Source organism: Pinus tabuliformis, chromosome 1_2, assembly GCF_031772625.1.
Source record: "Pinus tabuliformis cultivar Carrire ecotype Pingquan chromosome 1_2, CPIR1, whole genome shotgun sequence".
NCBI lineage: Eukaryota > Viridiplantae > Streptophyta > Pinopsida > Pinales > Pinaceae > Pinus > Pinus tabuliformis.
Window position 1 is genome coordinate 935,063,237 of NC_142298.1, and position 72,089 is coordinate 935,135,325.

Genomic DNA, 72,089 nt, shown 5'->3' on the forward strand with positions numbered 1-72,089 from the left:
CAACTTGTAATCAATAATAAATCCACAATTAATTGAAAACAAAATACCTTTACCTATTGGTTCAATATTCACTTGAACACACAACTTCTACTGCAGAAATCTTCTTATTATTTTCATCCCTTTACTGTTGTAGAACTTCCTGTTCAACACCATTCTTCCTTCTCATAACTCTAGTCATATTGTCTTTCTTGTGGCAATTTTTTCACATGATTGAGTTCTATCCTCAACTCAACCATCTCCTCCCCAAATCCTTCATCACTCATTCCTTTAAGTCCAACTTCTTTGGCACTTTTCTTCTTCTACTTGTGACTTTCCTTTGAACCCTTGTTATGACCAATAATAGACATCTTCATATCTTCCTCTTGCTCAATTCTCCTTGTCTACTAATGAGTTGCAACAAGCCCTTCTTTCCTATGTAACAAGTCTATGTCTTGTCACCCATACCAATTCATACTCTTGGTATATTCTCTTCTCCAGGTTCTCTGCAGTAGAACCTCTTCTTGAGCACGCTTGCTCCTCTTCTCTCAAAGTTTTCAATTTTTGCATCTTCAACCGCTCACTCTTCTTAGTTTTACTGTTGGGTTTTGTCACCATTTCTTCATACAAGTGATTTTCTTGCTCCTTCTCCTTTGACATAGATTACTTTATATGGAAGCTTCTACCAATTCAGTACTACAAACACAATTATTTTAATGACCCAAATTAGCATAAAGATTATATTTAATTTTATAAGATCTATAACAAGATCTCATCTTCCACTAATTGCTAAACCAATTCCTCTTCAAAAAATGCAGTTGTTTTTACTCAAGAACACATCAACTCTTCACTTCCTTGTAATCACCTCACTTACTATTGTAAGGTTCATTTTCTCGTAAGCCTCTTTTCACTGTCAAGTTGTCTTCAAACATGCAAGCATATCCAATATCCAATATTTGTTATTTTGAATGCATCACCGAGGAACAATCAGTTCTACTTCAAGGAAGACATTCTCCACTATGTCTACACAACACCTCACACTCAGAAAATCTCAATTCAATAGAGACTTACCTCATCCTGCTGTAAACTTTGCTTCCTCCAAGAGTTTCCTATATCTTTCTCCAAGAGCTTTAAAGTTGAAAGCTTTTCGTGGATCTGATATTCTCCAAAAACATAACTGATCTCTAATACCACTTGATGGGGTCAGGTCAGGTTATCCTAACTTCCCATAACCCAGGATACTCCAACACAACACCCACAACTCTTCTTTCCACACATTATGTAATATCAGCAAATTAATTAAAATATCCAGTCAAATAAAAATGTGAATCTTATTTTCCAAAATCCATGAGAGATCTCTCTCAAGTCTTTCAATCCTTTCCTTCACCTCATTCAACTCACATGGGATTCACTTGAACACATGGCACAACTGACATGAAAAAATATGCTTCCAAAGGCTCATACACAGCCCTAAAAATGCTTGTTGTAGGCACTACAAAAATATTTTTCCAATGTTCTTTTAAAAACCTATAGATGCTGCAAAATAATTTTCCAGCACTTCTAGAACCCTATCTTATTGTATTCCAGGGAGGTGAAATAAATCAATTCGGCTCCTAATCACTTTTACACATCCTAAACCTTTTCCTTAACTCAATCATCGAATTACTATGCCCTTCTTCACCAGAATTGCACAGCTAACACATACACCAATCAAAACCAGTCAAAGAGGCATTCACGCAAGGTACTCTATTCTCATTCTAATAGTGCTCAAATCACCAACATTTTCTCCTACCAAAACATGGCAGTGTTGGGTTGTGTTATATTCTTTCCACAACTAGCCCACGTAGTTAACCAGGGGGTTAGAAGGGGGGCGGAGCCCCCCGTTCGTTGCGTCAATTGCATAGCGTGGGGGGCATCACAGGGGGTGTGAGGGGTGCAAGTAACCCCACTCTTTTGGACCCTATATTAGGTTGGGCGGACCTACCTATGGTTTTATGCATGATTTTTCGCACATGGTTTTGGACACAATGGTTTTCGGTCCATGGTATTGGATGCTTTGGCATGTATAAATATGTATTGTAACATTGAAAGGAACATAATGAAAAATCAAGCTGGTAGTCCCAGTTTTTGGATCCAGGGGAAAATCTCTGTGCATATGTGTTTTATGTGTTATGCTCTCGCATTGTTTATTTTCTGTGTTTTAGAATTCATATGCAGGTAATTTCTGTATGGGGTTAAAATCTACATTTGGCATCAAAGTTGTTTTGGCTTCAAGGGGACGCCTTTGTTACTGAGGGGTTTCACTCAGGCCTGTGGTAGACCCTGTTCAGTGGGAGATCTATGAGATCGATTCTAGTGGTAAAAGAAGATGGCGAGCAGTGGAAAGATAGAGATCAAGAAATTTAATGGTCAGAGTTTTGAGTTGTGGAAACTCAAGATGGAGGATCTGCTAGTGGATAAAGATCAGTGGATCGCGGTAGATTCGGGTACTAAACCAATGGCAGTGTCTGATGAAGAATGGAAGAAGTTGGATCGGAAGGCAAAGAGCACAATATGATTGTGTGTCTCAGATTCATTATTGTTGAATGTATCAGGGGAAGCTACGATGAAGGCTTTGTGGGACAAGTTAGGGACTTTGTACCAATCTATGTCTCTGGTGAATAAATTGTTCCTACAAAAAAAGTTGTATAACCTGAGGATGAAAGATGGAGACTCGGTGACAGAGCATTTGAATGCATTTAATACTATGGTAAGTCAGTTATTATCTATTGATATTAAAATCTCAGATGAATATAAGTGCATCAGTTTTTTGTGTTCTCTACCAGATTCGTGGGATATTCTGGTTATTGCAATAGGTAGCAATGCAACTGCCTTGCAGTTTGATGAAATAGTCTCATCCTTGTTGACGAAGGAAATAAGACGAAAAAATATGGAGAACCAAAATGGTGATACCTTGTCTATACGAGGACAGTCCCAGAATAGAAACAAAAATAAGTCATCAAGTGTGAGATCTAAATCTCCATGAAAACCTGTAGAGGTGGTGTGCTAGAAATGTGGAAAGGAAGGGCACTACAAAAGGGACTGTAAATATAAAGCTCCTGATAAAGGAAACGGATCTGATGTTACTCCTTCTGTAGAGGAAAAAACCACCTCAGATGAAGGTGGGGATGTGTACTTGGCTTCTTCAAGTACACATGTATATCATGAGGCATGGTTGATTGACTCAAGTGCATCCTTTCACTTCACTCCCCATAGAGAGTGGTTCTGCGAGTATGAGAAATATGATGGTGGTGATGTCTTCTTAGGGGATGATAGGAAGGCTAGAATCGTTGGTCGTGGAAAAGTAAAGTTGAAGTTGCAAGGTGGAAGGGTTAGAACACTTCCAGGTGTTCTGCATATTCCTACATTGGCCAAAAATCTGATTTTTGTAAGAAAACTAGATGCTGCAAGTGTAAAAACAGTGTTCGAAAAAGAATACCTGCAAGATGGTTTGAGGAGCACTAGTATTAATGTGGGGAGTTCGGATTGGAACTCTGTACAAGCTACAAGGTAGCACTGTTGTTGATGGGTGCAATAGTTCCATGGTTCCTAAAAGTGGAGCAGAAAATCTAGTGGTCTCTGGAGAGAAGACCATGTTGTGGCATCAAAGGCTTGGACATATTGGAGTGAAGGGCCTTCGAATACTTCATGGTAAAGGTATGGTAGAAGGTATGAGTAATAGCTCTCTGGATTTTCAGTTATGTGAAAATTGTGCATATGGGAGGCAGAATTAGGTGAGTTCCCCTCTGGTGGTAAGAGGGCGAAACATATATTAGAGCTTGTGCACAGTGATGTGTTTGGACCTATGAAGGTTCCATCACTGCGTAAGTCTGTGTACTATGCATCATTTATAGATGACTTCTCAAGGAATACATGAATATATTTCCTTAAGAAGAAATCTGAAGTCTTTGACAGGTTTAAAGAATTTAAGGCTCTGGTGGAAAACCAGATAGAGAAGAAGATAAAGGTGTTGAGGACAGATAATAGTGGAGAGTTTTGCAGTAAGAAATTTGAAGAATTCTATAAGAAGTGTGGTATAGCATGGAAGAAGACTACTCCATATACGCCTCAGCAAAATGGAGTTGCAGAAAGAATGAATAAGACGTTGATGGAAAGGGCAAGAAGAATGCTCAGTGGTGCCGGTTTAGGACAAGAATTCTGGGTAGAGGCGGTGGAGACAGCATGTTACCTGGTCAACAGATCACCTTCATTAGCATTGGAGGATAAGACTCCACAAGAGGTATGGACTGGTAAGAAACCCCCTCTTTCACATCTGAGGGTATTTGGATGTGATGCATATGTACATGTTCCAAATGAGAAATGAACCAAGTTGGATAGTAAATCTGAAAAGTGCATCTTTATTGGGTATAAGGATGGTTTAAAGGGTTATAATCTTTGGAACGCAGTAACAAGTAAGGTTGTGTACAACCGCGATGTGGTGTTCATAGAGGTGAAAGATGTTATTAAACACGAAGTCCAACCAAAGGAACCTAAGAAGATAGAGTTTGAGCTAAAGGAGGAAGAATCAAACTCTACAGTAGAGGAGGAATCAGAAGATGAAGAGCCACAAACTCCGGGTGTGAGAAGATCAATTTGAGAAAGAAGGCATCCAGAAAGGTATAGTCCATATGCTTTCTGTTAAAATTTTGTTTTATCTATTACTGATGATGATCCCAGAACTATGAAGAAATCAGTAGATTCAAAGGATGGAAAACTCTGGAAAGAGGCCATGGTTGATGAAATGGCATCTTTGCACAAAAATGAGGCTTTGGATCTAGTGGAGCTGCCGACTGGAAGGAAACCCATTGGTAGCAAATGGGTGTTCAAGAAGAAGACAAATGCAGAAGGAAAGGTGGAGAAATACAAAGCTCTATTGGTAGCAAAAGGTTATTCCGAGGTGTCGGGAATTGATTTTGGTGATATTTTTTCTCCTGTTGCCAAGGTAAATCTACCTCCTATCTAAATCTACCCTTATATCTACCCTTATAATCCTCTTTTCTTTTTGTAAACACAAATATTTCTCAATCAAACAAATTAAAATAAGAGCTTTTTCCTTTCCAAAGCACTCAAAACGAGACAACTAGTTATTTCACAAAAATTTCCCTTTTTCGTTTCAAAGCACTCAATCACTACAAAACAAACTTTTTTCAAAAGAGATTTTTATATTTTTTAAATAAAACACTCAAAACTATGAAAATGACTTACTTTGAGATCTACAAATTATAAAAACCTATTTGAAGTCAAAGCCTACTAAAAGTCTTTTTAAGGATGCTTTACTTAGCTAGATGTAAGCTAAGGACCACTTTATGCAGAATCACAAATAAGTCAAGAACAACCAATTTTGTTTTCTTTTTGAAAATGAAAATCCAAACTTTCAAACACAAGCTTTTCGAAGTTTTGTAAAGAGAAAACTCAAAGCGGATTCCTCAAACAAGGGGAGATTTCATAAATGGTCAGACTCATAAGAAGGCTAGTAAACACTAAGGTGATCTGAAGTCCCTACAGCTTCTAAGCTCAGATCCACTACCCAACCAAAATGAAAAACAAACCCAACAAGCAAAATTCCTAGGAATTTCACTTAAAACCCTAACACTAACGAAATCAATCTAAGGAAAGCTTCTGACAAGTTATATGCAGGTCTGGGCAGTGGATAACAATTTCTAAACAAACACTAAGCTGACTAACATAGGAAACCTTAGGGTTTTTCAAAATTTTGACAGGGTCCGCAGGCCCACAGTTGACACAAGTGCAGTCCCGCTCTGTGCTAGAAGCCAAGCTGCGGGTAGGTACGCACTATGTCAAACGACTAGGGTGCGGTCCTCTCCCAAAGCTATGAAAAACAAAAAATAACCCTGGATCTACAAACTCTACCCAATTTTACACACGACAAACCAAAAATAGAAACAAAAATATAGTTTCTCAGTTCAAAGTAAAAACAAGGAAAACAATCAAGTCCCCAGCGGAGTCGCCATTTTGTCACACGGAATAAGTCAATTTTGCGGACAAGATAGACCTTCCTAGAATCTAAAGAAGACCTAATGACAAGAAAACCAACCAGACACTATCTTTCTCTAAATATGCTTTAATAAATAATGGCAAACAAGTGTTTTTAGGGCCTACCTTAGGTCCAACGCAAGCTTGTGGATGCCCTTGCTTCTTCGATCCAAATGAGCTCCTTTGTCACAAATCTGCAAACACAAACAAGGCAAACAAATTAAATAGCACCTGAAAATCCATTTGCATAAAACATATTTAACATGAAAGTCAAGGAGTCCATGAAACAAATAACATGAGATACTTGTTGAGAAAAATGAGTTTGATTGTATTAATTCAAAAGAAGAAGAACTTTACAACCTTTGCCTTGACGCTATACAAGCTCCTCCCAGGGTCCAGCAAGAAGTCTCCTCTACTTTGACAAGTTTCACTCACTCCCCAATGAAGCCAAAAAGGTATGTGATCTCTCCTCTTAAGCTCAACTAGGAAGTCTTGATTTCACCAGCATTTACCCTCAAAAATGTTCAGCTTCTAACCTCCTTAGCAACCAGCCCAATGCCTGTATTTATAGTGCAATGGAGGGAGGTTACTGGGTCCTCCTTCAAAGGGATAAAGCCCTCCTTCAAAGGGATAGCTCCTCTCATCAAGGGATTAGCTCCTTCTCTTTTGGGATGCCTGAACCACCTCAGAGCGAACAATCCACGTCAAAATTCCTTCTAGAAACCTCTAGAATTAACCCAAAGTGAGTTTTTTAAGATAAAACTTGCGCCTTTTGACTTTCACAAGGGTCCGCACCTACACCGTTAGGGACAGAGCGGGCAGGTCCGCAATTTTTGTACATAGAAGGCGCGGGACCGCAGGTGACAGTGAGAGAAAGTACGGAACCAGAGTTTCATTGATTTTTAATGTCTTTCTCCCATTTTCAAAGCTTGACTTGAAGAGCTGAGGTCTGAGACTTGCTTAGGAGGACAGTACAAGTGATGATAGACCCATACTGACTGCAAATAATCATGGTGACGATATTTTTGTGTAACACCGGCCACCAGAATGAGCGAAGTTGTGGCCTACTTAATTTGTCTATTAGCCCTTAGTTTAGACAAATTCAAAAATAACTATATACTTTTAAAAAAACTGAAAAATATTAAAAAAATGGGGGTGGGTTGTCACCCCTGCCACCCCCGCTCCATAGCACAACAGCTATACGCATATAGGGTCAGGGTCCAGCTGACCGAGAACCCCGCCCCATGGCCCATGCCACCGAAGTCAACATCGGGGCCAGCAAGGCTCGAACCTACCCGGCCCCATATTTAAACATAAAACTCAAACCAATGACAAACCCGCCAACCGCTTGTTAACAAAGACTGCTGAGTTTTGTGACAAATCCATGCCAAAACAAAAAGGTCGGTGCCAAAATTTGTTACTACGAGGATTCAAACCCATGATATGTGCGGGAAGCTAACACCCTATCCTAGATGGACCAACCAATGCACCAGGTGCTTCGGTTTTGAAATCTCGCCACACATTTTATATAAAAAACCCTTCATTGTCATTCGACCAAGGGAGGTTAATGAAGCCATGAGTGAAGTAGGTGAATGGAGCATGGAGGCTGCAACCAATTTTGAGTTAGAACCATGAAACAATCCACAGAGGCAGAACCATGATGGCACGCCTTCCGAGATAGATAATCTTTTGCAGAGAATATTCCTTGATGCCTGAAAGATTCCATGGGGAGGTAAATTTTCATTTGTCAGAATGATATGAAGTTTATAGTCATTTTAACCAAAATTTCACATGGAACGCGATGGTGAAATCAGAATCACCATCTGAGCAACATATTTTCAGATTCCCATCAGAGCAGAATCTTTGAAGAATCTTGAGGGAATCTTCCAGATCCCTTGGACCCTGAAATTCGCTAGAGTCAGAATGCAGCCAACTTTACACTCAAAAGTCTTAGAATTGCACAAAGATCATGATGGCCAGATCAGATTTTTGATATGATTTACAGATCTCTAGTCAGCGCAGGGAACGAAATCTTTGGAGAATCATAGAGAATCTAAAAGATTCCTACAGGCCCAGATTTTGACAATGTCGGAATTCGACAAATGGATAGTCGATTTTACACCTCTCGACAATGGAAATTTAGTGGTGTAGTTGGATTTTGCAGCTAAGCCTTCCATTTTTTGGCCAAATTCAGAGGTGAAGGTACATGAATCGGTCATGTCATGTTTTCCTTCATAATTGCTGAGATGATGGATTATGTTTTGAGATCCCTGTTTGATGTTATGTTGTGGGATTGATTTTTCCACATTATGTGAGATGTATTTAGCTTGTCATGCTATGTATTTTTGTGGACATCCCTATGTAATTATGTTGAATGGATGCTCATTGCCACATTGTGTGAGATCATTTTAGTTTGTCATGATGAGAGGAAGCCTTTTGGAGTGAGAATTCCTGTAAGCGGAATGTCTCGTGGAGAGACAATCCACTCTTGTTTGAGGGCATATGACCTTGCTATGAAAAATTGTTTTCCATGTACATCATCATCATTTCCATCATTATACGAAGCGACCAATACCACCTTGACATCGGGCCCAAAGACATATTCCACACTAGACAAACTCTGTTATCAAATGTATCGTGTTTTGACTTGATGATAGTTGTGATGTTTCCTCTTAATTAAGCATGCATATGTGTTATTTTATGCTTTTTAAATGCAATTATAACAACAACATAGAAGTAAAATGTCTTGGATAATTCTGGTAGCTGAAGAATCCTGGATCATTGCTTAAGCTTGATGTCAAGTTTGAATTTCCAATGTATAATGGAGAAGTAAACGCTAAAAAATTGGGTAATTGGGTTCGTAAAATTGAATTCTATTGTATGATTCAAAATATTGATGATGATGTGACAAAAATCCAGCTTGCTTCTCTTCGATTGGAAGATGCAGCCCTCATATGGTGGGTGGCCATAACTCAAGAAGATTTGAAGAAAAGTGGTAAAATTATCTCTTATTGGAATGATTTTATACCTACAATAAGAAGGAAATTTTATCCATTAGCTTACATGCAAAAAGAAATTATGGATTGGAAAAAAAAATTTCAAGCTAAAGGACAAAGTGTCCAAAGTTACACACAAGAATTTAGAAAAAAGAGCATTAATCTTGGGTGTTGATTTGACCTCACAAGATACTCTCCTTAAATATATAGGTGGATTGCATAGTTATTTGAGACATACCATACTTATGTTTAATCCCACCAATCTAGATGAAGTATGTGTTCAGGAAACTCATTTAGAATCAAGAGGCAAGAATGTTCCTCAAGAGTCCAACAAGAAGCTTTAAAGGGGAAAGGGGAAATGTAAAGGAAAAAGTAAGAGAAATGTTACTTTCATGAAAGAGGGAGAGAAACTTACTTGTAAACATTTTTCAAAAGATGGCAATGATGAATACCATTGCTGGAAATTACATCCAAAATTGACACCAAAGAAGTTCGATAACAAGGGGAAACAAAAGACTGTTGCTACAACTCAACAAGGAAACAGGGAAATTAAAGGAAAAAGTAAGAAAATGTTACTTACAAGAAAGAGGTAGAGAAACTTGCTTGTAAAAAAATTTCAAAATATGGCAATGATGAATACCATTGTTGGAAACTACATCCAAAATTGAGACCAAAGAAGTTCAATAACAAGGGGAAACAAAAGACTACTGCTATAACTCGACAAGGATAGGGGAAATTTAAAGGAAAAAGTAAGAAAAATGTTTCATTCAAGAAAGAGGTAGAGAAACTTACTTGTAAACATTTTTCAAAAGATGGCAATGATGAATACCATTACTGGAAATTACATCCAGAATTGAGACCAAAGAAGTTCAATAACAAGGGGAAACAAAATACTACTACTACAAACTCAACAAGATCTAGGATCTTATTCAAATGATGAAACCAAAATCACATCCATGGGAATGAAAGGTATAGCTTTTAATGCAAGTATTGTTTCTTCTAACAATCCTGTTGAATCTCAAAATGATAAAGAAAGAAGTGTTCTTTTTCATATCAGGGTCATTACAAAACATACAAAGGTTGATACGTTATTTGATAGTGGACCCCAAGTCAATCTTATTTTGAAGAAATTGTCAAGAAACATAATTTATAGACTAAACCTCATGCAAGACCTTACCCCTTGTGTTGGGTATGCGATGATGCCAAATTACAAGTGACAAGAAAATGTAAACTCAAATTTTCCATCATTACTTATTTTATAGATGAGATAGAGCTTGATGTTGTGCCACTTGATATTTGTAGGATTGTCTTAGGGAGTCCATATTTATATGACCAAAAATCCATATTCTATCATCATGAGAATAAATATCATATTTTAAAACATGGAGTCGAGTATATTGTTAGCAAACATAGCAAGAATATGAACTCATCTCCTGTTAGTGTAGGTCATGTTAGTGTCAGTCTTTCCAGCCTTCCTACAGTGATCAAATATGCTCTTACAAAGTGATTTTGAAGTGTCAAGGTCAAATTTTGTCATTTCAAAGAGTTTTCAAGCAAAATTTGGTCACTAGGCATTAGGTCTAGGGTTTGCTCTCACTGTTTTCAAAGTTGTCCAAATGGTGGTCCATGTCATTATTCAGCTGAGTCTATCATCATTCAGAGGGTTTTCATTATCATCTCAGTGTCTAATGAGTCATTTTATACCTTGTTCATGCTTCAGTTGCGCCCAGGCAAGGTCATTTCCCTCTCCTAGGGTTTTGAAGGCAATTTCTCTTGGATGGTCAAATCACCGGCAAAACTTGTTTCCTGATGTTCATACACCTTCCCCTATCCTTAAAGTACCTTAAAAAACATTTCCCAACACTCAGATCCGCCAAATTCCTCATTTTTCCACAAACCCTAGTTTCTAGCTACAACCTGGCAATTTTCTAGGTTTGGCCTGTGTTTTGTCCTTTTCGACCCCTTCCCCTCACTCAATCTCTGAGATTCCACTTTCCCCTGCTTCCTAACATCCCTCCCTACTTCCAAAAATTTCCCCAAGAATTTAGAAGCCCTCTATCCCCTTCATTTCGCTCCATTTCGACAAAATCCCTTGTTTCACACATCGGGACAAGTTGCACTCAAAAGCACTTTCTGAGCAATCAAAGATGAATTTTGCAAAACTGAGAGAGGTTTTTGTCCACAACATGCCAAGGAAGAAAAACCTCTTTCACTTTTTACACAGGTGTCATGGTTGGAGATAAATGTCAAAAATACCGGCGAGAACGAAGGTGCTCCAAGGACGGTTGGCCAAAGCACAAAAACGAAGGAAAACGCCCGATCCACTCCAAATTTCGGCCAAAGCCTCTTTGACTGAGCATGGTACTTGATTGGGGACTCCCAGCCCAAATTTCAAGAAATTTGGAGAAAAGTTTGTCATTTGTGAATTTTTGTGCAATTTACAGGTTTTGCCCACGGTTTGGTCTCACCCCGGGTGAGACCATTTTGGAGGACTGCTCGGAATTTTGAAAACTTGGCATTTTTGGAAAGGGCATGCAAAAAGAAAAATTACCAATGCTTGGGAGAAGCCTGGTTTTGATTTTTGAGCCTCCAAAAGCTCAAAATACATAAAAAAAAATGACTTTCTGCCCACTTTTTGAGTTGCAGAAAGTGACCTTGGGAGAATCAACTTTTGAGGGGTCAAATCAACTCCAAATCCAGAAATTCCACTTGGGATGGAAAGTAGACAGACCAAGCTTTCCAATGAGCCATCTTGCACCTGATTTGGACCAGTGGAACCCACTCAAAAACAGCTGCAAAGGGGCGCGACCAGAACTTCCAGGGGCGCGACCAGAACTTCCAGATTTGCCAGAATTCACATTTTTGGTCAAAAAACACTGTTTTGACTATGGTTGACTATAATTACTTGTAGATGATGGATAAATGTAATATTTTCATGGCACTTTGATATATTTTATCTCTCTTTACCCTTCTATAAGCTTTCATGATGTAAAAAGTGAAAAATTAATGCATGGATGAGTTAGCTAAGTAATAGAGGCAAGTTGTTTGGCTGCCTATTTTCTAGTTCTTAGTTTAGAATTAGTTCAAACTGCTCCTAGGAAGCTGAGCTCGACCCCTAGAGGTGGGGAAAGGAGTTAGATGGTCTAGATGGTCTATATTATGCTCTCTCCTTCTCATTTTCATGGTTGGACTCTTGTGTAAGGAAGCTTTATTGTATATTGTGCATCTATTTCTGCAATTGAAGGCAAGGAAAGCCAGGGTTTTACAGACATCTTTGAGGATTCTTATGGATCTGATTGTTGATGGTGTGTTCTCTACATGTTCTTGTAAGTTTGTTTATGTGTTTCACATCTCTCTTATGCTTCTAAATTGGACAGATGAAGTGGTAAAGTTTGAATTCATGTTTTGACATGCTCAACTTTTTAGTTTGTTCAATTTTAATGTTTTCTACTGTCTAGAGAGGATTCGAATTGTGTGTTTGCCCTCTTTAGCTTCTCCTCTATCATCTCTGATCATCCATCTCAGATTAAGGCATCAGCACTCATTCCTACCTTGCCCCTTAGATCCCCCTGTGAAAACTGTGCTCAATCCCCGCACCTTGAATTGCACTTCCACCAATTGCCACCAAAAACCCCAAAAATCATTAAATCAACCCCCTTATCAATTTACTAGCCTAAAATATTTATTATTAATTGGTCAGCCTAATCATATTGAAAGATCTATCGAATCTGACCCGAGAGAGCCTTCTCATACCTCGTAGGGCTAGCTACGAGGTGAAATGGTTTGATGTAGCCTTGAGAGTTTGTCTATCTCAGCCTAGGTGAATTCCAAGCGCTAACATATTGGCGACCATACTGGGGAGAACAAACTTGTTTGTGGGTTGATGTGTTTGTTTCATAAGTCTTAGACGGAGCCTGAAGTTACGCCAGAAGCCTTCGAAAACGCTCTTGTTTTACATCAGCGTTAGTAGATAAACGCTGCTTCAGTTAATCTCCGTGAGCTTTTGAAACCCTCACTTCATTGACACTTTACCCCAGTACATATATCAAGTTCAGATCTGATTGTTGATAGTGGACAACGATCAGACACTTGAAAGGCTGAAATCATTCACTGGCGACTCCTTTCACTGAAAACTCCAGAGATCGATGTTTCATGGTGACTTCACTACAGATCGATCAGTGGCTTTGAGATTTTCAAGATGGATCAGATTGCAAGAAGATATGCTCCATTGAGCCGAGATCACATTCCAGGTTTTCCGAATAAGATACCCAAGGTAGATTGGTCAAGGAATCTGCCTACATTTAATGATGATGGTAAGAAGGACGCTGCTCTACATTTGGTTAGATTTCATATGCATATTCGCAAGTTGAAGGTGGATTTTCCTGAAGATTGCTTAATGAAGATATTCTTGGCCACTCTGGAAGGTAAAGCTCAATCATGGTATGAAAGTTTGCCGCCTGCTTGTATTTACTGTTTAAAGGATTTTCATGCTATGTTCATTGAAAGATATAAGGACTCTTATCCATCATTAAATTTGGTTCATGACTGTTGCAAGCATGCTTATAGTTTTATTGAAAGCCTTGAGAAGTTTTATGAAGATGATAATTTTATGGATGTTGAGATCATGGAGGCTCTGTACGAGAATCCATTTCAGCAACATGAAGAGAACCTAGAGGATTCCCATAGAGACGATCATGAAAATTTGCAGCAGGACCAAGATCTCAGTATGATGGAAAATGAAAAAATTTCGCCTCTTGACAATCAACAGAAATTGCATGAAATGGATCAGCATTATGAGGAAAATCTGTATACTCCTTCACTTGAAATCAATGAAGACAATCACTGTTTGAGCAGAAGAAAACAAAAGGCATTATCTCCTTTGTCCGAAGAGGAGATAGATCAGCTCTTGAGAGGTCTTGCTCCAGCTCAAGTTAATGCAGATTTGCAGTGCACACATGGTCAAGAAGATGATGGTGGACCTTCTTCCTCTTCTAAAAAGGATGACAGTCTTGTAAGCAGCTTTATAGATCAGCAGGTTGAAATTTGTTATATGGTTGAAGATGGTGAAAGAGAAGAGCTCATTTCAGACCTGCCCACAGAAGAAGACAGCATGCAAAGCCTGCATGAGGAGGTAATTCAGTCAGTTCATGAAAATCAAGATGAGATCTTCATTCAAGTAAGTGAAACAGTTCCTTTGGATGAATTTATGATAGATGATAGAACTGTCATTTTTGCACCTCAAGAATCAGCTGAAGTTTCTTTCCTTATGATTGAAGAATGTAATGAGAATCCGGTTGTCATATCATATGAAAATCACCTACCATATTATCTGACTACCGAAGATCATAGCATACATGATTATCTTTCAGATTCTTCATATGTTTCATGTGCTGAAGTGTTTTTCCAAGAAGAGATCTTCTCATCCGTTTGTTCAGAGATTTTTGAAGCCCATGAGCATACTTTTACTGAAGCACATGATGAAGACAGATCAGAGTTTGAAACAAAGGATACCTTGTTCTTTCAGCAGGAGGTGGCAGTGGAAAATCTTCATGTTTTTCACGATCCTCTAGTAAGTTTGTTGCAACCAGCAGTGATAGTGTTTATTGCAGTGTTCAGTGATGAAGGAGATCATGGTCAGCTATGTTTTTGGATGCCCGGTTACCAGTATCTATTGTTGATCATGCGATCTGATTGGGAGAATCAATCAAGAAGGCATCTGCTTGATTGGTTGCATTGGCATTATGATATAGTTTGATTTATATTGTCTTGTAAGAAACACAGGTGGTTGTCATCATGATTTCACATCTTGATGGATTGCTGCCGTTTTTTCAAAAAGCTTTGTAAAGTTCTGTTTTAAGTCGGTCATGAGTCATTTGTGTTTGGTCTATTGAGTGAGTTTTTTCAAGTTATTTCAGTTTGCCATCGAGTCGGTTTGAGTCAAGCATCAGTTAAGTTTCTGTCAATTGTCTAAGTCAAATAAAGTTGTTTTTGAGTTGGTCACATGTGAATAAATTGACTCCATTGCCCAATGAATAAAGCACTGGTCTGCTCTCCCAAGAGGTCTGAGGTTCTTGGCACCTCCAAGGAGCTACCATCCCCATTGGAGCCAATGTTAGTGTCAGTCTTTCCAGCCTTCCTACAGTGATCAAATATGCTCTTACAAAGTTATTTTGAAGTGTCAAGGTCAAATTTTGTCATTTCAAAGAGTTTTCAAGCAAAATTTGGTCACTAGGCATTAGGTCTAGGGTTTGCTCTCACTGTTTTCAAAGTTGTCCAAATGGTGGTCCATGTCATTATTCAGCTGAGTCTATCATCATTCAGAGGGTTTTCATTATCATCTCAGTGTCTAATGAGTCATTTTATACCTTGTTCATGCTTCAGTTGCGCCCAGGCAAGGTCATTTCCCTCTCCTAGGGTTTTGAAGGCAATTTCTCTTGGATGGTCAAATCACCGGCAGAACTTGTTTCTTGATGTTCATACACCTTCCCCTATCCTTAAAGTACCTTAAAAAACATTTCCCAACACTCAGATCCGCCAAATTCCTCATTTTTCCACAAACCCTAGTTTCTAGCTACAACCTGGCAATTTTCTAGGTTTGGCCTGTGTTTTGTCCTTTTCGACCCCTTCCCCTCACTCAATCTCTGAGATTCCACTTTCCCCTGCTTCCTAACATCCCTCCCTACTTCCAAAAATTTCCCCAAGAATTTAGAAGCCCTCTATCCCCTTCATTTCGCTCCATTTCGACAAAATCCCTTGTTTCACACATCGGGACAAGTTGCACTCAAAAGCACTTTCTGAGCAATCAAAGATGAATTTTGCAAACCTGAGAGAGGTTTTTGTCCACAACATGCCAAGGAAGAAAAAACTCTTTCACTTTTTACACAGGTATCATGGTTGGAGAGAAATGTCAAAAATACCGGCGAGAACGAAGGTGCTCCAAGGACGGTTGGCCAAAGCACAAAAACGAAGGAAAACGCCCGATCCACTCCAAATTTCGGCCAAAGCCTCTTTGACTGAGCATGGTACTTGATTGGGGACTCCCAGCCCAAATTTCAAGAAATTTGGAGAAAAGTTTGTCATTTGTGAATTTTTGTGCAATTTACAGGTTTTGCCCACGGTTTGGTCTCACCCGGGTGAGACCATTTTGGAGGACTGCTCGGAATTTTGAAAACTTGGCATTTTTGGAAAGGGCATGCAAAAAGAAAAATTACCAATGCTTGGGAGAAGCCTGGTTTTGATTTTTGAGCCTCCAAAAGCTCAAAATACATAAAAAAAAATGACTTTCTGCCCACTTTTTGAGTTGCAGAAAGTGACCTTGGGAGAATCAACTTTTGAGGGGTCAAATCAACTCCAAATCTAGAAATTCCACTTGGGATGGAAAGTAGACAGACCAAGCTTTCCAATGAGCCATCTTGCACCTAATTTGGACCAGTGGAACCCACTCAAAAACAGCTGCAAAGGGGCGCGACCAGAACTTCCAAGGGCGCGACCAGAACTTCCAGATTTGCCAGAATTCACATTTTTGGTCAAAAAACACTGTTTTGACTATGGTTGACTATAATTACTTGTAGATGATGGATAAATGTAATATTTTCATGGCAATTTGATAGATTTTATCTCTCTTTACCCTTCTATAAGCTTCCATGATGTAAAAAGTGAAAAATTAATGCATGGATGAGTTAGCTAAGTAATAGAGGCAAGTTGTTTGGCTGCCTATTTTCTAGTTCTTAGTTTAGAATTAGTTCAAACTGCTCCTAGGAAGCTGAGCTCGACCCCTAGAGGTGGGGAAAGGAGTTAGATGGTCTAGATGGTCTATATTATGCTCTCTCCTTCTCATTTTCATGGTTGGACTCTTGTGTAAGGAAGCTTTATTGTATATTGTGCATCTATTTCTGCAATTGAAGGCAAGGAAAGCCAGGGTTTTACAGACATCTTTGAGGATTCTTGTGGATCTGATTGTTGATGGTGTGTTCTCTACATGTTCTTGTAAGTTTGTTTATGTGTTTCACATCTCTCTTATGCTTCTAAATTGGACAGATGAAGTGGTAAAGTTTGAATTCATGTTTTGACATGCTCAACTTTTTAGTTTGTTCAATTTTAATGTTTTCTACTGTCTAGAGAGGATTCGAATTGTGTGTTTGCCCTCTTTAGCTTCTCCTCTATCATCTCTGATCATCCATCTCAGATTAAGGCATCAGCACTCATTCCTACCTTGCCCCTTAGATCCCCCTGTGAAAACTGTGCTCAATCCCCGCACCTTGAATTGCACTTCCACCAATTGCCACCAAAAACCCCAAAAATCATTAAATCAACCCCCTTATCAATTTACTAGCCTAAAATCTTTATTATTAATTGGTCAGCCTAATCATATTGAAAGATCTATCGAATCTGACCCGAGAGAGCCTTCTCATACCTCGTAGGGCTAGCTACGAGGTGAAATGGTTTGATGTAGCCTTGAGAGTTTGTCTATCTCAGCCTAGGTGAATTCCAAGCGCTAACAGGTCAAATGAAAGATTTTTAATGCTAGTAATAATTTTGTGTTGTTGACGATTAAAGTTAAAAATATTGTTGAATATGAAGCTTTCTTAGGATGTGATTCTAAAATCAAGCATGAATTGGTTGAAGTTGTTAACACTTATGACGAGATGTTTTAGGAAACTGAAGGGTTACCTTCAAAAATAGGAATCCAACATGAGATTCAATTGTAACATGATGCACCACTTCCGAATATTGGCATGTATAGAATGTCAATTTTGGAGAACGCAAAGATTGAGAAGCAAATCCAAGAGCTGCTTGAAAAAGGGGTCATTGCACCTAGTACATCTCCTTGTGTGTCTCCTATTATTTTGGTTATGAGGAAAGATGGTACATGGCACATGTGTGTGGATTTCAAGGCTTTGTACAAGATCACGGTAAAGAATCATTATCCTCTTCTTCACATTGATCATTTTCTAGATCATTAAAAGATGGTGTTTATTTTACTAAGTTAGACTTGAGAAGCAGATATCATCATATAAGGATTGTTGAAGATGATATTTGGAAAACTGCTTCCAAGATAAAACAAGGTATGTTTGAATGGTTAGTTATGTCATTTGGGATTTGTAATGCACATGCCACATTCATGAGAGTTATCAATGATGTATTGCGACCATTCCTTGGTTATTTTTTCATATTTTACTTGGATGATATTATGATTTTTATTAAGACTTGTGAAGAGCATGTCAAGCATGTAAAGCAAGTTCTAGATGTCTTGAAAAAGGAAAAGTTGTATTTGAAGATGTCTAAATGTGAATTTGGAGAAACCTCTTTGGTTTACTTGGGTCATATTGTAGGAGGTGGTGAATTGAAGATTGATCCCTCCAAATTTGATGTTATTGTGAATTGTCCTAAAACCAAAAATGTAACAGAAGTTAGGACCTTTTTGGGAGCAACCTAATATTGGAGAAAATTTATCACTAAATTCTCATTCATTGCACCACCATTACATGCTTTGAAAAGTGTGAAATTCTCATTCATTGCACCACCATTACATGCTTTGAAAAGTGTGAAGAAGGGCTTTCATTGGGGAGGAAAGTAGCAAAAACCCTTTGACACTTTGAAAGAGAAAATCAATGCAACACTAGTTCTAGCACTTCCAGATCTTAAGTAGCGATTTGAAATTCAAACCGATGTAATAAAATATGTTATGGGGGTAGTTTTGATGCAGTATGGTAAGCCATATGTTATCATTCGAAAACATTTTCCAATGAAGTAATTAACTATCCAATGTATGAAAAAGAGTTTCATTATTTGGTACAAAGTGTGAAGAAATGAAGCATTATTTAACGGGTAAAGAAATAATTATTCACATTGACCATCAACGTTTTCAATATTTACAATCGTAAGATAAGCAAGCTAGACAATTCAAATGGATGGGATTTCTGCAGCAATTTCATTTGGTAATAAGGTATAAGAAAGGTATATACACAAAAATTGCAGATATGTTATCAAGGCATATTGTTAATGCATCTGTCATTCTTAAGCATAAATTAATCATGCATGAAATTTATATTGAACATTATGCTCAAGATGAAGATTTTAAAGATGTACATGCAAATTTGAGTCAAGGCTATCATGTTGAAGAGTTAGATTATCATGTTCATAACAAGTTGTTGTATCATCTTAGTAAGTTGTGTATTCCACAGGGTGAAAGAGTCATTGTCATAAGGCAAGCCCATACTTCTTTTATTCTTCGTCACTTTGGTGTACGAAAAATAATTGCTCAGTTACAAAGGTATTGTTATTGGCCTTGTATGAATGAAACTATATCAAGATATGTAAAAGGATGTTTTATGTGCACTACTAGAAATCTAAGCAATATGAAATTGGGTTTTTACACTCCATTTCCTATCCCTTCTCATCCTTGGGAAAGTATTTCTATGGATTTTGTTGGGGGACTAATAATGTCTAGGAAAGGCCATGATTATTTATATGTTGTATTAGATTGTTTCAGCAAAATGTGTATATTGATGCTTTGTAAGAAACATGTTACAACTGAACAAATTGCAAAGATGTTCTTCCAAAATGTATGGGTTCATTTTGGGTTACCTACTCGAATTATTTTTGATCAAGATTCTCTATTTATCAAGAAGTTTTGGTCAATTTTATGGGAACTCATGGACACAATGTTGAATAAGAGCACAACATTCCATCCACAAACCGATGGCTAGATAGAAGTAGTGAACAAAAGTGTAGTGCATCTCCTTCAAGGATATTGTGGCAAGCATTCTAAACTTTGGGATGAGCATTTTCATTACATCTAACATGCCTACAATTGTGTGAAGCAATCATCTACACAAGTATCTCCATTTGAAGCATGTTTTGGTTATTTTCACAAGTCTCCTTTGGATTTCATCTTTCATAAAGATATTGCAGTAGATAGACATAGTGATGTGGACAAAGCCAAACATTTCATTGAAAAAATCCAATTAGTGCATCAAAGGGTACAAGAACAACTAGAGAAAAGCCAAGCCAAGTACAAAGCAAGACATGATAAGCATCGAGTTGATCATGATTTCCAAGTGGGAGATCAAGTTTGGTTGTACATAAACAAGGAAATATTACAAGGTGAAGGTAAAAATCTCAAGCCAATCAGATATGGTAACAACATTTTCCTATTAGATTTGCCACCTTACATGCAAATTTATTATGTTGTGAATGTGGAAAATTTAAGATTGTAGGAGCCTCTTATGATCATTGATCAAGAAGAGAATGTTCATATTCCATCTATATAATATTTTTCTCCTGAATATTAAAATGAGTTGCAAGAAAAACCTATTCTTGATAGGAGGATAAAACTTCATGTAGAGGCAATGTGGAGTATCTTTGTGTGCGGATTAAAGGTACCAATCAAAGCAACGAAAGGTGGATAGTGATCGAGAAAGTGATGGAGTTGTACATACACTTACTTGTTGAGTAAAAACATACTTTTGGTGGTCCAAAGGATTCCAATGGGGAGGAGTGATCTAGGGGATCAAAAATCTGCTAAAAAATGAAAATACTAAAAATCTCCCAAAACCAGCGCCAAATTGTAGAGCTCATCGCTCTGATTCCAATGACGCTTCAATCACCTCATTCTGACACTGTATGAGGAATTTATCGTGTTCTGAAGTTTTTGGCAAACAACAAAAAAAGTCAATGTGCACGGTTGACTTTGTAGTATGTACGCTGACGTGGTAGACTGTATGTTGATGTCAGCAGGATGACTAGGTTGTATGGATGGCACATGGACCAATCCAGTGAGGAAAAGTGGAGGATTTTTATTGGCATAAGGGACTGTATTTGGGCTAATCCTAGGCCACCACATGGTCCAAACAAAGGGCACCATGTGGCCCAATGAGAGATTGCCACATGGCCTCAGGAATGGTGCCAAAAAAAATTTAGTCGACCAAAAGGCTCCCCAGGATTTAACCACACGACCTATAATTCATAGCTCAGTCACTCTATTGTTACACCAAACGTGCCTCTTATTAATGTATGGGCACCATTTTATATTTAATGTCAAGTGATTAGATGGTTGGGTCGACGGGTGCGCCCGATTGACCCAACCCATGTTATATGGAAACCATGTTACCAATCGACCATGGGGGAACTAGAGCTAAGGTGCAAAGGGGTTGGCCCATGGTCATTGTTTGTGGCACGGGATTGTTAGCATAAAGCTGGGGGGCTGGGCCATGTGGCATACCGCCAGTGCCCATGGCCCAATACCATGTGTTGTCATGAGGAACCGAGAACGAAGCCTTCAACAGGGCTATGACCCATTAAAATTTTTAATAAATTTAAAAATCATTTCAACACAACCTCCGTCGAAATTTGTGGATCAAACTCGCGACCTGTGGGATGTTAATTGATGGGTCCAACTAATTGGGGTATTACCTATTTTTTGCCAAATTTGCAGAGCGGAGACCTTTTGTTGAGCAATTTACAAGCGGTTTGAATAAAGAGATCTATTTGCTCAAATTTTAACCTTTTTGAGCTATAGAACCTAGATAAGGGTTTTTGAGCATTTTGGGCATGATGGAAGTGTTAATTTTGCATATTGAAGCTTGTGTGTTGATGTATTGAGCACTTGAGAATATAATAAATAGGTCACCTCTAGAAGCTGGACCCAGAGACATAGCCCGGGATGGGTGAACTCCATTATCAATTTTCTTGTGTTTAATGTTTCATATTTGTCCACTTTTAACTATTTAAATTATGAAAATTTTGCTTAAGTTTGTATACTTTTGCGATCACAATCCATTGCCTAAAATACATGAACAAATTGTAGATTGTTTAATGAAATGTTTAGTTTTTATTTTTGGATCAATGCTCATACATGATTGACCATGATCAAACATGATTAAACATAGTTGAACATTGTCAAACATCACTAACCGTAGTCAAACATGGTCAACTCTTGATGGAGGTGATGATGCAACATATCCATCAAGGAATTTAGTGATTCAACCATAGTCAAGCATGCTCAACAATCATCATAGGTTCTTAACCATAGTTAACCAAAATTAACCATAGCCAAACATGATTAATCATATTCAACCTAGTCAAATATGGCCAACCATGGTTAATAATGGTCGAACATAAATGACCATGGTCAAATTATCATTAACCATCATCAAACATGATTAATCAACCATGATCAAAGATGGTCAACGATATTCAACCATGGTTAAACTTGGTCTAACCTATTCAACCATAGTTAACCATAGTTGAACATGGTTAAACATGAACAAATATGTGTGTCTATTTTAGAATAGGCCTTCCATAATTTTTATTTAAATATCCATACCTATTAGGTAGATGGTAGAGATTTAACCTCCACAAAATATACCAAAATATTCATAGTAGTATTCATAGATCAAGGGTTAAGACTTATCTCCAAGATAGTTATTATGTTTTAATTAAATTATCTCTAATTAATTAATTAATTAAATGAAATGGCATATCAACACTTATCATATGATAAGGCATGGTATTGTAATAAAAGTTATTTACAAGTTAAGAATTATAATGGTAAACTGTGGGTGAATCTCCATGGTTAAGAATATTATGACATATTTTTAATATGTATGTGTGTTTATATTTGATCCAGGTCCGGGTGTGACAAAGGACCCTTCCAAGACCTTTTACTTTCATGATGTGTTAAAATGCATTTTTAAAAGGACATAAATGAATACATGTGCATGTTGTAAAGAAGAAGAACACATCAATCATCAACACATGAAAACATAAGCCGTTGATAACGAAGTTCGTTCAGGAGGGACTACGTCTCCGGGCCCCAACGTCAAGATGGTGTAGGCCACTGCATTAAGTGCTATCAATAGTGGTGATGTACATAGAGGTGAAGCAGTTGTTCGACAAGAAAAACTGCCACAAGGAGGAGACCCATTCACATTGATAAGTGAAAAATGGCTTCTAGACATGTTGTCATTTCATGGTCGTTCTTTTGTGAATCATTTGTTGCATTTTAAAATGTAAAAGTGATGATGTGTTTTCCATCACTTATTCAGCAACAATGATGTCTGGTCTTATTTGGTGTCGCACGTTAAACTATGAAAGTGATGTTGTGTTTCCATCACTTGTCAAAGAAAAAAAATAGTGTATGGCCTTATTATTGTAAATCATGTGTTGCAGTGATGATGTGTTTTCCATCACTTGTTGAAGCAACAATGATATATTGGCCTTGTTTTCGTAGTTGGGGTATTGCGTCCATCTTGTTGTAAACTTGACCACCGAGTATGTGTTATAAACTCGTGTCAAGTGTGGGACGTTTGGGTCATTAGTTGGTCATGAAAGTCAAACATGTAATTTGCAAAACAATGTACTACAGGTGGCAGAGGTAGCAGGTGTCGGCTCGTCGTTTAAGGCTCCGAAGAACAAAGGTGAAGGAGATGGAAGCGAGACCCTTTTAGGACGCTTGTGATGCAGACAAGGTACAAAGAAGTTGCAAGTTATTTTTCATGCTTTTGGAGGACCAAAAGATCCTTAGTGGGGATGATTGATCCAAGTGGCTCTAGAGACACATAGGACAAAGAGGATTTATGAATGCTCGAAAATCAAAGTGTTCAGAATGATGTCAACCTAAGACCAAAGCTTAGATCTCGTCATCCTAATTGTGGTGATGTGAACGGTTCGTCAATCCGAGTCCGTATGCGAAAGTTAGAAGCAGTCAAATTTGGGTTGACTTTTTGATGACTAAGCAGGCTTAAGGAAGCCACAATTTGGACTTTTTCTGGCCACCAGATTCTGGCCAACCTGGGCTGGATTCCGGGCGAAATTGTGGGGTCATTAAATTGACTCCTACGGTCCAAAATTCTGCATTTTAAAAATAAACCATTTTTTATATAAAAATTTAAATATATATATATTTTGGGTGGTGAGCCACCAACCCCGCCACCCTCACAACAACATTCTATATATATGTTACCATATATTTGGGCTGGCGAGAATCGAACCCACTCGGCCACGTGGCTAGCCCGCACCATAGGCGGCCTAATCCAGCATTTAAAACAATAAACCAAACACTCCCCATTAATGTTACCAACCTACCATAATATGACCACATGAAAACTGGTGATCCCAAAACTTAATGTGTGGGAGTTAAGGGGCGAGCCACCCAATGCGGACCCAACCCCCAAAAGGAAATATTTCGGTTTTTATAAAACAGTGTGTGTATTAAAATGGAGGGGTCAGGGTTTGACCACCTAACCTCCTCCTTATAATGTGAATCCTAACCAATCCATCTCAATGAATTTCTTGTTTAATTTGCCAAAAAATTTATATAAAAACCCAATTTGCAAAGTGCACGAGACAGGAGGAACCAGGAGTGGGCACAGATTTCGAGACAGGAGGAGGTTGTGCACACAGTTCGAGGCAACATTATGCAGGAGGGGTGAAATCTCATTTTGTCAGATTTTGACAAATTTTATATGGTTTCAACACCTCTCGACGCCACGAACGTGATGGCGTTGTCCATTTCTCCATCAGAGTTCTGCATTTTTCAGCCACTTTTCAATATGGATGTGGAACCATGATCGCTGTAAAAACAGGGAGCGGAACCATGAGCCTTGAAATTTTCCCGAGGAGGTAATTTTTCTCCATGTCGGAATATAGTCAAGTTTATACTTGTTTTTCACGGTTTTACACAGGGATCACAATGGCGAGGTTAAATTTTCCATTTGAGTTGTATATTTCCAGTCCACCCATGGAGCAGAATCTTTGAGGAATCTAGGGGGAATCTAAAATATTCCTTGAGCCCCAGATTCTCAATTTCTCAGAATCCATATTTTGGATAGTCGATTTTGCACTACTCAACGCCACAAATATGATGGTGCATTCAGATTTGTCTTTCTCTCATTTCATTTTCGAACCACTTTTCTAAGTGCCAGTGCAGATGTCCACATTCATGTGCGAGCAGTCATTTTCATGCAATCGATGCGGTGAGATCGATGGTCTGAACAAATTCAACAATTTTACATCCTCTTCTTCAGATGGCCCTTGGTGGTGAGGTATATGATGTGCTCATGTACTTCTTTATGCATTATGCTGCACAAATCCTTGATTGATGTTGATGCATGATCTTGTTGCTTACATGTTTTCATGATTCCTTTATTGATGTGATGCGGAATCATCTATGGGATGTACTCGTTGTCATGATTCGTCATGTATTTTTTTGAGATCCCTTTGTTGTATGTTGCTGGGATACTCTTGTTGTCGTCATGCATGTTTTTGCATTGAGATCCCTTTTATGCCATGTTGGTGGGATGCTCATCATGCATGAATTTTATGCAATACTGATAGGAGTCTTTTGCTTGAGAGTTCCTGTAGCGGAACACCTCTTAGAGCCACTCCTGCATGAAAGCATTTTTCCTTGTATGATATCGACGTCACCTCTATGTACATCACCACTATTGATAGCACTTAATGCAGCAGCCTACACCATCTTGACACCGGGGCCCGAAGACGTAGTCCCTCCTGGATGAACTCCGTTATCAATGTCATATGTTTTCATGTGTTGATGATTGACGTGTTCCTCTTCTTTACTGCATGCACATGTACTCATTTATGTCCGTTTAAAAATGCAATTTAACACATCGTGAAAGTAAAAGGTCTTGGAAGGGTCCTTCACCACACCTGGACCTGGATCAATATTATATATTAATTATTTTTATAAATAATAATAATAATATTTTAAAATAAAGTTATAATTTAGATCATTTTTATGATCTTTTTAATTTGGGCAATGCGAGTCATAGTCAAATATATTCAAACATGGTTAACTATAGTTACTCATGTTCAACCATAGTCAAACATGGTCAATTATAATTAACCATAATCAACCACAGTCAAACACGATCAACCATAGTTAACCATGATCAACCGTAATCAATCATGGGACATCAAAGTCAACCAAAGTTAATGTGACATAAAAGTCAAATATATTCAAACATGGTTAACTATAGTTACTCATGTCCAACCATAGTCAAACATGGTCAATTATAATTAACCATAATCAACCACAGTCAAACATGATCAACCATAGTTAACCATGATCAACCGTAATCAATCATGGGACATCAAAGTCAACCAAAGTTAATGTGAGTTAAACCTTGATTACATTGGGATGTCACATGAACATTGAAGAACATAATTAGTTCTTTACTGTGACATTATCAATGAGTAAGACAACCATGTTTATCTATAGTGAGCATGGTTAACCATAGTTAGCCATAATTAATTATAATCTATTATTGTTTACCATTTTCAACCATTTCCAACCATAGTCAACCATGATAAAATAACATGGCCAGCCATAGTAAACTTTGTTTAAACATTGTTTATCGTTGTCAAATATGATCAACCATATTCAACCATGGACAAGCGTAGTAAGCTATATTCAACTAAGGTCCAACCACAAACAAACATAATAAACTACACTCAACGAGAGTTCAAAATGTTTACACATAATTAACTATATCCAAACACAATATAATGATACAATGTTCAAACTACATTACAATATTTAAAAATTATTACTAAAATTGGTACCCTCAAAAATCACTGCTACATTCTCAAATCTATTATCAAACTTAAAATCTCATTGAAGTATTTTGCATCATGCAATTAAGTTATAATCTTTAAAAACATTTAGTGGCCATAGTTGGGCCTTTAATGCCATCATTATACACACATAAAACATGCCAGTAATTCCATTGAAGTTGTGATTTCGTGTGTTTTATTGGACTTTAACTAATTATATCAAAACGCATTTGATAACGCTGAGAGAGCAATTTTTAATGTTAAACCTGATTGATATAATTTTATAGCAAACAAGATGCTATTACGTTACGGTAATGTGTGTTATTATTGCTCTAAATAATATAAATATGAAGTTGTACAATATTAATAACAATTAATTGTATTATTTTTGAAATTAAATTATTTATGTTTTTTTGGTTGGTTTGAATTACAAAAATTTGAATATTAAATTTTAAATTTTATGATTTATATAATATTTCATAATACAATTATTTTTAATTTCACTATAAAGTAAATGAAGTTGTACAATATTAATAACAATTAATTGAATTATTTTTGAAATTAAATTATTTATGTTTTTTTTGGTTTGAATTACAAAAATTTGAATATTAAATTTTAAATTTTATGATTTATATAATATTTCATAATACAATTATTTTTAATTTCACTATAAAGTAAATATTTCATAATACAATTATTTTTAATTACACTATAAAGTAAATTTATTTCAGATAGTAATTACATTTTTTATAAATATTATTTATTTGTTTTCGATGATTTAAATTATATTTCTTATAAATATTATTTATGTGTTTTAAATGATTGAAATTAAATTTTGAGTTAAAATTTTCATAATCAAATTGATATTATATATAATTTCATGGTTAAAGTAGTTCTTTGTTTGATAATCCAGAAGTTTTATTTATCAAATTAATTAAAAATTCTTAATAATCATAGAATTATGGAAGGGTTATTGTTGTTGTTAAAGTTTATCATTTTGAACTGTCACTTTTAAGGGTTTCTAAGTTGAAGACAGATCTGACATTTCTAAAGATGTAGAGACTCATCTCTTCATCCCTTTTTAATGAAGAGTCTATTCATTGCTCTCTATTTAAGCTAGTGTCATGATCTAACTCTTCATGTTGTAGTGACTGGTTCAAAAAGCATCTCTTCTATATGATTACTGCCTAATTTTTTATTATTAATTATTCAATATTAATCACAAAAACCTGAATTCAGAACTTTTTAACTAATGAAATTAAAGTTGTAATAGTAAAATTATTATTATAATATTGTAAATAATTATTATAAAGATTACAAATTTATTATTTTTATTATAATGGATATAGAAGATAAGCAACATCTCCAATTTTGTGGTCTCTTCTACATGGGATTTAGTTTTGCCAAAACCTCTTGAAAATGTGATTTTTGTTGGCGATTGAATACAGTAAACAGGTTCATCCTTTAAACTAAAGCACAATCTATGTATTGGTGGTGACATTGCCCCATGTTCTCAACGCGTTGAAAACACATTGAATGCGTTGAAAATACACCTGCAACTTTATACTTGGAAAGAGGAAAGTGGATTACTGAACTCCATCATGCATGTCCTGTTTGTTTTCTTGCTGCCGATTTTCTTCAAGCAAAGTACAAGGCTTTATGAGTAGGACAGAGACGACTAAGCAAAATGGTCGTGAATGTCATCTCATTTTATTTATAATAATTAAACATCTATTCCTAAGTACTTCCTCATCCTAATCCCAGTCCAGTGCAGCGCCAGTCCCGATTATTTAGTTATAATAATTCAGTGCAGTGCTAATCCCAATTACTTCCTCATCATCCTGTTTCCTGAGAGCTACAATCTGTATTGCCTTCTCGGTATCTTTCCCGAAAGCCTCAGTGGGTTCCCTCTTATATCGGTAGCGATAAGAGACGAAGAAGAAGAAAATGAAGTTCAAGAAATTAAGAACAGCTAAGAATGCATAATAATAATCCAGACGTGATGCATTCAGATTACTAAGAATCCACCCCTTGTGGCCCCTTCGTCCCGTGATATTACTCACAATCGTCAGCAGAAAACTACCCATGAAAGAACCCACTCCCAGAGAGCTCGTGTACAGTGAAGTTCCGAGGCTCTGCATACTTTCTGGTGCTTGGTCGTAAAAAAATTCTATTTTCCCGATATCTAGCAACGCGTCTGCTGTGCCCATTAGTGCAAATTGTGGAATCAACGTGTATATGCTGCGGGGCACAATTGCCTTGCTGTTATTTTGAAGCCCGTGATCTCTAATCACATCCAATCGTTTAATTTCTGTGCCAATTGCTATGACCATCACAAGAATCTGGATCACCATGCCTGCTCCCATTCTCTGCAGAGATGTTATGCCCTTGGGATTTCCTGTGAATCTTCGGAAAACGGGGACCAATATTCTGTCATAGACCACCGTTGTTATTAGCATTGATAGCGTGAGGATAGCCGAAGTGCTCGCTGCTGGGATTTCGAAGCTCCTGGAATTACCCAGATGCCTGTCTAGTGTCGCGGCCTGTTTCACAAACAGTGTGCCTACCAGCGTTACCATCGTGCTGGGTATGATGTTAGCCAACCAGACGGGTAGAAGCCGTATCATAAGCTTCGTTTCTTCTACTTCAGTCACAGTGCAGACCTTGGAGCTGGATGGGTCTTCTGCAGTCTTAATGGCTGCCTTGTCTAAGCACCTGTAATCACAAATAGCTTAAATTTTAATGACATCGAATAAGAACCGTAGGGTAGAATATAAGTACAGGCGTACTACCAACCCGTTAAAAAACACTAATCACAAATAGCTTAAATTTTAATGACATCGAATAAGAACTGTAGGGTAGAATATGAGTACACGTACTGCCAAGGAAACAAATACAAAGATATACATTACTTATGAGAAACGGGTGGGGCCAAATTGTTTGATTTGCTCATTAAATATGGTCAATTTTTTTTTTAACTGTCATGATTTTTGGTTGAAATTGTGAAAATGGGAGGGGAGGTGTGAAAATCTGCAAATTTGATTGGTGATTGGTGAGTTTGTTTTGAAATTTCAACTTTACCTACCATATAAACGGTTGAAAATCAGTTATTAAATAATAAAATGTTTTTAGTAGAAAGTGAATTATTAAATGATAAAAAGCACTTGTTATTCATGATAATTATATATAATTATATAAGAATATTAATTAATTAATTTTTCTTATATTTATATTTCATTATTATTAAAACAAATGGACAAATGAATTTTGATGTGATTATTGCTATAAAATATGTTCAAAAACTTCATATGAATCACAAAAACTTTAATTCAATAAATAAATTATTATTAATTTTAAGTTTATATGCATTTAATTTTAAATTGTATTTTTGATTTGTAAAGATAATTTGAATGTCCACACAATCCTCACACCACAAATAATGACCTCCTAAAATTTTAATTTTACTTTTCCAAAAAATTTACATCAAAATAAAATAAAATCTCATAAATATAAAATAAAAAAACAATAACAAATAAATATATTTAAATAAAAAATTATATATAAAAATGATACAACTTATTAATTTAAAAAAAAAAATTCCAAAAAAAATAGAATATAAAAAGTAAATATTATATCCTTAAATATTATTAAAATTAAACTTGTAACAAGATTACAAAAAAATAAACTACTATATTCATAATGATATTATCATGAATATATAAAATTATTTATATAAAAAATTACTTAAAAATTTTATTAATATTTTATAAATATAAAAATAATTTAGAGATTATTTACATTTATCTTCCTCTTCATAATAATAATAATATTAATATAGTTTAAAAAATTAATTTTATATTTAATATAGACAATTAATAGGTTTAATGGTTAAGAGTAAGCATTTCCTCTTAAAAAGTCATAGGTTCAAATCGAGAAAGGCAAAAGATGTATGCTTTAGCAAACTTAACAATCAAATCACTGCTGATTTAACGGTAACTTTAAAATTAGATAATAATAATAATATCTTTATATAAATTCATTGATGATTTTAAATAATATATATTAAATATTAATATAGAGAAAATTAAAACTCAATGAGTAATACTTACAAAACATGACAATATTTAATAGAGAATACAACATAACATTACTTTATACATGATTTAACTTTTGTCTATTAATAATTATATAGATAAATGTCTTTAGGATTAATCACATCATTAAGATTTGGTCAACTTTTCGAACTAAATCCTAATAATAGATTAATCGAAAAGACATTTACCTACAATATATAGATCACAAAAATTTTAGATCTAACATAATAATTATTATATATATTCTTTTTAAAAGATAATCACTGCTATATATAAAAAAATAAACAAAATCAAACTAAAAATATTTTAATATATATAGAGATAGATATATTTTATAATTTACCAATATTCTATTCTGTTCTCTCACTTCAATTCGAAATGCTAATTTTATTCGAGGATAGTTGTACTTGTAAGAGTGATTCGAGTCACATGAACTGACCTTAGTGCCCGAGTATGAGTATGAGCAATAGGGTATCTTCCTTTAGCAGCATATTCTGAGGAGTCCACTTCGAAAAGCTGAGAGGGATCTGAAGGAGCTTGGAGCTTCCAGTTGTGAAGTACTCTGACAATTACCCTGCCCATTCGCTGAAGAGGGCTCCCAGCTCGGACCTTATGTCTGTAAAAGGGAGTTCCAAACAAAAAGAGAACGAATGACATGACCAGCGCTGCTGTGATGGTTCCATAGCTGACACCCCAACTGATCTTGTCTTCGATGTATATCAGAAATGTTTTACCAAGCAGAGTTCCCAGGAATATGGTGAACATCCACCAATTGAAAAATGAGTTCTTCTGCCTCTTTTCCTGGGGATTGAAATCATCAAACTGATCCGCCCCGAAAGTGGAGATGTTGGACTTCGTTCCTCCAGCACCGATCGCCAGAAGATATAATCCAGAATAGAAAATACCAGTCTGAAGACTTGACACATTCTCGCAGCCTTTGTTGGAAGAGCAAGCAGGGGATCTCAGAGATGGCAGAGACACGGCCAACGTGAGAATCGCCATACCCTGCACAAAATCAAATCAAAATCATAGTGTAAGTTCACTCAATTTCGAAATCAGATTTATCTAAAAGAATTATTTTTATTTCAATTGTAGATTTTGAGAATATTGTATCAAATCAAAATCATAGCGTAAGTTCACTCAATTTCGAAATCAGATTTATCTAAAAGAATTATTTTTATTTCGATTGTAGATTTTGAGAATATTGTATCAAATCAAAATCATAGTGTAAGTTTACTCAATTTCGAAATCAGATTTATCTAGAAGAATTATATTTTTATTTCGATTGTAGATTTTGAGAATATTGTAAAATTTGTATATCTTTATCTAATTTACTTATTCTATTAAAAAATATTTTTTATTTAATTATAGATTTTGAAAATTATCCTTATCTCTATAACTTTACAAAAATGGAAAATATTCTTGAATTTTAAAAAAGCTAGTTCAAACACTTGATGTGCCTGTATTTAAATAATGCAGGATTTTAATGACATCATATAGTTGATCAGCTAAATGAAATATGCTCAAGTTGAGATACATCTATGCCTTCTTCTTCTGGTAAGAATATATGAAAATTTATTTCATGGTTGCATACGCATTCAAACGAAATTGTACCATCCAAATTCTCCACACAAGGACCCCAGCAATCCCCTAGCATATGTGCTTTAATTTGTGATTTGTGATTCGAATCCGATAAGATTGACAAAAAAAAGTGTCAAATATACTATCTAACTTAAAACAAAAAAAAATATTCAACTTTCAACTGAAAGTTGCAGCACAGCTATCCACAATCTATAAAGTTCATAAAAATATTCCTTGATATAGAAGGCTGTCTTGTCCTGCTGTTCTGTTTAGAGTAGGAGTTTCGGGATTCTACACTTTTGTGTGGACCATAAAAAACCAACACCATAAAAAAGCAACACCTAGATGATGGTTAAATCTTCTAGAGTAGAAAACAATTTATATTTCAATTTGGAAAAGTAAAGTTGATTTTTCCAATTGACACGAGATTGATGTAAATAATATGTTTTAATTTCGTAGCTGTAGAATGCAGATCTCATTGAAATTCTCTTATATTTAGAAAAGACAAATCTATAATATATCTTGCAAATCATATGACATATTTTGGATTATATGTTTCATCAGATTTTATTGAAATTCTCTTCTGTGCAGAAAAGAATTAAATTCATAATATATGTTGCAAATCATACTATATATTTTGGATTATATGTTTTATCAGATTTTATAAATATTTGAGAATTTATTCTATTATGTGTTGAAAATAATTAAATTTATAATATATCTTGCAAATCATATGATATGTTTGATCAGATTTTATTGAAATTCTCTCTTATATGTATATGTAGAAAAGAAATAAATTTATAATATATCTTGCAAACCATAAAATATATTTTGGATTGTAAATCATATGATATATATATATATATATATATATTGGACTGTAAATCATATGATATATTTTTGGATTATATGTTTCATCAGATTTTATGAATATTTCAGAGTTTAGAATTTAATTATTTTTTTATTTGATAGTATATTTTATAAATATATCAGATTTTGACAAACTAAAACTAAAATTTATCTTGTAAAACATATGATACATTTTGGATTACCTATAATTTAAATAATCCATCAAATTTCATGAATATTTGAGAATTTAAAATTACATTTTAAATTATCTATACATTAAATAATCCATCAGATATAAATTAAATAGTCTATCAGATTTCAGGAATATTTCAGAATTTAAAATTAATTTGTTTTTAATTGTAATTACAAATTTACTAATATTTTAGAATTTAATGAACAAAATTATATTTCAACCATATTTCAGAAATTAACTTCTAAAATAAAATAAAACAATTAACCTTTTATAAATAAAATTACAAAATATTTCCAAAATCTACAATAAAATTAATGAATTCACTTAATAAAAACAGCAACCATTAGTGAAAGCCATGTGAGGGAAGCACTGAGAAGAGATTCTTACCACTACATAGACAGCTGAGAAGACTATGAAGGTCCAGTAGCGCCCCCAGTGAGTATCGGCAATGTAAGCTCCCAGCATGGGCATAATCCACATAGTACCGACCCAGTTATTGACATTTCTGGAAGCAGAAACAGTGCTCTCGTGCAGGTTGGTTGTGAGATAAATCACTAAATTAGCCCAAATTCCCCCGAATGCCAATCGTTCACAAAACTCATAACCTGTTGATTGAAAAATATGGATCAAACTTGGGAAAACGTGCATGTGTAAAACAAAAATACCTGCGCACAGATTAAAGAGGCGATTACATACCAACGATGAATGAACAGGCTTTCAGCCCTCCAGTCTTTCCACTTACAGCAGGCCTCCCTTTCAAATCGACCGACCCGTCCAATGTGATCTCGTTTTCTCCTATTTCTTTGGACTTCATCTTACCGACTTGATCTGCAGCCACTGTGACTAATCGGGAGAGGAATAGAACAGCAGATGTTCCCAGCCCCCTCCAAAAAAATTGAGAATTTCTGGCCAATTTCTTCCAGACGCAACTTCACAAGCTGTCTGATATCTTAATGAATCATTTGAGATTTTGTATTCCATGCTCTGAAATATATAGAGAAACTTGGACAAAGATGCGTTCGAGCAGAATAATGTCCACTTCGTTAGTGACTATGACACGCTGCGCTGGGGCGCTTAGGTCGTGATGACCCTCGCAGTACTGAGATTTTCGGATAGAAATTCACGTGTCACGACTGTGATAAAGGCAAGGATTGATTTGATGGGGTGGAAATATTTAAGTGAAAATGTTGGAATTTTGGTAGAATTTTGTCAAAAGCTGTAACTTTTTTAGTTGGTCGAAATTTTGTGGCAATATTTATATTGAAAACATGGAATTTAGATCGAAGTTATCGTTAAATTTATAATATTTCGATGAAATTGTGTGGAAATATTTTTAAGTGGGGATATTTAAATTAAAAAAAAGGTATTTAGATACACTAGTGGGATTAGTTGGTGATGGACTTGTTTTCATATTGTTTGTGTCCTCTCTCTTACACTAGGGACGTGTGGGTGAAGCTTCCAGAGATTTGAATACCGATTGGACCACTGTAAATGGATTCCAAACAGCGAAACTCCGGAGGCCGGAGTTGGTGATGGGACTTGCTTTCATATTGCTTGTATCCTCCCTCCTACACTACGAGCATATGGGTGACGCCTCAAGATTTGAATACCGGTGGGATATTTAGATAAAACTCAAAGGAATATCTATATATTAAAAAAAAAGGAATTTAGGTAGAATTTTGTTAAAAGTAATTTTATTGATAAAAAAAATTATCTTGAGAAAAGTCTTTAGGTAGAAATCACATAAAAGAAAAGTTTGGAACCAATCATGTGGTTGCTCTCTATTTAAACGTTTGTCATAGGCTCCTTTTTCTAGTCCTCATGATGAACCACAATGGTTGGTTCTAAAAGCGTTGGCCTAAAATTTCTCTTATATAATTTATACCAAAAACTTTTCTTAATTCATTATAGATCACAGAAACTTCAATAAAAAAAACTTTATCACTAAATTTTATTTTTAAAATTTAAAATTATTTAAATGTAAATATTAATTTTAGAAAATAAAATATTTTAATAATAATTCTACATTTTCATTATTACATAATGTAACTTAAAATATGACATTATGACTAAAAATACATAATTATGGGATTATAACTAAAAGATGTTATGTGATTAAAAGATATATCATTATGACTAAAAAGTTTTATTATTATGTGATTATCTTTATTGCTTTAATAAAACGATAATCAAAAGATATATCATTATGACTAAAAAGTCTTTTTCTTATCATGTGATTATCTTTATTGCTATAATAAAACGATAATTATTATATGATTAACTTTATTATTATAATAAGAAGTTTAGATATTTAATTTATAATCTATTATAAAATAAATACATTTAAATTTTTAAAATTTGGTTATAATTTAAAAAAAAAATTATGTGATTAATTTTATTATTATAATGAAACCATAATCATTGTAATTAACTTTTTTTATTATAGTACGAAGTTTATATATTTATTTTATAATTTATTATAAAATAAATAAATATATTTATAATTGTAAATTTTTAAAATATAATTATAATTTTTTTTAAATAATAATTTTAATTTAATTTCAATAAATATTAACCTTTATCATTTTTATTAATAATTATTAACCTAAATTTTTAAAAAATAAATCATTATTTTATTTTATTATTTATTAATTAAATTATATTAATTATACTATTATAACTAACTAGAATATATGAACCAAATATACTATGTTAACATATTTACAGAGTAGTAAAATTGTTTTACCTTTAGTATTTGTCTTGAATTAGGTATATAATTTTTGTTATATTGTAATATTATGTTCTTTAAATTATGTTTTTAAATGAATAAATAAATTGAAGTGATTATTATTTAAAATGGGTGGTTAAATCTAATTTACTTTTTAGTTTAGCTACTTTTTATTTTCTTTTAAAATATTTTCTTTTATAATGTAATTTTTGTTATTTAAATTGTGTTTTTAATTGAACAAATTAATTATTTAAAATATATATCTAGAATAGTCATATTTAATTTATATTAGTTTCTTTTCAGTAATATATTTTTTTGTCTTTATTTTGATTTTTTATTACTAAATTGTATTTTTAAATGAATAAAGATATTGAATAGATTAATCATCTAAAATATCTGTAACTTAGTCAAAATTATTTTATTTTCAATATTTTTTTTTAATTAGGTAATATAATTTGTGTCTATATCATATTTATTATTATTATTTAATTTTTTTTTCAATGAATAAATGATGATGATTAACATCCATTAAGACCAATATGGTTTATTGGACTTTAAGAAAGAGATTAATGAAGAATCTTTAATATTTTATTTCTATGATAAAAAATAAGGGAGAGAACCATTCCTGGATCACAATAGTTTTTTTGACTTACAAGTCAAGAAAGTTGGTAGTGTGAAAAATGATTTGGAAATGAGAACGGATGTGAGTAAGAGCTCGGAAATCCAAGAGAAAATGTTTTTCATCTAACCCCCTAGTGTGGCAAAGGTGACAAATTCTTCACTTCAAAGCCCATGAGAATTAGTTCTTATCTCTGCAATGTTCAATTTCTTCTTAGGAGTGGTAAAGACAAAAATATAATTCTAGTTACCAAGAATGGGTTGGATCACCTCTTTATAATACAATGACTTCATTTTTCCCCCTAACTCTTTATCAAAAAATTTAGGACATTATTTTTAGTATTTCCTTTGAATTTGATAATACCATTATAAATCAAAAATATAATTATGGTTACCAAGTATGGGTTGGATCACCTCCTTATAATACAATGACTTCATTTTTCCCTCTAACTCCGTATCAAAAAATTTAGGACTTTATTTTTAGCATTTTCCTTTGAATTTGATAATACTATTATAGATCCATCTTTACCACGGATTTATCAACCTCCAAAGGGATCAAATTTCTTGATATGCAAAATTCTAGAGTACAAAACTTGAAAAGGGGTTTGCACCTCAAGAGATTTAATCACTTTGGGCACTTGATAAAGATCTTTTTCTCTCTCATCATCATTTTTTTTGTAAGCTTGGCACTACCTTTCTATTAATCATAGTAATGCATGTTACAAAATATATGTTAGATGGCCTCAACGTGCGTCATAAGCCATCCAAAACATAAACAGTTTGAGTATGCCCATCCAAGCTTTATAAGCTACCATGTCTATCACCCATCTATATTTACTACTGACAATGTAAACAAAAAACATGCTGCTATCAGACCAGATCATAAAAACAAAAAACATGCTGCTATCAGACCAGATCATAAAAACAAAAAACATCAGAAACTTTCAGAAATATCATGACTTCCCGCTAATCAATCATTAGATAGCTTCCCCGTGGTCAATCATCAGACAATGCTACCTAGGTAGACTATGCTACCTAAGCAGGGTCCTTTGCACTCAACCCTGGCATTTCATCTCTCATCATCATTTAAATTACATCTTTGAATGCATAAATGGATAACCAAAAAATACACCTAGACCAAAATGTAAAATAGTAAGACTATTGAAATGTTTTAAAATGTTTTAGCAATAATAATTAAAAAAAATAGTTGCTTTATATAGTATATACATATATGCATAGTTGACATTGAAATATTTTACTTAATATGGACATTGACATATTTTATTTATAAACCACGTTGTCCTTATTAAAATATTATAAGTTTATTAATATATTTTTAAAGACATGTCAACATTATTTAACCTTGAATAGTGAAATAATTTTTTCATGACCTATATTAAATATTTTTATTATTAATAATATTTTTTTGAATCAAACACATCAATTTTATATTAAAACTTGAATGAATGACACATCTTCTCAAGAAATTCATCACCAAGTTCAATTCCCTACTAATGATATGATAATGAGAAATATAGTTGTAATAGCTACATGATTATGATTATGTTGTATTGACCATCATTCTTGCCCTCAAGTTGAGAGATAGGATGACTTAAGTAGAGTTGATATAAAATATAGTTTTCTAAATATTTTATATATTTTTTTAAAGTGAAATTGAAATATTTTTATCACATCTCTTTTATATGAGTTGTAATATTAACTGTTAAAAATGAATCTAGCTAGCACAATAACCAAAAACATATATTCAATGACGTTTTTATTATAGCAAACATTATTTTTTAATTTAAAGTATTATTTTTTAAGAACATATGTCATCTTCAAATTGAACACTAACAAAAGGAGTCATCTCGCTGAGGAATTTTCGAGTACCGCCAAAAGTGGCCGGAATCTGCGCAAAAAAAAAATTCAAAAAATCTTGTACAAGTAGTGTTTGAATCGTGTTTTTGATGGTGGAAATAGATTTAGCACCATCAAAAACGTCTAGGACAGCCAAAATTTTGAAGTTTAACAACTATAACTTGGATTTACAAAAATCCCCAAAAGTGGCCGAATCCACGCAAAAAAAATTCAAAAAATCTGGTAGAAGCAATGTTTGAATCATGTTTTTGATGGTGGAAATAGATTCAGCACCATCAGGAACGTCTAGAACAGCTAAAATTTTGAAATTTAACAACTATAACTTGGATTTACAAAAATTCTTGCCAGATTTTCTCTAAATATAATCCAAATTTCCATAACTTTCAAATCAACTCCTCAGCCACACATCACCCTTATATTATACTATAAAATGTATATATCAATGCAATAATATAATTTTGTTTATATTATAATTTTTATATTATTACTTAAATTGTATTTTTAAATGAATAAAATAAATTGAATATAACAGTTTGATAGTGCATACGGCATAATGGAAATTTGTAATTTTAACAAGATAGTCATAAGACATAATTGAAATTTGTAATTTTAACCAATCTTTATAGATTTTCCAACTACATAATTAAAACTTATAAATTTTCCAAAGGAATTGACAAAGTAAAAAATAATACCAAAAACAGAACTTATCACCAATTTTTTTTAACCAAAAACAAAACTTAAAGCAGTCATGACCAATTTTTTTTAACCAAAAACAAAACTTAAAGCAGTCAAACTATGAAGGGATGGATTCCATGGAGAAGCTTCTCCTCTCAGGCCCCTGGACCAGCGAAAAGGTGGAGCACTACTTTTCACTGTAAGGGGCTCTGTTTTCCCATTCAGATGACCCTATTCTGACCTTGAGAGACCTTTCGGAACCCTGAGAGACGTTCAAGTACAGACTCTGTAGGGTAATAACTTTTCAGTACAGACCATATGGTCCAATTAAAACTTGTAATTTTAACCAATCCTTATAAATTTTCGAAAGAAATTGACAAAGTAAAAATAATACCAAAAACAGAACTTAACACCAATTTTTTCTTAACCAAAAACGAAACTTAAAGCAGTCAAACTATGAAGGGATGGATTCCATGGAGAAGCTTCTCCTCTCAGGCCCCTGGACCAGCGAAAAGGTGGAGCACTACTTTTCACTGTAAGGGGCTCTGTTTTGCCCATTCAGATAACCCTATTCTGACCTTGAGAGACCTTTCCGAACCCTGAGAGGCGTTCCCGTACAGACCCTGTAGGGTAATAACTTTTTAGTACACACCATTAAATTATCGTCCATCATTTTTAACATTGAAATATTATTGGAAAAGGCACCTTTCAGGGAGTAACACTTATCATTAAAATGGATTTCAAGTTTTTTTGAGATAACCTAAGCGAAAAAACGAAAAAAAATCAACGACTAGATAAAGTTTCACAGTGACTCCATGATAATCCCGGACATTTCGGGCCCGAAGATGTTCGAGTTTTGTCTCTTGTTTACTGGTTGATATGCGGGACTGAAGAGGTGTCGCTCCTGTTAATCATGCGGCAATGAATAGACGTGAACTCTGTCGATTGGATAATTCAACTTTTGTAGAATTCCCATCCACATTATTTTCGTGGGAGTTAGTTGAAGAACCGTACACATATTTTACTTGCCTTCCAATGTTTAATCCTCGCCATACAATTAGAATCGAATTTCTTTTAATCCTCGCCATACATTTACAGTCGATTTTCCTCGATCAGTCTGGAAGGACCCTGAACTCAAAATGAGGGCGTTCATTTCATTTCACAGTTCTCTCAATCATGCTGATGTGGATCTCCATAAACCCTAGTGACCTTCATGATTGCTTGATGGGATGTAATTTTAATATGGTAAGCGTTAATATTAGTACAAAAATCTGCACTAATTCTATTATGGGAGATCTGTAGACCTACTTACTCTTTTCAAAGTCTACGCATTTACAATTTGGCAGTCATCTCACGTACCTGTATTGTCAAAGTTTTAAGATTATCAAGATACTGTTAAACTAATCATATTATCGGAGGACAGATACAGTTCGGTGTTAGGTTAAAGCTGTGTCGGTATACTGTTTTCAAAGTCTGCCCAACATTATGATATGGTGGACTGCTCACACCGAAAGAGAGTCAAAGTTTAAAATTGTGCATGATTTTCTTTTAAAGTATATCTATATAGTGGACAAAGTTTAAAATTGTGCATGATTTTCTTTTAAAGTATGTCTATATAGTGGACATTTTGATTTTTTAAAATTTTCGGTGGAGAAAATAACTCTGATTTCACCCCCACCACCCCCAAAATAATCCAATCCAATTGTATTCGATGATTTTTATATGTTACAATAAATGTAATTTTTAAACTTTAAAAACATGTTATATAAAAGAGATTATATATATGGAATTACTTATTTTTTAAAATCAAACTATATATTTTTTAGATTTTATGCTTATGTGATTTATGATATATTGTTCAGATTTTTAGGAAAAATCATATGAGAACAAAGTTTCTAATCTAAATCTAGGTTTATCCTGGTCATGATGTGAACCTAGATTTGGATTCAAAAAACTTTGTTCTCAATATAATTTTTCCAAAAAATATTAACTATATATATATATATATATATATATATATATTAAATTTATTATATATATATATATTAAATTTATTTTATTTTATATTCTTTACTTCGTAACATTTATAATTCATAAAAAAAAATCTTTCACATATAAAATAAAAAACATTTTAATATAATTAAAAAAAACTAATTATAATTATATTAATTCAAAAAATAAATAAAAGGAAATTTAATAAATAACATTAAAATAAAATGAATTTTAATAAATAAATATCATAAAACATCAAAAGGTTCATTAATATATAGTAATATATATCGTAATAAAATTTTATTTTTAGGAAAAAGAATTCATATCATATAAATTTTAACCTATGAAATATTAAGGATTTATTTTTTAAAAATAAAAAAAAAATCATCTTAGTATTCATTTATACTAATTATGAATATTTCAAAAAATTAATATATTTTTAAATTGTTTTTTCAAATAAAATATCATTCTCATATTCTTGTCTCATTATTAAGATTCTTAGTTTATGTAATATTTTTAAACTAATTATTTTAAGAAAATATAATTCCCATATTAATAAGAAAGAGTAAAAATAATTATATTTTCTATTAATATAATGAATTTATTTATTATTGTGTATGGGTGCTTCCACTCCCTTTTAAATGAGAGTAAATCAAGAAAATTTTATTTAAATATCAAGTAACTAATTTTAATAAATTAAAAGAAAATTATCCATTTAATATTTATATATACTATTTAATAATATTATCTCATTTATAATATTATTAATATTGTTACTTTATATTATATTTTTATATTTTTAGACCATTTTACTTAAATAAAATACAATTTTTATATTATAATCTTATTATTGATATCAATAGAATTGTTATTTCAAGTTGTATTTTCATTTTTTTTTAAATATATGATCTTAACATTTTAAAGAAATTATAAGAGAGTGATGTTTCTATTAATATAAAAAACTAACTCATCATTGTTCTTGGCGGCTTCCATTCCCTCATGAGTGTTAGTTAGTGAGTGCATATGTGTCAATTCAATTAGATATATTATATTATCTTATATATTATGCCACATTTATAATTTAATTAGTGTTTTATTTTGTGAGTGGGGGTGTGTGTTAGAGAATGATATTATGGTAGGTGCATATACATAATAATACACGATAAAAGGATTCAATGTAAAAGTAACTATCACATAAATATATTAAACATATTATATGTGTGTTGATAAGTTTCTTGTTCAATTTTTCTTATTAAGATATATTATTGTGCAAATGGATATTAATTAAAAAATAATCAAATCTACAAATTAAATAATATATATAAATGAAACAAAAATAAAATACACATATTATATCGATAATGTACATATATTTATATTGTATAAATATATTTATAAAAATTAACATTTATTATATGAATAAATCTCTAAAAATAAAAATTATAAAAATTTAATACTTTTTATATGTATATATAGACACACACTTACCATACTTACCTTTATGAAAGAAAAAATGAAATAATCTATTTTTTCTATTATAATTAAGATTTAATATCTTTGTCCAGTGATATGAATTCTCCGTCATAACAATCATCAATTATGTAATAAAGAGGATTTATCCCATTATCTACAAGTTGACTTTCAAGTAGAAAGAAAGAAATCTGTGGATAGTAATATCCTATAGTCTCTCAAAACTTGAAAGATAACTTAATGATAATGGAAACAATGATGAGTAGTCTGACTTCACAACTGAAATGACAATGAATATAATAATGGAAAATGTGAATTTGCGATTCAGATGTGGCATGAAAGCAATTGCTTGAAAAATGCAATAACGGTGGAAATAATGATGGAAAATATGAATCTGCATGTTATCCATATAGGAAGAAAGAAAATGCAGTGATAATGGGAATAATCATGAAGAATGTGAATTTAAAACATAGGAAAAACCTTAAGGTGAATTTAATTTGGTCGTGTTATGTTCTGGATCTGGAGTTTATGCACTACAGAGAACGAAGCAAATTCCAAGCACATAACAAGTTTATTGGTCAATCCTCGCTTGCTATTTTAATGGGATTATGCATGTATAGTTAGAACAATTAACATAACATCTTAGATAATTTGTGTTAAATTGCTTTTCAGCTATATTTCAAATTTAACGGTCAGATTACAATGAATATAATATTTTATTATTATTTTATAATAATATTTTCGAATAAAAAGTTTACAATATCTGTAAGCAAATTCCAGTGACATTTCTGTTATCACACAAGTTTATTGTTCAATGATTGTTATATATATAATTTTATGTTAGTATTTAAAAAAAAAAATTATATTTAAAAAAAAAATTACATTTCAAATTTTAATGGTTAAATTGTAATAGATTTAATAAATGTTTATTATTTTATAATACTGTTTTTAATAAAACTTAGTAGTATTATTATTTAAAGAAAATTATAATATTTGTATAGAAGTCCAAAATATATCATTTAGTTATAAATAGGATATTTATAGTTTTTTTTTTAAATTATTAGGAAAAGGAAAATCTATACTAAATGAAATATATTTAAATTAGGATATTTATAGTTTTTTTAAGATTATTAGGAAAAGGAAAATCTATACTAAATGAAATATATTTAAATTAGTTTTGCATTTGTTGATCATGCTTATAATCTTTTAGTTTTGTATATATTTCAATGTGTTGTCATTAAATTTTATAAACTTTATAAGTAATTTTGTTTTATATGGTTTTAAGTAAATTTAATGTGAACATTACAAAGCTTAATAAAGAAAGTGAAGGCATAATAAAACAACGACCATTTAAAGTGGGCCAAATTATATATAAGAAGATTTTTAAGTATTGTTTACAAACTAATTATTATTGATGAGAAGAAAATGTGAGAAGTGGACTTTGAGACAGCACCATAAAGAGCGATACAGGTACTTTAAATAATATATGTTTGTAGTTATTGATTTTGATATTGATCTAATTATTTATTTTGAAATGATTATAATTTGTTATGTGTAATGTTTTAACATTATTGGTATACATTTGTATTAATTTGTTAAACATTGATAAACTTAATTGACCTTATCTTATCTTATTTATAGGCATAAATACATGGAGGGAAATTAAAAATTACATATTTTTCATTTTAATTATGAAGAGTTTTTGTAAGTTTATAGAAATATTTATATATAATGTTAATATATTAATGTAACATATGATATTATTAATTATGATTCTCTCTTATTACGTATAGTTAAATGAGTAATGAGTAAAGTCATAAGCCATTTAAAAAGTAATTAGAGTATGTCCTAAAGATTGAATACAAAACAATACTGGAATACTTACATCCCATACCTAATATAATTAATCATTGCTTATTTGCTTCTTCATTTTTTAATATATGGAGTTGGAATTATTTGTTCATGGCTTGAAATATATTAGGTTCTTCTACCTTGATGATATGGGGATAATTTAAGGGATGAAGGGTTATTAAAAAATGTTTAATTTACATATTTTTAATAACATCTTTAAAAGAATGTTTTCTTTCCCCAATGAGGGTGTTAATGAGGTGGAAATGGGGGCTTTGGAGATAGTGCCCGCAAACCCCCATGACGTGATGTGAATTTAAGCAATGGGGATGTAGCCTACCCTCAAATGCATATACATGCAGTTCTCCAATTGGCAATTGCTATTAATGCAGGTCTCATAAAGGGTTCATATCTGTTGGTTGTGGTTTGAGTGGAGGCGAGGGTTGGTCCTCAGCCTCCTGTTGCATGTATTTTGTTTTAGATGTGATAGTGGGGAGCTTTGTGTTCAGGTTTGTGCCTATAATTGAGGCAGTGAGATGTGAACTTGATGGCCTGCAAGGGTGGTGGAGGAAGCAAGAAATTTCCCTTGCAATTCGGGTCTAAGCATTGTCGCTTGGAACCTAGATTTTTGGTGGGCTAGTGAGGGTGTCAATTGCTACTCGCAACAAAAGATTCATGTTGTTTTCTTCTTCGTTTGGCTATTTTGTTTATCTGTAGCTTTCTTTCAAGGTCTAAAGGGCTAGGTTTAGTGTCGCTATGTCGTGTGCTCCTATTTCAGTCTGTGGATAGGGGTTGGGGTGGTTTGGTAGCCTGTATGCGTATATTGTTTCATGGATTTTTGGTACTATTAATGTTTGGGTAGTTGGGTATTACTTGGGTTATAGAATTTGGGAATAATTGCATGAATTTTATTGAAAGGTTAGCAGGGATCTTATGGGTCGATTATCATGAATGTTTGTGAGTCTTAGGCATTCATGGTTCTGTGTTATATCTATGTTTATACTTTTGTTTAATGGTGTTGGGAGTGGGTCCTCCATAGGGGTTGTGTTTGCCTCCATTATCCATGTTGGTGCCTATGTCGAGTCTGAGGTTCGTGAATTGAGTTTTGTGGATGATATAGTTGGTTGGGGTCCTGGTCCTATAGTAGGTGTGTCTAGTTATTTCTCTTGTTTCTTTGCAGGAAGAGAAATTTATAGTGGGTTCTCCAGGTGTAGCCCCTCAAGTCTTATCTATGTTGCCAAGACAACGAATGAGGTGTAGAATGGGTGGCAGGGATGGGGGGTTGGTAGTGCTACTTAGGGGAAAAGATGAGCAAGACTCTTTGCTCACAACTTAGTTGCCACCTACTTAAATGTTGTTCCACTAGATACAAGGAAGGAAATTCACAAACTAGAAAATCAAGTGGGGGTTGAGAGACAATCCCATTTTGATTTTGAAATCATGGACGACATGTTTTCATGGGTTCCAAACTTAGGGCAAACTAGGGGAAGGAAGAAGTAATATTTGAATTCTATGGCTTTGCGTTAACAAATGAAGATATGGTCTTGAAAGATAAGGAAGTGGAGCAGTATAAAGTATTTTCCACCTTCGAAGACATTAAAAGGATGATTAGAAATCAACACTTTTTCCTTGGCATGATTGGCTTTCACCTAACACATGTGGAGGGACATATTTCCTGTGAATCAGATAGTGGGGATCTGTTGGATCCACAGGGTTCAAGTGTGAGGGCTCCTACAACAATCTCCTCTTCAGAAAATGATTAGTGATTCAGCTAGCTCACTTTGCAGTATGAGGCCTTTTGTGTTTGACTTTAGCATGGTCATTAGGGATTTTTTCTTTACTGACGGTATTACCTTTTATTTGTATACTTTCCAATCCTCTCATATTGTTATGTGTCTTATTGTTTAAGAGTTAGCTATGGTGTTTATGTTGGTCTTAGTTTTGTTGGTATATTTGTCAGTTATGGAGCTTTGATGTGGGTTAGATAAATGGGTGCCATCCATGGCATATAATTGTCTATGTCAACTTCTTTGTTTTAGTTGGTATGGGGATTTCTATTCCTTGTTTCATCATGAGCAGTGTTTCGAGGAGTATTAAATTCCTTAGGGAGAAATTTGGAAAAACATGTATCTCTGATTTTTGTTGAAGAATAGAACTAGTGTCAGTCTTCATAATTTTATTTGAGTTGTGTATTTGTCTAGATAAATAAAAGGAAATTATTTATAAGAAAAATAAATTTTATTGACTTATTAAAGCATGGGTTTCATGCTTGGGTCAATTGTCAATAGGTCAAAACACCCATTGAGTGCTCTAGGATTATTTTGTCGAGTCAAAGTCAAATTTTTATGTAAGAGACCCTTCTTAGGCTTCATTGTGTCAAAGAAAGAAAAAATGTTTTATTAAGTCCTAATCCTCCTCCATAAAGTTGGTCTCTTCAATAAGACAAGTCGGCCTCTCCAACAAGTCTAGCCGGCCTCAAGACTCATCCACTTTCCTAAAAACAAATATATAATAACATTCGACCTTGTGAATCTAGACTGAACTATTCATATTTGAGATGAAATCTTTAACAAAATGGAAGTTCGTTATAGAAGGAAGTCTCTTGCCACTACAAGATCGAAGTGTCTTGCCATTACAGGACCAAAGACTCTTGCCATTATAAGATCGAAGTTGCTTATCATTATAGGAATGAAGTTACTTGTTATTACAGGATCGAAGTTACTTGTCCTTACAGGACCAAGGTCTCTTGCCATTACAAGACCAAAGTATCTTTCATTGCAAGACCAAAGTATCTTACCCTTATAGACCGAAATTGAAGGACTAAAGTTATTTATGGTAGCAAGAACAGAAGGTACATGAATAATGGAGGTTGAATATCGTAAAAAATTATTTCATCTATACTTATGAAGGAATGAAGTATTGGCTGGTTTACTTCTTGAAGAGATGACTTGATGGATGGAGAATGTTCTTAGTCTAAAGGGTCTTGGTTATCTCATCTTGATTTACTAGTGGAAGAGTTGGACTGGGTTTTTCCCTAGATGAGTGCCTACATCTTGTGTTCCTCTTTTTGTGTCCATGATCTTCATTTTTTTTTGGCATTTTTCTTGATGATGGGAAGAACAATAATATAATAATATCATAAGAGCTTTATCACTGCCCTAGATTTCACAACATGGTATCAGATCTATTTTCATTTACTTATCAATAGGAAGAAAATCACAAGGGCTACAAGCCTTGGCAAAGAAACCTGGTCATCTAGGACCGATCTCCATGAAAGAAGGAAATATAAAATCCAAGCACCTCAATTATAGTGACTAGGCCACAGACAAGGAAGGATCTAAATTATGTGTCATCGTCAAACTTTTGTGTCATACTTCATCTAACTCTATTGATCAGACTCCAGTGATTTTCCAATTATGTGTGATTACCTTCTCTAGCATAGAAGGGCATACAACTACAATTATCAGAAATTGTCTTAGAAACCTAATTGGTTGAAGACATTATAGGCCTTGTTGAAGAATTGTTCTAAGCATAAGTCTTATTGAAGGAAGACTGAGACCCATTCTTCATACCTGTGTATGAAAAGAACCAAAAAGCCTAACTTCATTAAAGAGGTCTTGTAGGCCTAATTGAAAGACTGCAACCACCTTGGAAAAAGGGAGATGAGATCTCCTCTAGTTCTATATCTAAGATATTCAGAAGCAACCATCATAGTCATAAACAAAACAAAACAAAACAAAAACCTTTCCATATAAATTTACTCTAAGCAAAATTGTTTGATGGGAAAATCACTTGTCAATCCTGGAGACAATTTTCGCAGACCTATACAAGTGGAATAAAACCACAAAGAAGTGATAATTCCATACATACATGTAGTAATATGAATTTGAAAGATCCAATGTTCAAGCCTAGACAACAAAACAATGAGCCGACATGTGGAGACTCTTCATTTAACATAGAAAGCATTCAACATGTCTTCATTCTGCTATAAAAAGGTAAAAAGCTCTATGGAACATTTATTCTTCGAAGGTATGTAAGTTTTGAGGTACATATAACTTGCTTATTTTCTAAAGTTGGTTTTTAGTATGTTTCTAGGAATGGAAAATCCTCATTAAAGTTTGATAATTTCTGGTAGTAGTACATATGATAGCCATTGTCTCATTTACTTGTTCCCTCTTTGAAATCCTATCTCACAATTGTCTAGGGTTTATAGACAATCCATGATATATGACGATTCTTGGCAATAGTAAAATTAAAGATGTCTAGATTTTGTAGCTCAAAACCCTAGAAACTCTCTTTAGATTCTAGATAATCATCACAATATTGTACTTGCATATTTTGGTTGTACTTGTTAAGAAATGTTGCAGGGACATATTAAGAATGGTGACTTGGTAAATCAAATCCTTAAAAGCACAAATTGACAAATAAGGAGATGAACTATGAAGATGTTATTATATTTAAGAGGGAGCCCTTTCATTTAGGAAAACATACCAAGTTTGTAAAAGGAGTAACTCAAGGAATGTATAAAGATTTATAGTAAATATTCTTCATATTACAAGGTGGGATCATTTTGAAATTTGTTACTAACTCTTTCATATCTAGGATTTTGAATCATAAGGATTTGTGTTTGCATGATTAATCTTTAGATTGAATCTACCCTTATCACACTATCTCTTGTTGTTTTCCCATTTTGGTGAAACCCTAACCTTTAGGGTCTACTATAAAACCCTAGCTTCTTAATGCTAAAGGTATGTCAATGTTGATTATGAAACCCTAGAATTTTTAGGGTTTGTTGATAAATTCCAGAACATATGATGAAATCCTATTATTTTGAAGTTTATGGTTTTGATAATGTCGTGATAAAAACCTCAATCCTTTAGGGTTTGTTGTTAATGTCTAAGTTATATCATGAAACCCTATATTTTTTAGGGTTTGGTAAATTAGGGTTTATGAATAAAACCTTTGCAATAATTATAGTAAGTTCCTAGGAATGAAACCCTAGGTGTACATTCATTTGTATGATCTAAACCCTAGCCTGGTCAAAATTGTTTTGATGCTTTGACGTTTGTATCTTGGATTTACCTACTAGATATTGATATGAGATTCCAGTGCATCATAATGAAATCCTAGATATATGTGAGTATGCTAATTAATAAAGTCTAGGGTTTGTAACAAAACCCTAGCAGATTTCGTTATGAGTTCTAGGACATAATATTGAAAGCCATAGATGTATAGTGCTATGATTGGATTGATATCTTGAATGAGTTGCTTTAATTCCTGATGATGAAGTCTAGGGTTTATGACAAAACCCTAACAAGTTGTTGACGCCTAGATTATAAAACATGTAGCCCTTGCTAAATATCAGCCTATCTAGGTTTAGGTATTTGATGTCTAAAGTTTTACTGATTTGATGCTTCCATTGTAATGACATGATTTTGATATAGTTAAATTCATGTTGTTATATATTTGATTGTACTTGCTATTAAAGTTTTGCAAGTACATATTATCATCATAACATGAAACCTTATATTATATAAACTAATTATATATAATATGGGATAGTACAAATTTTATTATATTAACTCCTATACATTAATATTGTAACATTATTATATCATATTAATATTACATTATAAACATCATAATTAATTAATATTAATAAGATAATAGTAACTTACATTAAATCTTCTACTACTTTTACATCATAGTAATAATACATAATCACTATATCATATTCATCACATAATATAAACATTCCTAATTTTAAAATAAAAAAACTTGTATCATTTTAGGGTTTTCTTGTCAGCTCTTTTTTCACCCATCCTTTAAACTATTTATATGGACCTCTTGTTTGATCATTCTTTCACATCTATATTTCATCTTGATGATGAACCATAGTGGTGGTTTGGAACATCGATTAAAAATTTATGAATGCAATGGATCCGAAAATCAATTTGCAACATTGTTCAAGTTATTGAAGATATTCATAATTGAAGATGATAATAATAGTGAGAATGATAAAGGAATCTATAAGAATGATGTTGATCAAGATGAATTTGATGCCATGAATCCTTGAAATATTGAAGTCTCTCCTATTCTATAAAAGAAGGAAGTTGTTGAATTAAGAGGGAGCTTGAATAGAAGAAAGGTTATATCTCCCCAGTTAAGAGGGAGGACATATTATGATAGTCATAGTAAATACCTTGAAGAAAGAATGAATTTAAGTACTTTAGACCAATGTTCATGATTCATGAAGTTGCAAACAAAAGACTTGAGATGTGTAACTATTAGGTCCCTATAATACTAGTGATTACCCCATTACTGTTGTAGTTGTATCCCTTATTAATATTGTTGCACCCCTATTATCCCCATATTTTTATTACTATGCCCCATAGAATCCCTCTATTTTTATTTTTGTGGCTTTATATTATTATTGTTAGGTCGGCTGGGTTATATTGTGACTCCTTAGACTCCTATATATAGAAAGGAGGTTTTGTCATTTGAATCATCCAATAATTGTTCATTTGTATAATGTAAAGGAGGTTGCCCCCTCGAAGAGGCTGCATTCTAAGGCGTTCAACTACCTTTTCTATCTTTTTGTGAGCTGGTCTCACAACATTTGGTATGAGAGCTTTGGATTCTAGGGTTTCATTGCTCCAAATAGGTCATCGTGGCATTTTCACTATAACTTTTTTTCTACAACGTTTCAGAAGAAAAAAAAAAAAAAAATCCATTTGAGAATAAATCGCACTGAACCTCGGGTCCGAATTTCAGATCTTTTCACGCTATATTTGCAAAGATATGATCTGAGGAAGTTGGTCTTTTTGTAGACTCCTAAATTACATTCCAAACAAGTGACCTAGGGAAAATCGTCATAACTTTCTCTCTGAGCATCGGATTGAAGTTTCATAAGAAGTTACAGAAAGAGGATTGACTGTAGTTTCTTGTATATATTTTTTAGAACCAAAGGTCAAAACAGGGACATGTGGCATGTCGTACAAGTTCGCTCTACTGAGGTAGTCTATAATCAGGTCACTGTGGGAGATTTGGCATAACTCTTCCTTGGAGAATCCAATTTGGATCAGACTGGTGGCATTGGATAGAGGACACAGAGGGCTACTGCAGGTCACAATTTCAGAACTCGATGATCTGAAATTACAGAGTTACATCAGAGGCAATATGAATCTCCTTCAAAGTGAAAAAAGGTGTGTATATTTTTTTAAATTTTTTCTTAAGCTTGGTTTGAAAAATTATTTTGAAGAATTCAAAAGGCATAGTAGAGAATTATTATTAGTAACTGATGCCCCGAGGAAAGAAAATGCAAACACCTAGTAAGCAACCTGAAAGCACTAGCATGACTCATGAAGAAGAGGAAGAAATGCTACATGATATATCAAAATTACAAGACCAAGTGCAACAAATGTTACTCTCACAAAAGCTAACAGAAGCTAAGATAAATGGCGTGGAATCTAAGATAAAGGGCGTGGAAGCTAAGATGAATGGCATGGAAGCTAATATGGACGATTTGAAGATAGATTTGAAGATAAACATGGAAGAATTGAAGATAAATATGAATAAGTTGCTACAAGAAATGGTCACTAATGGTGAAAGGGTAGTAAAGGAAACTCATGATGAGAACAAAAGAAATGTTAATCATGATTCCATAGACTCTAATGTTGGATCGAAGACCCACCATATTCCAAAAATCGATATGAGGAAGTTTGATGGCAAGGACCCCGCAACATGGATATTACAGATGGAGCAATTTTTCGATCTCAATAATGTGCAAAACACACAAAAGGTACATATTGCAACTTTATATTTGGAACCAAATCAGTTTGTATGGTATCAATGGCTTTGCTCTCATAAACAAATTATCACTTGGGAAATTTTTATGGAAGAATTGACAGCACATTATGAGGACACAAAAAGAAACACTTTTTTTAGCCAATTGATAAGTCTCAAACAAAAGGGTTCAATAATGGAGCACATTGAGGAGTTCCAAAAATTGAACATAAGAGTAAAAAATATTCCAGAGGAGCATAGGATTGATGTGTTCATAGGGACTTTAAAGGATAATATCCAACATGATGTTCGCCTTTGGAAACCTGATTCATTAGAGAAGGCATTCAGGTTAGCAAGAAAAATGGAAAGTAAAATTATGGCAACCAGGAAGCATACCAGTCACAACTATAAATATGGAAGTGTTGTTACCCCTAGCTTTCCTCAACCTATAAGATTGACACCACAACAATTGGAAGAAAAAAGAGCAAAAGGGCTTTGTTACAGTTGTGATAGCAAATACACTAAAGGTCATAAGTGTGCTGAGAAGAAAATATTCTACATAGATTGTGAAGAGGAAGAAGAAAAGGAGCAAGAAAGGTCAAAAGAAGAGGATATACTCCAAGAACAAAGCCTAGATAAAGAAGAAATGAATCTGACCATATCTTGTAATGCATTGGCTGGAATTACCACTCCTCAAACCATCAAGATAGAAGGACAAATCAAGAAGAAAAATGTAATAGTGTTGATTGATTCAGGAAGTACCCACAACTTTATTCATTGTAAGGTAGCAAAAGAATTGAATTTTTTCCTATATCCAGCACCAGAGTGTCAAGTGAAGGTTGCAAATGGAGGAACGATAAATTGCTCTGGAAAGTGCCATAATATCAAGATATACATGGGAGGATATGTATTGATGAGCCCAATGCTGTCCATTCCAATGGGAGGTGCTGATGTTGTACTAGGAGTCCAATGGCTACAATCCTTGGGTACAATAGCTTTTAATTTTCAAGAACTTTTCATGAAATTTTCTGTGGAAGGAAAGGAAGTTGAATTAAGGGGTATTGCAGGGAAACTAGGAAAGATAATCAGCTCTAACGGTATGACAAAGCTTCTAAAAAAGGAACAAAGAGGTGTAATTGCACAATTATGTTCGCTAGATGTTTCCACATCGGAATCATCTATTTCTCCAGATCTCCAAAAAGTCTTGGACAATCATTCCAAGGTATTTGAGACTCCCAAAGGTCTCCCACCTATTCGTGATCATGATCATGCTATTCATCTGATTCCAGGAAGTGTTCCTCCAAACATCAAGCCGTACAGATATCCCTATGCCCAAAAGAGTGAAATTGAACATATGGTTGCAGAAATGCTAGAGGCTGGTATAATTCAACCTAGTCAAAGTTCTTTCTCTACTCTAGTAGTATTGGTGCACAAGAAGGATGGATCATGGCGCATGTGTCCGGATTATAGGGAGCTCAACAAGCTCACTATTAAAGATAAGTTTCCCATTCCTGTCATTGATGAATTACATGGATCAATTTACTTCACCAAGTTGGATCTTCGTTTAGGATATCATCAAATTAGAATGAAGACTGAAGACATTCCGAAAATAGCATTTAGAACTCATGAGGGTCATTATGAATTTTTGGTCATGCCTTTTGGCCTTAACAATGCACCTTCTACATTTCAAGGTTTGATGAATTCCATTTTCAAACCCTTCCTTAGAAAATTTTAGTATTTTTTTATGATATACTAATCTACAACAAGTCTTGGAAGGATCATGTTGAACATGTTGACAGGGTGCTACAACTATTGGAGGAGAAACAATTATATGCAAAAAAATCCAAATGTTTCTTTGGAGTATAAGAGGTGGAATATTTGGGTCATATTGTATCTCATGAAGGAGTTAAGGTAGACCCTAGAAAAATTAAAGCCATTAAGGAATGGAAAATCCCCACATCCATAAAGCATCTACGAGGATTTCTCGAGTTGACAGGGTATTATCGCAAGTTTGTTAAGAATTATGGGAGAATAGCAGCACCTCTAACAACATTATTGAAGAAAGATGCATTTTCATGGACTCTAGAAGCAACAAAGGCCTTCGAACATCTTAAAGAGGCAATGTGCCAAGCACCGGTCTTAGCTACACCGGACTTCACAAAAACCTTTATTGTGGAATGTGATGCTTTAGGAAATGGAATTGGTGCTGTTTTAATGCAAGATGAAAGACCCATTGCTTTTGAAAGTCATCCAATCAAGGGAAAGTTTTTACACAAAGCTATTTATGAGAAGGAAATGTTGGAAATACTACATGCACTTAAGAAATGGCGACCCTACCTAATGGGAAGACACTTCAAGGTAAAAACGGATCATGATAGCCTTAAATACTTTTTAGAACAAAGATTATCCTCTGAAGAGCAACAAAAGTGGGTCACAAAGATGTTGGGTTATGACTTTGAAATCATCTACAAAAAAGGGAAGCAAAATGTGGTGGCAGATGCACTCTCAAGAAAGGATGAGGATGTGGAAGCATTGTTGTGCGCCATTTCTATTATCCAACCAAATTGGATAAATGAAGCAAGGGAGGAATGGAAGAATGATGAAGAAGTGTGGGCACTTATTCGAAAGTTACAAAAAGATTCCAGTACATCTGATACATTTAGCTGGCAAAATGATTCATTATGGTACAAATATTGCTTATACCTTGTAAGAATTCGCAACTCAAACAAAAGATTCTTATGGAATTGCACACTTCTCCCTTAGGAGGGCACTCAGGATTTTTAAAAACTTACCACAAGGTTAAGAAGGAATTTTTTTGGGATGGCCTTAAATCAAATATTCAAAAGTTTGTGGTGGAATGTTTGGTTTGCCAACAAAATAAAGTTGAAACAATTAAGACCCCGGGTCTATTACAACCTTTATCCATTCCAAGCCAACATTGGGAGGAGGTTTCAATGGATTTTATCACAGGTTTACCCAAGTCTGAGGGAAAGAGTGTCATCATGGTGGTAGTTGACAGACTTACCAAGTATGCACACTTTTGTGCATTATCACATCCATTTAAAGCCAGTATAGTTTCTACTGCATTTATGGAAACAATTCAAAAGCTACATGGAAACCCAAAGATTATTGTAAGTGACAGAGATCCCATTTTCACTGGAAATTTTTGGACATAATTATTTTCTTGTCTTGGTACTCAGTTAGCTCATAGCTCATCTTATCATCCTCAATTTGATGGGCAAACTGAGATAGTAAACAAATGTTTGGAAGGATATATCCGTTGCTTTGTATCTGATAAACAAACACAATGGGTCAAATGGTTGCCTCTGGATGAATGGTGGTATAACACTTCCTTCCATACAACAACAAAAATGACCCCATTTATGGCACTTTATGGATATTATCCACCATCCATCACATCATATTTAAGAGAAAATTCTAAGGTTCAAGCAGTGGAACATCACATCGAACATCAACAACAAGTCCTCCAACTCTTAAAGGATAACCTCGTGTTGGCACAGAATAGAATGAAACAACAGGCAGATCAACATCGCAGCGAAAGAAGTTTTGATGTAGGTGATTGGGTATTCCTACGGCTACAACCATATAAACAAATGTCCCTCAAGCAAGCTAAGAAGGATAATAAATTATCACCAAAGTATTATGGTTCATACAAGGTGTTACAAAAGATTGGTACTATGGCATACAAATTGGAGCTTCCTGCAGCTTCTCGAGTGCACCCAGTTTTCCATGTTTCATGTTTAAAGAAGGTTATAGGCGACAAGCTCCCAGTTAAAACAATATTGCCAAAACTTGACGAGGAAGGAAAAATTATATTGGAACTGGAAGCAGTCACAGAAACAAGAACTCGACAACTACGAAATCGATCAATTTCGGAGTATCTCATCAAGTGGAAGAACTTATCTGCTGAAGATTCCACATGGGAGGATGAGAATTTTATACAGAAGCATCCAGAAATACTCAAGCATTGAGGACAACACTTTTTTGAAGGAGAGGGGCATGTTAGGTCCCTATAATACTAGTGATTACCCCATTACTATTGTAGTTGTATCCCTTATTAATATTGTTGCGCCCCTATTGTCCCCATATTTTTATTACTATGCCCCATAGAATCCCTCTATTCTTATTTTGTGGCTTTATATTATTATTGTTAGGTCGGCTAGGTTATATTGTGACTCCTTAGACTCCTATATATAGAAAGGAGGTTTTGTCATTTGAATCATCCAAGAATTGTTCATTTGTGTAATGTAAAGGAGGTTTCTCCCTCAAAGAGGCTGAATTCTAAGGCGTTTAACTATCTTTTCTATCTTTTTGTGAGCTAGTTTCATAACAGTAATTGAGATAGTATTTGGTGCTACTGAAGAAATGAAAGAAGAAAGCTTTAGACAAATTTTTATTTGGAAAACTTGATGATGATATGAGTAGCATCAAAATGATTAAGGACCTTGAAGGTTTGTGTTTACTTGTAAATTTATTTGAAGGTTTATTACTGATTGCAGTTGTGATTGTGCATGATATCTTCGTAAAAAGATTGAATGTTTGAAGCATGCTTGAAGTGGAGTATACATATATTTGATTTATTTGAAAAAGAGAGATGCACCTTGTGGCAAGAAGATGCTTGGGAGGACATTTGGTCGACCTATGTGTTGATGTCTAGATCTCGAAGTAGGGAGATTGGCATTGGCCATGGAGCTCTGACCTTGGATACTATTTAAGCCCCGAAAATCGGGTCTACAACAAGGGGGATACCCACCTAGTCCGAACCTTGAAAGCAGCTTCTTTTCCATTTGGGATGGTGGGTCCGACTGGGGATAATGGGACTAGTTCCCCAATTTGTGTGTGTGTGTGTTGATTGATATTTCTGTTTTCTAAAGATTTCTAAGTAAAATGCTTTTAATCTGAGTCTAATTTAAAACATGCAATTTTATTCTAATGAATAGAAATATTTAAGTCTAAAACTAACCCGGGATTCAACTTTTCACTTATGCGATCTAAAAAATTTCTAATAGCAATTGGTAATAAAGATCATTCAATTGCTACAAGAAAAGAATTCGATAAAAATGAATTTTTTCGTATAAAAAGTTAGGCGGAAACAATTGTAAGAAGCATATCGCATAATAAGTCATTCATACATTAAGCATAAACCGAATAGCTATCACCGTATAAAAGTGCCAAATGATAACTCAAACATTCAAGCTTTCATATATAAATAACTGAGCATAAAATATTACTTTGACACATAAGCAGAAATCATTAAGAGATAAAAGTACCATTGATAACAAGTTCTACTCATGAGCTTCAGCAATATAGCTTTATCTCCTTCCTAATTCAATATCTACTAAGAGTACAAAAGTGCATTTCAATAGCAGACATTAAACACAGATATCAATAAATTTCGTTCCATTCATTCATCAAAACCTCCTCTGAGGGTGCAAAAGTGCATGTTCTAAGGAAATGTTTTTGACAAATTTCAAGACCCTTCTCTAAATGCATGAGAGGGGTTAAAATACTACTACCTAAATACTAAAAATAGTTTATTACAAAAATATAGGAGGAGGTTTAAATGACCATCCTCATCTAGGCAAAAATAAATCAAAATTAAAACTAAAACTAAATCTGGAAATTAACTATCTATGTATCTATTCTCTGTGGTCGCAAGCATTCAGCACCGGCTTGAGGAGCGTCAGTTGGCTGACCTCCAATTTTAGTTTCCCTGTGAAAACAAAATCGGCAAGTGTTGGCGCTATCTTCTCGACAGAGTTTGTAAGGAATTTGAGAGTCATGCATTGACTTTGTGGTTTAACCAAGTACTGCCAATAAGTATCCCAGTTTAACTTGGTTAACTTCTTGATGGACTCTGCCCTTTCCTACGCTTTCTATCTCTAGCTTATCTGCAGTTGTTGTGCCTTTGGGAGGAATCTGGGGGAAGTCTCTGATATGAGGTTTGCTCTGTGAAGGTTTTCATTAACATAGTCAATGATGTTGTTTTCCACTGTAGCCGCTTCTTCTGCTGCCACGCATCAAGCTCTGAATGGAATCACTAGTTTTTGGCGAAATCCGCTTACCGCCCAAGGGTGTACCTGATAAATACTATTGGTTTTTGAGCGTGGGTCCCACCTTTAGCCTTTAGCGCTTTTCCCCCCGGTTTCCTGCTTACATGGGACTAAACGTTGGGGGCTTTCCTTCTTGAGGGGTTTTTCCCGATGATGCGCAAGCACTAATCGCACATTAGAAACTGCCTCCTTTTCCTGATCTGGGCTTCCCTGTTGCTAATTTCACCTCCTGCGCAATCTCGACAGATCTTGGTCAGCGTGCTTTGTTCTTTTTCAATGGTTCTTCCCTTACCGACCAGTTCTTAGTGCATTCCGCCAAATTTCCGTTTTCCTTGGCGAACTTCGCCACGAACTGTCTTTTGTAGTTTGCCTGAGGCTCTGGTAGATGATACATTACCCTTAAATCTTGTGCAGTGAATGACCCAATTAGGTCTTGGCTCCGAGTCTTGAATTATCTGTCTGATATATCAGCACTGTCCAGTACCCACTTGACCATGTCTGTGTATGGAAGAATCTTAGGTCTTGCCGCTATCCGGTGCAAGAACGAACATGCAAGTTCAGTAATTGATGCCTCAGATGACCCGTGTGAGTCTGTTGTTGCTTTAACCTCCATAACCCTAGGTTTTTCTTCTTCGAGAAGACTATACATGCCTTCCCAAGTGGTTATGTCGGCATCTCTATTACAGGTGGTGTCTCTTTGTCTTCTGCAACTAGAGCTTTTCCCTTTTTTCCCATTACGTTATGCACACTGCTGCGTATATTACTCTGCTTGCCGCTCCTGCAAATTTACAAGCAGAGAAAGAATAATGGTAAAATATAAGGTGACGGGAAAGCTCTTAATGCTGAAATCATATTAAATATATCACCCTACGTGAAATAAAATTTCGATCAGATCTAAATCTTTTCTCATAAATGACTATCAACTAACCACCAAATTGACATTAATGCCCATAACTTGGTATCGGATTACGAGAAAAACTTTATTGAACAATGAGCACTACAAATCTGTGATTTTGCGATTTGCTTCGCAATATCGCAAATTGCAATATCGCTAATATGTTTGTTAACAATCATTTATTACCTTATGCGTCTGCGAGATGCGAATTGCAAGATTCCTTATCGCATATCGTCGGATCAGGATATTTTACCTTAGGTGATACTTACGGTGTGTAAAATCTGCGATGCGCGATGGGTTTTCAAGGCACGCGATCTTGCATTGCATTTTCGCAATTTCAAATAGCTTGTTTATATGATGTTCACGCATTACCTTTTGCGATGCGATGTCTTATTGTTAAGAGAACGATTTTATTCGAAATCTATCATAAAACTTAAGTTTTTTTGGGTTTTGTAGGTGTTCTCCTAAGTTTATGATAGCATTTTTTATTCAAAGGGAAACATAAGTGATAGTATTTATTTTTTTAGAAGGTGTTGATGCCTCAAAAATCATTGCATCAACATTGGGGGATAACCACCCGGTCCGGACCTTAATACAGCTCCTTTTCCGTTTGGGATGGTGGCTCCGACTGGATATAATGGGACCAGTTTCCCAGTAATGAATAAAAAGGGATGGATGAGTGACTGGTTTTCTAATAAGTGATAATGAATGGATGACTTAATCTAAAAGCGAAAATACAAATGACTATTCTATCCCGGGAAGCTTCTATTCTTAAGTGCAACATTTGATGATCTCTGTTCATCAATAGGCATATAGATGACTCTATTCAATAAACATAGACATTCATTCATATAATAATTGCTTTGTTCAAATAGTTGAACAAAGTAATTAATAAAACATTGTTACACTTATCTTTTTATATTACTGATACATGTATGATTAGAAGAAAAGCACGCTGTAAACATCCAATAGTGGAAAGTATAAAGAATGTTGTTAAAACACATGCATATATTCAATAATAGCAAGAATGATCAAATAAAAATTCACATAAAAAGAATGAATTCAGACATAGATAGTAGTACCATATGAGCTGCAAATCATTCCCAACATCAATCGCAACTCGAATTCCTTCTTCCGACTCAGAAATGCTTTTAAATAAAGGCAGTAGTGCACATCCACATAAAAGATTCGTTATCAAAATTGGAATAATTGGCCCAGTCTTTATAAAAAATATATACCTGAAGTACAGTAGTGCAACTTCAGGTTTAAGTCATATACAAAAACTTACGACCTTTTCTAAATACATGAAAGGGTCTATAAATACTTAATTAAACTAAATAACTACAGAATTGAAGTGCTACTAAATTGGTACAACTTGATCTTGAATATCTCCCCCAAAGCAATCTGGTAGTCGACAGCATGATTCATCACTCTGGCTGTTTGCCTTTCGACCTGAGTTGGCATATCACTAGCATCGGTTCCACTTCTTGAGGGCGGCTGAGACGAGAATTGAGTTGAGCAGCATAGGTGGCATCGTGTATATCGGGAATGATACACCCGATTGCATCTGTTAGGCACTTGAGGGCAGCTCTCTGGCTGTATGGTTTTACTAGGAACAACCAATAGGTGTCCCAAGTTAAACTTTTAATACCTGTGATCAATCTCCCATTCTTTTCCAGCTCTTGATAACATGATTGCTCCAATGTTTTGGTTGATAGTAATTTACCTGGTGTACATTGAGAGATCATATTAGATACATAGAGAGTATTGTTAATTAATTCAATCAAATTACTTGTGGATAATTTGCATCTATAAACTGCTCTCTCTGCCTTCATCAATTGGGACTGCCACTCCATAAATAAAATTTCTTTATGGGATTCTAGGATTTTAGGCAAATTTGCTGCCTGTCCCTCATTAGTGTCCTGCCAAGTAAGAAAATCTGTTAAGGTCTCATCGACCTGCTCTAAGTCTTTTCTAGCATCGTCTGATTTATCGATTATTGATGCTGTTATGTCACACAGGGGTTCAACTTGAGCAATTTTATGACACAATAATCTTATTTGTGTTACCAATGCCTTATTAATCTGTAGTTCTTCTGCTCTGAAATCGGCAGGCTACGGAAGACTCTTGAACTTCTCTATTTGACCTAATAATTGAGCAATTTGCTCATCTTTTGTCTTTACCATCTATTCATTCATTGTCTTCAATTTTGCTAATGCCTCCGATAGTTCTTTCTGCTTTTGAATCACACTCGAATATACCCTTTGTTTCTCTTCATGCAACTGCTTGTTCAATTGATTATTTAACTGTTGCTGCGTGGAAAATTGTTGTTCTAATTGTTCTGATTTCTGTTGTGCCTCTGATAGCTGTGCTTGTAACGAAGCGATTGCCTAGTCTTTTTCTTTTAACAAATTACTCACTTCCAATGCCTTGTCCATGGTGGCCGCCAAATAGGCTCCAGCATATTGGGACAATTTTGTTAGGTCATCAGAAGGATCAAACTCCTCCTTCCAAACTACGTTGGCTGTCACTATTTGTTCAGGGAACAGGGAAGGTTGATCAATCCTTCTCCTTTTCCGCTATCGCTTTACTATGGCCCTGTGCTTTGGGCTGTAAAAGACATCTAATGGAGGTATATCCTCCACTTGCAAAATGATTTGATCCGAAGGATCTTTGGGAATTACTTCTAAGTCTATAGTAGGGGGTAGACCGCTGGTTCCTTCGCTTGGAACCTCTTTTGATGCTGTATCCTGTGTATTGGCCGCTTTGGATGTATCGGCTTCTCTTGAGCTTTCTAGATTGCTTATGATTGAATCGAATTGCTACCATTCCTGGAGCAACCTTGGGTCAATCTGGGTATCGACATTCACATCCTTGCTACTCTGCTCCTGCTGCCTTTTCTGTTCCTCTTCACATATTCTCTCTTGTTCTTTCCTCTGCGCTTCCTCTTGTTCTTTCTTCTGGAGTTCCTCCTGCTCTTTCCTCTAGAGTTCCTCCTGCTCTCTTCTTTGGACTTCTTCAAAAATTTCTGATGTAGCAGGAGGTTCATTGGTAAGTCGTTGTTCAGGCTCGCTTGACTATGTTATCGGGGTAGTGGCTAACAAATCTAGAGGCAGAGTTTGCAACCTCTGCTCTCTAAGTTTGTTAAATTCGACTAACCCGTCGACATGATATCTCATTTTAGCTAGCGCTTGAACCTAAAATAATGACTCAGCCGAGGAGAATAGGTCATCAAACTCATCTTTTTAATGTTCAAATTTAGTGAGTTTTGCCTATTCTAGTACATTATAGACGACTTTGTTTGGATCAAATCGTATGTTAGGAAGAGTGGCGAGATTCAGTGTCTTTTTTTTTTGCTTCTTTCACTGCATGCCTGTAGTCATGCAGAGTGTAAACGCCACACCTTAGAGGAAAATGAGGCCAGTCTTGCTTCTTTTTATTCCTCAGAGTATGTGTAACTCCTTCGGATGTAAGTTGATATGCTATCTCTCGAGCCAATAGTTTGTCGGGTATATACAAGGGGAGGAAATGAGGCCTAGCATGACTGCCGAAAACTCTTACATATGTAAATTTTTTTTCTCTGAACCAAGTTCCTAAGGCTTTCAAGTCAATCTCTACTTGTGAGGAAATCTTAGGAGCAGGTTTGTCAAAAATTGCATAGTAAATGGGTAACATAAATCCATTGAAAACTTGATATAGGTGGTGTTTATAATGGGCTTTCCACAAGTTCTGGTGATAGATATGAATGGGCATGGGGTCCTATGGAGTCCATCTCCACCCCAGCATAGGAAATTCGGAGTTTGGGCAAATGGTACATTTGTCTCAAATCATTGGGCTGAAATGAACCAAATACTCTCCCGTTGATAGTGCAAAATGTTCTGTTTGTAATTGGAATTTCCTCAACTGCCCATCTTACCACATCTGTGTATGGAAGAATTTGCTCTCGAGCCGCTATTCAGTGTAGGCAAGAATCAACCAAATCCTTTAGGGTTGCCTCGGACTTCCGGTTCGGGTCCCCTGTAGCTTATACTGATGTTTCCTGAGGCTCTTCGGCCTCAACCAGATTATAGATGCTCTGCCAAGTAGTATTACCGAGACTAAGACATGTGGTGTCTGAGATTAATCCTTTTTTACTTGATCCCGGATCGGCAGTGGGTTGTCCAGTTACTATGGAAGCTGAAGTTGTTCCAAATTTCTTATACTTCTTCCCCATTTGGCCTAAATTCGCTGCTTTGGAGGAGCTCTGCACAAGAGATAAAATGAATGTAATGCAGAGAATAGGTGGCGCAAACCAAGTATGAAAGAGTTATAACAATCAATGAATAATTGAGGATTAACATAAGACTGCCGCAGATACAATCTCTGAAGAGATTTTGGCATAACTGCTCCATTAATTGGTCGTTTAAACCTATCAATCATTTAAATGCTCATCATATCGTTTATTGGCCGAATAATTCATTTAAGCGTGGCTTTGATGTTTTTTCGATTGGGCGCAAGTGAATCACTATCAGGAAAAGAAATGCTTTTAATAATAATTCAACACAATATACCCAAGCCTTATCAATCCTTTTTGAAAGTCGCGCTTATCTTTATCGCAATCGGGGATCGGAGGGATGTTTAAGTAGTTATATTGGTGTCATTACGGAATCCCCGGTCGCCAATAGTGATATCGCTAATTCGTATCAGGAGCTTTTTAGAAGAGGGCTTTTAGTTGCATGCATGTTACATTCCCCGATCGCCGATAGCGATATCGCATCGGAGCAAAGAGAGGGGCCTTTTGTTATGATTGCTTACCTTCCCGATATCCGATAGTTATTCGCGCTTGTCGCATCGGGGAAAACCAATGGGTCTTTTGTTATGCATCCTTTGTTATTGCGATATGCAATCTCGCAATCGCATATCGCAATAATAAAGAATTATTCATTTATTATTATAAGAACGATTATATATTGTCTCAAAAGGTTTATAATGTTTTGTTTCTTTTCGGACCTTTTGAGGAATGATAAGTTGATACCAATTTAATCTAAAAGGGACCCATTTCATATTATAATTTTGAAAGTAAAATTTTATGAAATGGGCGGTTGTTGTACAGCACAACAAAAGGGTCCCCATTTATTTAGCTTTATTACTAAAACTAAATAAAAAGGGGGGTTGTTGCTGGCCATAACAGATACACACCTAGATCTTTGGGTTGGTGTTAGAGCTTAAAAACTTGATGGTACCTAGAGTGGCTAAAGCTTAAGTACACCTTAGTCCCACCCAATTAGAGTACCCTGGTCATGTATCTAATATGTAGCACTGTGTGTTAGAACTATTCATAGTTCATATCATTTGCAGATCTTATATGTACCTATATATGTATGAAATTATGAATAACTCCCTAGTTAAGAGGGAGTGTTGAAGACTATAACTAGTGTCGGTCTTCATAATTGTATTTGAGTCATGTATTTGTCTAAAGAAAGAAAAGAAAACTATTTATAAAAAGAAAAGAAAAATTTTTGACTAATTAAAACATGGGTTTCATGCTTGGGTCAACGATCAATAGGTCAAAGCACCCATTGAGTTCTCTAGGACTCTTTTGTTGAGTCAAATTCAAAGTTTTTTGTAAGAGACCCTTGTTAGGCTTCATTGTGTCAAAGAAAGAAAAATTGTTGTATTAAGTCTTAATCCTCATTGGATGCATAATTTAATTCCCTGTCAAAGGATTACCCATGTTGCATACTTTCAATGGACCCTGCTACACAATAAATGAGTAATACATGAAAAAACGTGATTGCATTTACATTTTTAAAGTATTTCTCATTTTTCGTATAATAGGGTCCATTCAAAGTATGAAACATGGGTATTCCTTAGATAGGGAATTAAATTCCACATCCAACAAGTGCTCCCACTCAAATTTGGGTAAAATAATAGGGAGATAAGTTGAAAATACGAGTTGAAAATATGGTTTTTTTATTTTGTATTCTTTAATCTTTTCACCTTTTTACTCAAAAATTGGTGAATCATCCCACATGGTTGACATCATCATCTTAAATTCTATTGGTTCTTATAAAGTTGATTTTGGTTGTACATTTTTGTTTTGAGACCCATTTTAGACCTCAAAATTTCTCTAATGAGGATTGAAGACTCTTGTCATTATAGGACCGAAGTTACTTACCATTACAAAACTAAGTTACTTATCATTATAGGACCAAAGTTACTTGTCATTACAGGACCGAAGTCTCTTGCCATTGCAGGACCAAAGTATCTTGCCATTACAAACCAAAATTGAAGGACTAAAGTTATTTATGGTAGCAGGAAGAAAAGGTACATGAATAATGGAGGCTAAATATCCTAAAGAATTATTTGATGTAGACTTATGAAGGAAAGAAATAGTGGATGGTTTACTTTTTGAAGAACTAACTTGATAGATTGAGGATGTTATTAGTCTAAAGGGTCTTGGTTATCTTATCTTAATTTATTAGTGGAAGAGTTTGATCCACAAACTATCATGGATATTCCACTGGATAGTTTGTCGCAACACATATGGTAATAATATATTAAAATTATGAATTTTTACACTATTACAATTTATTTAAACATCTAGATCTATAACTTTAACTATAATTAGTGCATGCATGTGAATGGAAATTATGCAGAAAATTAAAGAACGGAAAAATAAGCTCACACACACACATAAGACACAAGATATGCTCTGGGAAACCCTTTCGGGAGAAAACCCAGCTGGAAGGTGTGGTTGCTTCGCTCTCTTTCTCTGTCTGGAAATATGGTTGCAGGTACAAAGAAGTAATGCATGTGGCTCGTGGGCTGTTACGGTGCACAGATCCTCTTTGTGTGCTCTACCTCCTATGTATCCTAGCTATATTTGCTCAGCTATGGAACAAAATGCTCTTGAAAAAATGGAATGGCTCTTCCTCCTAATGGCTCGGTTATAACACAAGCTGATAGCCTACTAGTGGTTAAGTTTGACTACATAAACTCTTAATTGGAGTTACAATATAGACTCTTCTAGAGTCTTTTACATCACAAACACGTGGCTATCCCCTTTTCCATGAATAATGGGGGCTGAAGCGACATCCTCCTGAACTATAGGTGTGAAAACAGGAAGGCCAACTTTTGAGTGGCATAACTTTTACATACGGACTCTGATTGATGCGCTTCTTGCATCGTTGGAAAGATATCTATGTAGAATAGCATGAAAAGGTGTTATGTCATGGCAGAAAAGTTTTACCCCCAAAAAACATAGTTTGATGCCTCAAAACCCTCCTAAAAGGTTTCAGACCCTGTTTCGCCAAACTGGGTCCCCCCAGTAAAAATGGTCCCATGAGTTGATTCCTCCATTTCTTCCACTTTGAATGCATCGATATGGGTGACAAACAATATAACGATCCAATCCAAATCACACCTCCCAATTTTGGGAGGCTTTTGGTCCCCAAAATCTTCTACTGAATGTGGTGAGGAATTTTTTCCTCTACCTTCTCTCTAGTGTACCCTTTAGCTTTGCCTGGAAGTTGTCCCTTCAACCCAATCTTCCAAAGGTCATGCTTCCCCAGTCTTGTAGTTCTGGACCTCTTCTGCAAAATTGTATCTTTTTTCAACTCTACTTTAGCATATGGTGCCAAATCCTCCACAGAAGGTAGGCCTATTACTCTTCTTGATCTAGCATGGAAGGCTCATAGATTTTTAACTTCTCTACATTCAAAATTGAATAATTGCACATATATGGTGGTAAACTGAGTCGATAAGAATGACCCCCCACCTTTTCCAGTATCTCAAAGGGACCATACCTCAGAGCATTTATTTTTTTACCAGGCCCCTGCAACCTCTCCTTGTTCAACTGTAATCATACTTTGTCTCCCACCTTGAACGATTTCTCTATTCTATGTTGATCATGCTTGGCCTTATACTTCTCCTGTGACTTCTCAATGTGTCATATACCTGTAGATGAATCTACATGATCTTCTCTATAAATTTTTCATCCCTCAAAGCATCTCCTATAACATCTTCCCTCACTCCTCCTTATTTCTCATATGCAATATCCAAAGGTGAAGGTGGAAAATATCCAAAACAAGCTTCAAATGGGGACTTTCCTATAGAAGTGTGGACTGATCTATTGTAATAATGTTGTACATATACCTGATTTTCATCTGAGGTCTTCATATACTTCTGGTTGTATCCCCTTAAAAGCTACACCAAAGTCTTGTTGACTACTTCTGTCTGTAAATCTTTCTGTGGATGGAATGTTGCAGATCTCTTCAACTTTGTGCCCATATTCTCCCACAATTTAGTCCAAAACGCACTAAGAAATATTGTATCCATATCTGAAATGATACTACTTGTTATCCCAAGGTGCACTCACACCTGTCCAAAGAACAAGTTTAATGCTTCTTGTCTGTTGATGGTCGTTTTACAGGGCATCAAAACACACATCTTATTGAACCTGTCAACCACCACGAACAGGTAGTCATGTCCCTTCTTGGTTGTTGGTAAACCTCCTACAAAGTCCATGGAAATGCTTTCCCAAGGACAAGTAGGTACAAGTAAGGGATAATATAGACCATGTTTCTCATTGCTAGGTTTGTCGGTACAACAAAGCATGCATCCTCTTATGAACCTAGCTATTGTCTCTTGCATCTTGGGTCAATACACATACCTCTACAAGTTATCCATGATCTTTCATACACCAAATTTCCCTGCAACCTTGGAGGTGTGAGTCTCTCTTATCAGCTGCAATCACTCACCTTTAGGAACACATAGCTTATCTAGCCTGTAGAGTAACCCATCATGGAGATGGTAGTCAATAGTTTTTTCGCCATCGTGCACATGACTCCTACTCTGCAACTGTTGATACACCTCCCTGAAGTCCTCAACCTTTGAATATGACTTTTTGAATGCATCATGGGTGAATGATTCCATGTGCATAAGAGTCCCCAAAGCTGTAATCTTTGATGTGGGTGGCCTTGATAGTATGTCGGACAACTTGTTTGTCATTCCCTTCTTATACTTGATCACCAAATGAAACTATTGTAAAAACCCCATCCACTTGCAATGCCCGGTTTACTGTAGCTTCCTATGGGCCTGCAAGAAGTGTAATGGTTGGTGATCTATGTGGATTAATGTCTCCTTTCCCATCAGATAGTGCTTCCACTTCTTCACATCTTGCACCATGGCATATAGATCCTTATCGTAGGTTGGGTAGTTAAGAACTACCCCATGAAATACTTAGGATTGGTGAGCCTTCCTCCCTACATCAAGACAACTCCCATATCACACCCACTCACATTTGTCTCCACTTCAAAGGGTTGCTATAAGTTTGGTAATGTCATAACTTGACTAATTTTCTTCTTTAGCTCCTCGAAAGACTTTTGCGACCCTTCCCCCACTGGAAACTCATACCACTTGCTATTATGGCGTGGAGTGATGTTGCTATTGCTGAAAATGAGGCTATGAATTTCTTTTAGGTCTTGTGTTTCCCCAATGAAACTCCTAACCTAAAAAACAATAGTAGGCACCGAGAATTTCACGATCGCCTCCACCTTGGAAGGATTTATCTTTAGTTCTCCTCCACCAATAACATACCCCAAATACACCAAGGACTATTGCACAAACACACACTTCTTGAGATTTACTAGCAGTTGCTGCATCTTCAATGTTTCCAGCACTTGTGTCAAATGTGAAATATGTTCCTCCCAAATAGCACTATATACCAATATATCATCCAAATAGACAATAACAAATCAATCTGTAAAAGGGTGCATTACATCATTCATTAATCTCATAAATGTAGCTGGTACATTACATAGGTGAAATGGCATAACTAATTGCTCATACAAACCTTTCTTAGTTTTGAAGGCAGTCTTCCATGTATCTTCTTCTTTGACTCGAACCTGGTGATATACAGACTTCAAGTCAAACTTGGTGATGTACATTTCTTTCTATAACTGATATATCAAATCATCTATCCTAGGTGGGGGGTATATGTTCAGAGCGTGATTTTATTCAACACCCCATAATCTATACACATCCACCAAGTCCCATCCTTCTTTGGCACAACGATGATGGGTGACCCACATGGTGTTGTACTTGGTCGAATGACACCCTGTTCCAGCAGTTGTTGCAATTGTTTCTTCACCTCACTTACTTCTTTAGGAGACTTCCTATACAACCCAATATTTGGCAATGGGGAGTATGGCAATAGCTAGATCTCATGTTCCACTTCTCTCTTAGGTGGTAACCCTTTGGGCTCTCGAAACACATCCCTATACACATGTAATAACTCCTCAAATTGTTGTTTATGTTTCTTAATACACCCCTCCAAGGATGCCTTGCCTCTTATCGACTCCTCTTCAAACTAACTTTCTCTTAAAAATAATAAAAAATACCTTTTGTTGGAACTGATCAATTTCTTGGCCTGGCTGGCACTTACCAATGAAATTTTCGACTTTCCTTTGTGCACGTTGATGATAAATGATTTTCCATCCTTTACGAGTTGGTATTGATTGGCTTTGCTCATGATTATTTCATCTTGCATGTACACGTATGGAATCCCAAACACAACTCCACATACATCAAGGGGAACCACATCTAGATATACTTCATCAATAAAATCAACACTGATAGCAAATGTAATTTTACACTATTTTGTTACCTTCAGTTATGCATCCTTATTTACCCATCCTAGGGCATATAGGTTTGGATGATTATGAACCTCCAGTCCCAACTTCTCGACCATCTCTGTTACAATGAGATTCTCTTGCGATCTTGAGTCAAATAGAGCATCAATATTTACCTTCTTGACTTGTATCTTTATATGGAAGAGTTTGGTCATCTCCTTCTCTTCCTGTTGCTGAAGGCTACTCAGATTCGCCGCCTTATGTACTGATGTACATACAATATTCTCATCCACATCTGAGTTTCTTTCAACTTGGTTGCTCGAATCCGCGGCCATGAGATTCTTCTTCTTGTTATATTTCTTCTTATTCTTCAGGTTTAACCTTGGATGCAAATTCCAACACTTCTTCTCTGTATGTCCATCAATGTTGCAGTGCTTGCAGTGGTTGTTAGGATATTTTCACTAGTTTGTTGTTTCTACCATATTTTTATCTTTTCCCCCTTTTAGTTTCTTCTTCCCCTCCTTAGAAGCTCCTTATTGCTCCTTCTGCTTCGATCCACTTGATTACGCTCTTTTCAGGCCTATGTTTGTGCTTGTACACAAGCCTCGTCCATCGAATTGGGCTTGAACAACATTACTTTCTCATTCAGATGGTGGTCTGAACCCCCCAAATACTTAAGGAGTACATCTGGGTTCTTTGGAGAGATACCCAACATTATAGCCATCTTCATGAATTTCGTGGTGTACTCCTACACACTTTGGCCCAGATTTTGTCTGAAGTAATGCCACCAAATCCACTGGTCCTCCACGTACCTAATGGGATAAAATAGTGACTTGATGAGGGTTTTGAAACATTCCACTTAGTCACTAGAGGTTCTCCCGCCAACCTCAGAGTTTCTGTGTGACTTTCCAACCAAGTCAGTGCATGGCCCTCATTTCAGCCACACAAATGATATTTTTGTCCTTCCTCAATCGGATGGACACTGAAATAGACTTCTAGTTGCTACAATGAATGGCTCAACTTTAGAGCATCGATCTCATCGTGGTATGGCTTGATATCGAATTTTACTTCCATTTTAAACAAGGGTTGGTTCATGACACTCGAACTGGGTTGATCTTCTCTAGATTCTTTCTTCGACTGGTTCTTCATTTCTCTCTGATCTCCTGATTCCCATTTAGATTTTTCCTCTTCATTCAAACCCCCATCTTCTCCAAATAACCCCATCTTTCTATTCAAGGTTGCTATGAGGAGGTTTATATTGCAGTTTATATTTGCGACTTCTTGTTCCAGCCACATAAACCTCACATCTGTAGGATCACGAGGTTCATTTAAAGATTTGTTGACCATGATTAGGGTTTTACTATTTCAACCCCGCTAATCTAGATCCCTGCAATATCCTCCAAAATACCCAATGAAACTTGCTCTAATACCAAATGATCCATAAATTGTCGTGGATATTCCACTCGACAGTTCTTCACAACGGATATAAAAATAATATATTAAAATTCTGAATGTTTACATTATTAAAGTTTATCTAACCCTCTAGATCTGTAACTTTAATTATAATTAGTGCATGCATGAGAATGGAAATTATGTAGAAAAGTAGAGAACGATAAAATAATCTCACACACACACATAAGACACAAGATATGTTATAGGAAACCCTTTTGGGAAAAAACCCAGATGGAAGGTGAGTTTTCTTTGCTCTCTTTCTCTGTCTGGAAATATGGTTGTAGTTACAAAGAAGTAATGCCTATGGCCCATGGGCTAATATAGTGCACAAATCCTCTCTGTGTTCTCTCCTATCTCTTCTCGCTATCTTTGCTCAATTATGCAACAAAATTCTCTCGAAAGAATGGAATGCCTCTTCCTCCTAGTGGTCTGGTTATAACACAGGTCGATAGCCTACTAGTGGTTAAGGTTGACCACATCAACTCTTAACTAGAGTTACAATATTGACTCTTCTAGATTATTTTACATAAAAACAGGTGTGAAAACAGGAAGGTCAACTTCTAAGTGGCATAGATTTTGCATACAGACTCTCATTGATGTGATTATAGCGTCGTTGGAAAGATATTTATGTGTAAAATAGCATGAAAAAGTTTAATCCTAAAGCAACAAATTTTTACCCCCAAAAAACATCATTTGATGCCTCAAAACACTCCTGGAATGTTTCAAACCCCATTCCGCCACACTGGGTCTCACTAGTAAAAA

The 72,089-nt window shown here is 34.9% G+C and overlaps 1 protein-coding gene across 1 annotated transcript; it reads right to left on the minus strand.

Annotated features, from left to right (window-relative positions):
• Nucleotides 1-27,846: 27,846 nt before the first annotated feature.
• LOC149209013 (protein NRT1/ PTR FAMILY 5.2-like) lies at nucleotides 27,847-34,289 on the minus strand. The gene is made up of 4 exons (XM_089396249.1): nucleotides 33,996-34,289; nucleotides 33,687-33,904; nucleotides 31,116-31,681; nucleotides 27,847-29,297 (listed from the first exon to the last, which is right to left on the minus strand). Exons 1-4 carry the CDS (start codon nucleotides 34,111-34,113, stop codon nucleotides 28,373-28,375), a joined length of 1,827 nt encoding a protein of 608 aa, XP_089252375.1. The 5' UTR covers nucleotides 34,114-34,289; the 3' UTR covers nucleotides 27,847-28,372.
• Between the last annotated feature and the right edge of the window lie 37,800 nt (nucleotides 34,290-72,089).

Excerpts from the sequence above, each read along its gene's own strand:
- LOC149209013 (XM_089396249.1), bottom strand. The coding sequence starts at position 34,113 with ATGAAGTCCAAAGAAATAGGAGAAAACGAGATCACATTGGACGGGTCG. Across the intron at positions 33,905-33,995 it reads AGCCTGTTCATTCATCGTTG|GTTATGAGTTTTGTGAACGA; the intron begins GTATGTAATCGC and ends TTCAATCAACAG. Across the intron at positions 31,682-33,686 it reads TCTCAGCTGTCTATGTAGTG|GGTATGGCGATTCTCACGTT; the intron begins GTAAGAATCTCT and ends GATTTTGTGCAG.